The sequence below is a fragment of the Musca vetustissima genome, unplaced genomic scaffold (assembly GCF_032173495.1).
Source record: "Musca vetustissima isolate MV318-11 ecotype Yass unplaced genomic scaffold, APGP_CSIRO_Mvet_v1 utg20545, whole genome shotgun sequence".
NCBI classification, from domain to species: Eukaryota; Metazoa; Arthropoda; class Insecta; order Diptera; family Muscidae; genus Musca; species Musca vetustissima.
Window position 1 is genome coordinate 206,796 of NW_026879477.1, and position 72,089 is coordinate 278,884.

Sequence of the window (72,089 nt, forward strand, 5' to 3'; positions counted from 1 at the left end):
TTAAGAGGTCTATTTCATAAAGTGAGCAACGTATTCTATATAAAGCAGATCTTAAGAGGTCTCTCCGATACATAGAAAACTCCTTAAAGTCTTCTTCGATACATAGAAGACCCTTCTGAGGTCTTGGCAGGTCGTTCAGATGTATTTCCCATACATAGAGGACCCTTAAGAACACTTTGCTATACATTGCAGATCATTTAAAGGTCTCTTCCCTACTTCGAGGATCCTTCCGAGGTACTTTCTATAGGCCCCTTCTATGTACCGAAGAGACATATGAAGACTATTCAGGGTCTCCTCTAAATACAAAGGACCACGCAGTGATCTCCTCAATATGTATAAAACCCTTACGAGAAGTATTCCATACATTGAAGACCCTTCTAAGGTCTCTTTTATACACTAAACATCCGTAAGAGGTATCTTCCGTATACATCAGATCTTCGGAAGTCCCTTCGATGCATTGAAACTCCTTCAAAGGCGACTTCGATAAATAGAGAACCTTCAGAGGCCACTTCTCTACTTTGATGACCCTTTAGCAGATCTTCAGAAGTCTCTACGATACATAGAAACCCCTTCACAGATGTCTTCGATACATAGAAAATCTTCTACAGACGTCTTCGATACATAGAAATATCCCCTTAGATGCCTTCTGCGCCTAAAATACCGATGGGACAACTCCTGTTCAAATAAGACCCTTCAGAGGCTTTCTGTACATAGGCGAATTTCAATATATAGGTTCTTCTGAGGTCCCAGACTTCCATTTTGAATCCGCCAATATTAGCCGACAACAACTCCGACTCCAAAGATCTACTCTAAATAATCCATAACACAATTATTTAATCTCTTTATACCCCTCTCTCTCTTTACAGTCCTCCCATTCACCGCTACAATTGAATTCCATAACACCACCACCACCGCATGCCAATCGTTCACAGTATCAGCAGGTTAAGTCACGGAAAATGCATGAAATTATGAAAAAAGATTATTCGCTATCGCCGGATCGTAACAACGGTTCCATTGCCATGCTTGGACATTCTGTGCCGGCCAATGGTCAAGGCCTGTTGATGTCGCATACAGCAGTTAGCCCGGCCGGTAGCAGTGGTTATGGCAGTGCAACAAATGGTGGCGGTAGTAACTCCAGTGCTGCTGCCGTGATAAGTATGAACAGTGCTCGGAAACAATTCTATCAGTCGGTGGCTGCCAATGACATTAGCGGTAATACGATATCACGGTTATCATCATCGGCACCCACCCATTTGGGTCTCGATCACATATGGACACGACGTGAACCTAGACAGCATTTACTTTCCACGGGTTCATTGGCCGAAGCGGAATCTTTCTCATCACTGAGTACAGCTAGTGTTCTATCACCCGATGGCCTTGATTATTCCCAGGAAGATGATGATGATGACAACTCTTCGGAATTCAACAGTGACAACTACGATGATCTGTCAAGTGATAATGGTTCGGATAATGAAGATGACAACACCACAATACGGGCCAGATCCAATTCGAATAGCAGCCAACAATTGTCTACCTCAAAGGGCAAGGAGCGGTACTTTTGGCAATACAATGTCCAGGCCAAGGGTCCGAAAGGTAAACGTTTGGTATTCCAGTCGAAACTAGAGGATCCTCATGTTTTGAATGAAGTCACCGATCCGGTGTTTAGTCCGAATTGTTCGGTGCGTGGTATAAAGGTATATAAGGTGATTATCGTTGTGGCACGTCGAAGAAACAGCTAAATTTTTATTTATGTAATTTTTTTTCTCTTTCTTCCCAAACTTTAGCATAGTGGCAAGGCCCGTAAAGGTGATGGCAATGACTTAACACCAAATCCTCGTAAGCTGAATAATATTGGCAAGGAATTGGATCGTTTAAGTCGCACCATCAACGATATGACCCCTGTCTCTGAACTGCCATTTAATGTTAGACCCAAATCGCGTAAGGAGAAAAATAAGTTGGCCTCGCGCGCTTGCCGTCTTAAGAAAAAGGCTCAACATGAGGCTAACAAGATTAAGCTGTACGGTTTGGAAATTGAACACAGTGAGTATTGATAGGGTGGTTATTTAAAAAAATATTTCAAATTGTAACGTGTGTTTTTGTTTTGTTTTCTTTCTATAGAACGTCTATTGAATGCCATTAGCGATATCAAACAAAATCTAGCCTTGAAATATCGCCAGCGAAATGTGGGCGAGAGCTGTGAAGAGACAGATAAACAAATTGAAAGAATTTATAAGCATGCCATTGGTAAGTTGAAAAATAAATATTTTAATATAATCGAATGGAAAAGACTTAGGTCGATTTTAGTATATGGTTGGAGAGGAGGACCTAAGTTAGTTGCCAAACTGAATGCTGAATCACAGTAATGCTAACCAAAATGTATAGTCTGCTAAACTTCGTGATCGACCCAATTTTAACATTTAAAATAGGAGTTAATAGTAATTTAGGTTCTGATATATTAGAAGGCAAATTTTGTTTTATAAGAGGAAGAAAAGGACTAGTACAGTTTTGAACTTCTCAGACGTTCCTGGTATTTTTCTATATATAAACTTGTAGAGCACTGTCTACGAAAATTAACTTTTTCTACTACAGCGAGCGCTTGTTGGTTATACTATACTAGAATAACATTTTTAGTCATCTGTGAGTATATCTTGGTCTGCTGTTGACAGAGTTCTTTGCTTTATAAGAATACTTTTGGAACTTGAAAAAAAAAATCATTTTTCGGATGACAATTCTGTTTCTATATATCTCCACTTTTGATATTCAATGAGAATTAATCCCCTATGCTTTCAATAGGCCTCAGAGGTATTCTGCACACAGAAAGTGCATATTTAGAAGATCTCTTGTAGTAGTAGTAGAACCCTTAGAATCATCTTTTATTCCCGGAAGTGTCCGTCAGAGGCAGTATGTGTGTTCTATGCCTTAAATACACCTCCGGGCCCTTCGGTAGGCAGAAGACACCTGAAGAGGCATTCAAACATATTTCAAAAAATGCAAGCCACTGCAGATTCTTGCAAATGCATATTTTAAATGGATCCAAAATTTCACAGAAGTCAATTTTTTCTTGAGTTTTTTTAAACCGATCGAATATCCGTCATTGGCGTATTAGATGTCTTAAATATGATGCCTTTTTATATGTAGAAGACTCCTTTGAGTTATCTTTTATTCCTGGGAAAGAGGCAGTAGGTGCGTTCTATACCAAAAATAAACCTCAGTGGCCTTGTGTTCACTGAAAAATCCTCAAGGGCTTTTCGTAGTCAAAATTCACCTCAGAGGCATTCTAAAAAGTTTTTTTCTTTATAAAATAATTTGCGCCTCTGTGGTTCGTTTAAAAAATATTTTTAGAATGCAAGCCTCGGCAGATTCTTAAAAAAAAAAATATTTTAAACGGATCCAATATCCCTAATCCAAACTCCTCAAAAATCGTCTGTGTTTAGAAGAAACCTCCGACACCTTTTTGTATTTACATGGGCCTTCGGAAGACACATGGGCCTTCGGAAGACAACTCCTATGCATTCAAAAATACCTTTTAACAAATCCTGTCCTCTTTGGGTTCTTAAAACATATTTTTTTTCATTTCAAGCCTCCGCCGAAACACTTTTAGGTATAGAGATTTTTCTTCGAATATTTCCAAAATATAGGACTCCTCAAAAAACTTCTGTATTTTGAAGAAACCTCAGAGGCGTTTTTATATGTGGTAGACCTCTTAGGTGTAAATCCCACAAGGGCCTTCGGAAGACATCTCTGAGGCATTCAAAAATATCTTTTAAAAAATCCAGGCATCTTTGGTTTCTTAAAAAATATATTTTTTCCATTTCAAGCCTCTGCAGAAGCATTTTTTGGTATAGCCCCCATATAAGGGAACTCTCCCCCATATTCGATATGAAAGTTATAGCCCGATTTTCCCAACGAATTACAGCCAAAATTTGACATTCTGTGTTCTTGTTGTGTGAAAAACAACACAATTTTCAATAGAGGTACACATATCCCCCATATAAATATTCGGCACCATTTTCGACAACGTAGTGACTGTAGGGTTTTTGGAGGATGAATAAAATCTTTGGAAAAATACCAAATATATGTCTATTTTTTAACAAAGTTCCCGATATTTTCGACAAGGTTTTAGAGGCATTTTCACAGCTAACTGGCTGTAATTTGCCTCATTTTCGGTATTTTTAAGGTATAACCAACATTTTCCAAAAGAAAAGGTTGGGAAATGCCTCATGGTTTCTTGAAGGGTGAGAAACATTTTCCATATACATCCTATAGTACCAGAATCCCATAGAAATTAACTTCGAATTTAATATAAAATCGATGTTACATATGAAATTGAGAATTTCTGAACATATTTGGACTAAATCTGTTTTTTCGAATACTTAATTAGCTTCATAAGATAATTAAATTTTTACAAAATGTTGTTCCATTTGTGGTTAGGTTCAACAGAAGGAGTATACTCATAGTGTCCATCAAAACTGTTATACCTTTCTGAGTCTATCTGGTGCGTAGAACCTGTTAACGAAACTATTTACCTCAACATTTTTGAAATTTTTGATCCAAATCCATAAGACATACATAACGGGCGGTTGAAATGAAGCTGAACATCATGATCCGACAACAAAATAACTCCAAAATTTGAATATAACGTTCGACTGCTTACCTTATACGCAATCAAATCTGCATATCTACTCTATTCACCCTAGGGACGGTTGAAATGAAGCTTCCACTGATCATGATGGTATGTGATGCACAAAATTCGATCACAAACTGCACAGGATGTCTCCTTCTAATACCAGTGCATATTGTCGCTTCAGTACCTGCTTGGATTCTACCGCCGGAACTATCCATGTTATTACAGCATAGATAGTACTCCCCCGCTCAGACACGTTAAGAATTAATGAATATTCCCACAGAAGCATAATTTAGTATTTTAAGTTCACGTACCACCCAAACCACCCAAGAAAGACCGCTATCTAGTCAAACACGAGTTGTTTTAGCACAACTCTGGACCAACCGTTTCAATTTGTATTGAAGTCGAATTGATAACAACATGCCAGATGCATGTCCTCTGCATGAAGAGTAGGACCTAACGATAATTTGCATTTGTTCAACGGCCTAGTTAAATCCACTCAACTCTCTCCAGATGCTCTTTGGTCACAACCAATCCAGCCTGTCACATTTTTAAACCACGAAATAGAGAAATCAGAGACAGACTAATTGGAAAATGCTACAACAACAAAGTGAAGAAAACTTTCAAATTGACTCAAAATTGTCTAAAACGATTTTGGTCCAAAAGAACTTGAGAATCGAAAACCGTAATTTTGATGGGACACATTTTCCAACAACATTCCTTTGGACGAACTTAACGGCCTGTTTACTTTTTGTTTGCTTATTGAGAATCCTTGTATGTCTATTGCATAAACGTTGGAAACTGTTCTGACATTTAGTTCCAGGTCCTTTGACCTCTAGAAGTACACATCTTATATTTAAAACTTTCGATTTAAAATTACATTTTAATGTTATATTTTACTCTCCCAATCTTTTCATAACTAATATTTTGTAATTTATTTTCTATTATTCTTCCAGGTGGCTTAGCGATTGCTGGCGGTACCACAGACTTTGTCAATAAAGTTTTGGTAAATGTTAAAAATGGTCAGCCGAATGGTGGTTTAGAAGAACTTAAAAATACATAAGGCCAAAATTTCTCATAATTAAATACCAATGAAGATGATGATGCATCGAGCTATGAGGCAGAACAATTAATTCAATAAATACTACAAGCCAAGACACGCCACTACAACAACTACTCCACAAAGATGAAACGAAGCTAATACTAGAGAAAAATAAAAATTGTCCCCCTCCCAAAAAAGTAAAAGGAAATAATGATGACCCTATGTTGCAACAAATTTTATAAGAGGCATACAACAACTACAAAGAAACATATAAAATGATAAAGAAAAACAAAAATTGCTTACTACTACTACAACTCTACAAGTAAGAAAATAAAAAAAAAAACAATCCAAAATTTTTATATATTGTAAAATGCTACCAGTTTTACCTGTCGTTTTTTTTTAATTATTTTAACTTTGTAATTCTATAAATATATATATTTTTTTGCTCTTTGAAAAAAAAAGATTATATCAAATTTAGTTTTTTTGTTTAAGTTTTAAGCATTTGTTTTTACCAATATATACATATATATTCTAGTTTTATTTTTGCTTAAGTTTTGCATCTGGTTAAGTTTTAAAGTGAAACAAAAATGTAATATATTATAATAATTATATTTGATTATTTTTTATTATTATTATTATAATAAATGTTTAATAATTTAGTTTTAAACTCTAACCTCAAAAAACAATTTTATTTTATTTTTTTTTTTACAATTATATAGAAATTTATATTAAAAAATGATGTTATATGATTGAATGACATGGTGTTAGTGATAGAAAGATTTTTTTTGTGAGAGAGAATGTGTGGATAATTGGCAAATATTTCGGGTTGGAAAAGAAAAATCAGGTTATAGCCGTTATTGAAAATTAATAGCTCCAAAAGACATATTAATGAGTAATTGGAAAATTTCCTCCAAAGAAAAATGTGAGGTTATGTTTGACAAGCTTTTGTGTTAAAGAAAATAGATATTTTTTTTAAAAAAGAAACCACCATATTTATTACCTTTAAGCAAAATTGGAGGTTATGTTCATTTTCTTTCCTGTAATTTAAATTTTGTGACGAAAATATAAAACTTATTTATAAATAATTTCTCAATATTCCTTAAGAACAAGAAGTGAAAAACTAAATTATTGAAAATTAACAGTTCAGATGGGTCACTTGCTCAATGTGAGGTTATGTTTTTTTTCTTTTGGAATTTGTGATAAAAAAATATATACAAATTATTGAAGAAAATATAAATTCTAAATAATCATTAATAAAGTTATTGAATATTAGAATCTATGGAAATAAATATTTAACCTCAAAAATCGGAGGTTAAGTGCAGAACCCTTAATGTGAGGTTATGTTTATTAGTTTTTATTAGTTTTCAACATTAAAGAGAATCTTAAAAAGTGTGATCATTTTAAACAAATTGGCAAATATTTTTTTCTACAATTTTCTTCGGCTTTTTGTGATCACAGATCGTAGATCAATCGTTTTACAAAAATGTATACAAAATTTTGTAACCCCAAAAGTGAGGTTGTTATGTGCATGTTTATTTATAGAAGTCCTAAATATTTTCGAATAGAAAAAAATGCATTATTAGTTTTCAAAATTATTTATTAGGGCAAATATATAATATAACAAAAAATAAAAAATAAGTTTATGTCGAAATGCCACTTTAAATTATTTGAAAATTAATAATTTGGTAACTATTTTCCCCCATTTGTTTCTTTAAACATAACCTCAAAATAGACAGATTTTGATTGTTAAAAAAAATCATGATTAAATTTGGATTCTAATAAAAATTGGAAAATCCTATTTTTTAAATAATTTATGAGTTTTCGTATAGAAAAAAATGTAAAATGCAATTTTGAAGTAAGTCATATTTTGAGGTTATGTCTTAATTTGTACATAAGGCATAACCTCAAAATTTATACATTTTTTTTTATAAAAAAATCCATAAATTATTGAAAAAATAATATTTTTCAATTTTTATTAGAATCCAATTATAATAATGTTTTTTTTTAATATTACCAACAAAGTCTATCTATTTTGAGGTTATGTTTAAAAAAAAGGCGTCAAAATTGTTATCAAGTAAAAAAAAATAAAAAATAATTTTTGTCTAGAAATCCTTCTTAGATAGGTTCAGATAAAATCTCACTTAATTTATATTCTGAACATAACCTAAATATATATATATATATATATATATATTTTGTGAAATATTAATATTCATTTTTTTTTAATTCAGAAGCAGAAGCATTAGTAAGATTTTTTTAAACATAACCTCAAAATAGACAGATTTCCATCATGATTATATTTGGCAAAAATCGTAATTTTTTCAATAACTTATGAGTTTTCTTATAGAAAAAAAAATTGAAAAAATATGTACAAAATTTAAAATTCAAACTTTTGTCTAGAAATGTATCCTCGATAGGTTCAGATAAAATCTCACTTAATTTATATACCTAAAAATTATTGTTTTTTTGTTTTTTGCGAAATATTACTATTATTAGTAATTAAATTTTTTATAATTTCTAAGTCAAGATTCATTCTAAAACAAATTTAATATTGAATTATTACTGAAATACTTTTTTTAAGTCAGGAGGCAATTTATAATTAATTACCAAGTCCCCAGAAGTCGAAGTTTTTTTTTTATTTTGTAGTAATGGTGATTCGAGTTATGGGGGTTCGTCTGTATTATTTTCCAACAACTTTTTGGGATTTTGTTATTATTAAACCAACAAATTTCCCCTGAAAAAAGGACCACATTAAAGATTTTGGTATATATAACCTCACATTTTTTTTTAATAAATTGAGGTAATATTTTCAATAAAAAAATTTCAATCATTTTTTGGATTTTATTAACTATATAAAATAATTTAAAATTGTAAAGAGTTATAACCAGTAAAAAACCCCTGGAGTGGCCAACCAGATTGATAGTTTATATCCAATATAACCTCACTTTTGTAACAACACTGATTATTTTCCTTAAAATTCTTGCAATATTCTTCATAAGACCAAATCAAAATTATTTTTCACTGTCAATAGCACCATGTTACAATAACAAAATAAATATATAATAACAACTTTGTAGAGAGAGATAAAAATAATCAAACAGTGATTTTGTTTTGTTAAAGTTTTGCGCTTGTGATTTTCTTTTTTTTTTAATATTTTAATTAATTTAAAAAATCAAAACAAAAAAAACTACTTATAGTTAAAAACAAAGCATGTGAAAAAGTAACAAACTTACAAAACAAACCCCAAAAAACTCCCACTTTTTTTACAAAATAGCCACACACACACCCTAATCTTTAAGTTACAATTCAAAATAAAAAGGAACTATATTTAAGTATAAACAAAATGTGACATATATATATAAATATATTTTCCTGTTTGCTATGAAGAAAGCAAAGAAGAAATTAAAAACACGCACTAAATGTTATATACACACATTACATATATATATATATTAAAAATAAAATAATATACCGATATATATTTATAATGTTAATAAAAAAAGAAGAAGAATGATAAAATTTCAATTTCAATAGAAATTGACAAATGAATGAAATGCAAAAAAACAAACATAATTATATACATACATACTATATAAAAAAAGCTGTGTATATATACAAGGTGTATTCTCGAAGTGTGTGGATAAAATATGTAATGTAGAAAATTGTACGGAAAATCTTCTTTAGGGAAATTCGTAAGGATATAATTGTCAATAATTCATTAGGTGTTTTTTAAGAAGTTGTATAATTTTTTCAAATATACTCCGCTTGGCGAATATATTTCTTAGTGAAATATGATATTGTTCTCATTTAAAAATTATGTTTTCGGGATGTTTTTTTGTTTATCCCACTCAAAAACACTAGAATACCCCAGAAAAGGAATCAAATATTGTTCCATTTAAAATTGTGATGAAATATTCCTTAGCACAATTGACAATAGTCCATCTTCCTCGTATGTTTAGCATTGCTCAAAAGTTTTTGAGTTATTGTAATATAATGTCAAGCCTCTGAAATAAAATAATCATGGCCACTACAATGTAGAGAAATTATGAACATTTTCAAGATTAAAATTTTCCTTTTACTTTGAATCCATATTGGCTTCTAATGATATTTTAATTCTGTCCTAGCTCTTGGTGAGATATTGTTGGAAATAAATAATTCGGATTGACATTTGATAATTAGTAATGATATCCTTAGCAGCATCGGGACAGAAAATACTATGACTCTCCTATATATAGAAGTTATTCTCTATAAGTGTAAATAAATACATAATAAGTCCCTTTATTTTTTTAAAAATATAAATCCAAATCAATAAGGCGATAATTGATATAACCTTAATGTGAGGAGTGGGCATGAATACCGTCCGTATGTTTTTTCCTATAAGTGGAATATTTAACATTTTTTTTAATATCGGAGTTAAATGAAGAATAAGTCCTCCTTTTGATTTCTACAAATATTAATCCAAATAATTATGCCGATAAATGATAAAATCTCAATGTTAGAAGAAGGTTTGGATGCCGTTACGGCATTATTAATATACGAGGATATGTTGGTATATTTTATTCTGGGCTTTAGTCCCCATAACTTAATTGGAGTAATGCATTTTTATACCCTCAGGGTATATAAACAATGATACGGTGAAAATGTGCCTCATCGAAATATTGTTTTTAGACCCCATGTCTCTTTGGACCAAATCCGTTTCAGAAAAATTTGGAGTCGATTTACACATGTCCGTCCGTTCGTTGTCCGTCTGACTGGTGCGCACGATAACTCTCAAAGGGAATAATCGATTTTATCCAAACTTAGCACATTGGACCACTCCTTCGGGTACCTCACCCACAAAATGATCAACATTGTGCTAAAAATTAATTATATAATAACACGCAAACTGACTATCCGATTTTAACCCTTTCAGTGTTTTTGTCGAATATATTCGACATTTAAAATTGCTCTGCTTTATTCCGACAAAAAAAAATTGTTGACACTGAAAGGGTTAAGGAAACTTTACACAACCTATTATCTTTACCAAGTCTAGATCAAGTAAGAAGATGGGACCCATTGGTGCACTCCTTCTGGTACCTTCCCCACAGAGAGCGTCAAAAATGTCAAATTTATAAATCCAATTTCATGCCAATGGAATATCCGATTTGAAACAAACTTTGCACAAGCTATTACCGTTACCAATCCTAGATTAAGTTTGAAGATGGGACCCATTGGTGCACTCCTTCTCGTACCTCCCCCACAAAATTGTCAAAATTGTGCTAAAAATTAGTTTTGTAATAACACGCAAATGGACTATCCGATTTTAACGAAACTTTGTACAACTCATTATCTTTACCAAGCCTAGATCAAGTAGTAATATGGGACCCTTCAATATTTTTGAAATTCATCCAGGCGAATGGAATGTCCAGTATGAACCAAACTTTGCACAACCTATTATCATTACGAAGTCTAGATTAAGTCCAAAAATGGGACCGATTAGTTCACTCCTTCTAGTACCTCCCCCACGAATGGTCAACATTTTCAATATTTATAAATGCAATATCAGGCGAATGGAATGTCATGTAGAAACTACTATCTTTACCAACACTATATCAATTCCGAAGGTGGTCCAGTCCTTCCGATAACTCCCAGTAGTCCACTCCTTCCGATAGCTCCCTCACAAATGGTCAATATTTAAAAAAAAAATTATCAACATTAAATCCGAAACCTCTTTGTTAAAAAAACATATTTCTTATATAAAGGTAATAATAAAATCTGGGCGTATATATCTATATAATAATAGGCTGGTCGTATATATCTGTCGGCAACACCGACTGACCTATTTTTACTTTTTAACTAGTAAAAAAAAACTCAAATCATAATTGTAATTGGTTTTCTGTATGAATTATTTTATATACTCATATAGAGCTGGGCGATTATTGACTACTATAATTTCTCTGTGTGCAGATTCTAAACGATTTTTTTTTTTAATTTCATTTTAATTTCAAGGTAAAATTCACATTTCTCAATTCCCAAAATTTTTATAATAGGAACGATGATTATTTTAACCGCACAACTTCATTCAAGTACCCCGTATATATACACACACATACATTTCTATGCCTATACTTATTTATACTTCTACTTGTTATATATACTTTATAAATTCTATATATAAACATAAATAGCTAGCTACATAAACGAAAAATATATATTTTTTCTAGGATTAAAAAACAAAAAGAGAACTATATATAATAACACACATATACATATATAAAAAGCATATATATAGAATTATCTAAAATACATACATACATTTTTTTTAACAAAAAAGGTGATATAATTTTAATTATTATTTTTTAAATTTTTAATTAATATTACTATTCTATTTTTATAATAATAATAATTTTTTGAATTGTCTATTATAATGACGATGTGTTTTTCTCTACATTTTAGTCTTTGCTTTTCTTTTAACTTAAGTTTTTTTTGTAATGTATCTTTTATTTTGTAAAATGTCTATGGAATTTCTTTTTTCTTTCCCCCATTTACTACTCCCCTTTATTTGAAATTATAATTATAAAAATATATATATTTTTTTTCTTTTATTTCTAAATAAACTGTTATACAAAATACAAAAACAACAACAAAAACGAAACAAGAAAAACCCCAAAAAATTATTTTTAAATTTTTGTTTTATTTCACAATTTTTGGTTTACTTATTTTTTAATTGATGAGATGTGGAAGAAGTGTGCAACATTTTTAATTCTTTTCAAGAAATAAGTTTCATCGCTTTGATGAAAGTGTTAGGTTTACCTTTAATTTTTATAGTTGATATTTGTTTTTGCATGTCAAATTTTGAGTTTTTTTCTACTTAAGGGGACCCCCCATTCTCGGGGTCAATTTTTTTTTATTGAATTCGAATCTACACTAATTCAAGAATGTCCCTACAAAATTTCAAGTGAAAATCTCAAGAACTCTTGAAAATTTAGCCGATTTATTTTGTCAGCATCAAGTAACGGCTAAAGGGCTTCTCAAACTTTAAACGCGTTTTTATACCCTTCACCACACTGTGGTACAGGGTATTATGTCTTTGGGCCTATGTTTGTAACAGGCAAAAGGAAACGAGATAGACACATGGTTCCTTTTGAGAATATGCATAGAATCACTTTTTAAGTCGATTTATGCATGTCCGTCCGTCCGTCCGTCTGTCTGTCCATGTATTTTTGTGAACAAAGTACAGGTCGCATTTATGATCCGAATTGAATGAAATTTGGCATAGGTCACTTATTCGGCCCAAGGACGAACCCTATTGAAATTGGGAAAAATCGGTTCAGATTTAGATATAGCTCCCATATATATATTTAACCGATTTAATGTAAACGGTCCCTATATATCCTTCTATTTGCACGAAATTTGGTACAGCCTAATCATTTAGGTCTAGAATGATGCCTGCCAAATTTCGTGAAAATCGGTCCAGATTTAGATATAGCTCCCATATATAGTTTCGTCCGATTTCATGTAAATGGTGCCCCAAAGTCCCTATATATCTTTCGATTTGCACGAAATTTGGCATAACGTACTGAATTGAGCCTAGAATGATGCCTGCCAAGTTTCGTGATGCCTGCCAAGTTTCGTGAAAATCGGTCCAGATTTAGATATAGCTCCCATATATAGTTTCGTCCGATTTCATGTAAATGGTGCCCCAAAGTCCCTATATATCTTTCGATTTGCACGAAATTTGGCATAACGTACTGAATTGAGCCTAGAATGATGCCTGCCAAGTTTCGTGATGCCTGCCAAGTTTCGTGAAAATCGGTCCAGATTTAGATATAGCTCCCATATATAGTTTCGTCCGATTTCATGTAAATGGTGCCCCAAAGTCCCTATATATCTTTCGATTTGCACGAAATTTGGCATAACGTACTGAATTGAGCCTAGAATGATGCCTGCCAAGTTTCGTGATGCCTGCCAAGTTTCGTGAAAATCGGTCCAGATTTAGATATAGCTCCCATATATAGTTTCGTCCGATTTCATGTAAATGGTGCACCAAAGTCCCTATATATCTTTCGATTTGCACGAAATTTGGCATAACGTACTGAATTGAGCCTAGAGTGATGTCTGCCTTATAGATTGATTTTAAGTAATTTACGCACCTGTGACATTTTTGTTTGAAATCGCTTAATATTTGGATAGAGCATCCATATATATTTTCGTCCGATTTCAAGTAAATTGGGCATAAAACTCCTCATGTTGTCAGATTGACATCAAATTTTGCACAACTTACAAAATTGAGCATAGAATTACATAGTTGCGTTTTCTAGAAATACAGACATAGCCCAACGGATGACCTATTTATATTTGTTTGAAGTCGATTTACATACTTTATGGATAGATCTAGGTAGATTCACATTTAGATAAATATCACATATTTTATTTCATCCAATTTCATGTTAATAGTCCTGTTTAATATACCCATAGTGGTGAAGGGTATCATATAGTCGGCCCCGTCCGACTTTACTACTTTCCTTACTTGTTTTTTTTTTCTTGATTGAATTCGAATCTACACTAATTCAAGAATGTCCCTACAAAATTTCAAGTGAAAATCTCAAGAACTCTTGAAAATTTAGCCGATTTATTTTGTCAGCATCAAGTGACGGCTAAAGGGCTTCTCAAACTTTAAACGCGTTTTTCTCTTTTGCGAATGGCGAATGACACGATAACTCAAAAACTAATAGCTATCGTATGAAGTAGGATAAAGCCAATGGGCGTAGATCTTAACAAACATTGGTATTGATTTACCAGCCCATTGAAAATCTTGAAAAATTAAAATCGAGAATGGGTGGGCTTCCCTTAAATGAAAAATAGACTAAATATTCGAATTGATATATTTTGAAACTATATTCTCCAGAGAATATGTACATTTCATGAAAATGCAATTTTTTTCTTTAACTTGCTATTGATATTTTTATTGGAAACTACATTGACTCATTAGGTGCTGAAACTGGACTATAAACATACTTTAGAGGCGATTCAAAACCTTTTTAAAATTGTTATGTATATTTATCTTCGATACCAGGTGAAATATTTCCAGGTTCAATTAAACAACCACCAGTATTGGGGTTTTTTCAATTCTCGAAACAAATACCAATTTTGTAAGTTAAGAAATTGTCTACGACAAGAAATTTAAAAAAAAAAAAATCAGTTGGACTGTAGAGTCGAGAAAAAAATGTATAGATTTGTTCTTTAAATAAATTTTTGGGGGAAATTTTAGGACTACATAATTATATATTTTTATTTTTTTAAAGAAAATATTAGGTTTTATTATAATTTTTATTAATTTTTTTGTTTTAATATTTTAATTTAATTTAAAGTTTTAATAAAAAATATGATTTTTATTACGATTTTATAACCCTTTAGAGCTATGGTCACCCCATATTGTGTTCATAATTATAAACAATTAATATTTATTCAAAAACAAATGTTAAGATTTCTAATCATTTAAAAATATTTCAATTAAATATTATTAAAACAAAAAATAGTTTTTAATAATTTGTTGGTATATAAAAAATGTTTTTTTTTATTTATTATATTATTTTTATAGTTTATTATACCCTCAACCTTATGGCAAATGAGGGTATATACACTTTGATACGGTGAGAATCGAAATATTGGCTTTAGTCCCCATGTTTCTTTGGTACCAAATCCGTTTCAGACAATTTGGAGTCGATTCACACATGTCCGTCCGTCTGTCTGGCTGGTGCGCACGATAACTCTCGAGGGAAATAATTGATTTCATCCAATTTTCGCAAATCTTAATATTTCTTCCAAACTTAGTTTATGTTTGAAAATGGGGAATATCGGTCCACTCCTTCTGGTATCTCCGCCGCAAAATGGTAAAAATTGTGCTAAAAATTAATTTTATAATAACACGCCAACGGACTATACGATTTTAACGAAACTTTGTACAACCTATTATCTTTACCAAGCCTAGATCATGTGGGAAGATGGGGCTCATTGGTCTACTCCTTCTGGTACCTCCCCCACAGGGAGTCAAAAATTTCAATATTTATAAATCCAATATCAGGCGAATTGAATGTCCGATTTGAACAAAACTTTGCACAACCTATTATCATTACCAAGCCTAGATCAAGTTTGTAGATGGGACCCATTGGTCCACTCCTTCTGGGTTTGCAATATTTATAAATCCGATATCAGGCTAATGTAATGTCCGTTTTCCATTTTCATATCATAGATATTTTATTTAAAATCATACTTAAAAAAAATGAAAACTAAACATTCTACTCTTGGAATCCAAATACTTTTAAATTACCCGCTTCACGACGTCTATCATTACTATCCTTATCATCGCAGGCATATGCCAACAGATATTGTTTTGGATGCCAAGCCACTGTAAATGTGGCAGCATCAACTGGTACATCGGCAATTTTCTCACCCGTTTCTGTATGGGCAATATCAATAAGTAAATCCTCCGAAGCTGATGCTATCAGCTTGCCATCATGACTAAAGGATATGGTACGCACCGGCCAATCTAAACGTGACAATACACGTAAACATGCCAATTCATTGGCATCCCATAATGATACTAAAGCATCGGCCGAACCGGTTGCAAAATATTTTCCTGTCGGGTCAAATTCAATGCAAATACATGTGGCCGGATGGGCTTTTAAAATGTGTTGTAACTCTAAACTGGGATAGCTGAGAATGTGTACACAGCCCATGCCATTTGTCAGGAAAAACAAGTCGCTGCTATTGTTCCAGGCGATTTCATTGACCTCAAAATTAAATTGCTCCTCAGCACGTATCTTATTGGTGCGAGTATCAATAAATGTCACCAAGTCCTCTTTATTGCCCACAGCTATAGTCTTGCCATCTGGGGACCATGTTATGTTGATATTTTCACCTTTGGTATTGGTAACCGATGAACATTTACCCGCCCGTATATCCCAAATACGAACAGTTTTATCACCACTTGCTGTACTCAGGAGATCGGGATTCGAGGCATGCCAACACAATTGATCAACTGAACCACTATGACCACGATAGGTGTTTTCTTTGCTCACTCTATCCCTTTCCAATGTGTAGACAGCCACCGATTTGTCAAAGGATGCCGAAGCCAAACGCCGGCCATCACAACTCCAACCAACAGAGTGGACCTTTGACGTGTGTGCCTTTTGTTCTCTTATTTTGCTATGGCTTTTGAAATAGGTTTTTAATTCCTCTTCTATAGCAGCATTTGTGCGTCCCATTTTAATGTCCAAACTATGTGCTCTTTTCTAAAGAAACCCGGTGTCGCCAAGCTTTGCCCAATATATTATCTTTACCAAGCCTAGATCAAGTCCGAAGGTGGGACCCGTCTGCCCTCTCCCCTTGTACATTCGACACAAATAGTCAACATCCTCCGCAAACCAAAGGGTGTCCGACTAACACCGACTGACACTTGTATTTGTTGTAATTATGTTTTTTATTTAGAAAAAATGTGGTTATTTTATTGAAATGGGGAAAATTATTCTAGAAATTAATTATTTTTATAAAATCTATTATTAAAAATAAATATGTTTATTTGAAGTATTGGTTTTTTAATTATATAACTATTATTCTTTTAGTTTTATTAAATACCCTCGACCTAGTAGCTGCGGCGGTGCGGCACAACAACTCTCGATGGGAGTAAACGATTTCATTCAAATATTTCTTCCTTACTTAAATCAAGTTCGTAGATGGGGTATATCGATCCACTGCTTCTGGTACCTTTCACACAACATGTTCAAAATTTTGCTGAAAATTGTTTTTGTAATATCATGCGAACTGAATATCCAATTTAAACCAATCTTTTCCCAAACCTAGGTCAGCACCGAATACGAGACCCATTAGTCCATTCCTTCTGGTATCTCCCCGATCCAAATTTTGCACATTATAGTAATACTTTTAATAAGTAACATTTTAATGAAATCATGTTCGAAAATGCAACCCATCGGTCTACTCCTTCTGGTACCTTCACATAGAGGCCCAACATTTTGAAAACTTGTAAATTTCATATGAACAGAATGTCCAATTGCATCGAAACTTTTTACATCGTAATGTCTTAAGTTCGAAGACGGTAGACGGTTTGTAGAGCCCAACACACAGGTGTTATTATCCAAATGGAATGGACCGACCATTTGGTACCCGAATAATAACACCTGTGTGTAGGGCTCTACAAACCATTGGCCGAGGGTATATATCGAACACTTTTTGCCTTTTTTTATTATTAATTTTTTAATTAAATTATTATTGTTTATAATTAAATCCGCCTATATTTCTTTTTAAAATGAAAAACAAAAAACTATTTCGAAAAAAATATGAAAGTGTAATAAACGATATATTTGATGTGATAAGTAATAAGTTAAAAACTTTAAAAAAAAACAAAGATTTAATTAATATTATTAATTTTATTGGGCTGGTAAAATATACAGATATATAAATGTGATGGTGTGTGTTTGAAATACATAAATGATTATTAAATCAAATTGAATGGCAAAAATTAAAAATAATATTATTAAATAAAAAATAAAAAAACAACCATGTGCGATACGTTTCATAACGAATTAGTTTTTTAAGGTTAGGTTAGTTTGTAGGTTAGGTTTTCAAAAAAAATAAAATATATAATACAAAAAATTAAACAAAAAATTATAATTATATATGAACAAAAAATATATACTTATAAGAACATACAATGCAAGAAATTTAAAAAATAATTGGATTTTTATGTTTTAAATTATTTAAAAAAAAAATACTTTCAATATAAGCACGCAAGTTCCTGGATGAATTGTACAAAATTAATAATAATAATAAAACAAATTATAAAATTAAAAAAAAAAACATCACATTGGGGTCAAGAAAAATTACAAAAAAAAAATGAATAAATACAAAAATAAATGACAAGTTGAACCAAAAATATTTAAAAATTGAAACTATTTAATTAGGCATACAACAATATTTAAAAAAATAATAATAATTATATAAAGAAACTGAAATAAGCTTGGAACAATTACATTCGTCCTACAAAAAATCCATATACACAGATATGAGTTATGTTTATATTAAAAAAAAAAACAAAAACAAAAAAATTACCAATTTTTTATAAATGTCTTTGTTGTGGGATCATCATATTATATATGGCTTATTTATATACAGAAGGAGAAAAAAATTAATTAACAAATTTCAATTCTTAATAAAAAATGAGAAAGAGGAAAAATACATATATGCATATATGCCAATTAATAATACTATATATATAAAAATATTATAAAATATATATTAAACATATATATAAATAATATATATATATATAATATATAAAATATTGAACACTGACCAAACAAAAAAATATAAAAATAAGAATATGAATGAAAGAATACAAATATATATAAGGTTGAAATAAAAAATAATGTATGTAAAAAATATATATTTACTGACCTGAAGAAAAAATATCAGAATAGGTATAAACATATATTAAATTATTAAACTAAAAATGAACGCAAACACAATTTACATACAAAAAAACAAGTTCAAAGTTAATAATGTAACAAATGTACAATTACATTTTTTGATAAATGTTATTTCTCCATGTGCTTTATTTGTGCTTCAATTGAAAGAATGAAAAAAAAAATACAAAACATATATCGAACAAATTAATAAGAGATAAAAAAGAAGTAATTATTAATAATTACTTCAAAATATTATATACAAAAATTGGATATAATTACAGACCTGTATATTTTATATAAAAATATTTATCAGGAAAGGTCTGATTTGGTTTCACAATAGGTTTGAATCAATGCCACTCTAAAAGGTTTGAGTTTGATATCGTCAAAGTCATGGCCTATAAATAAGGTCACCAAGGGAGACCAGCTGGTTATCGATACCTCTCATGTTTGCTGTCAAAATGCATTATTGTGAATTGACTTCCATTATGAAAACGTAAACAAAGTTGAAATTTTTGACATTAGACTTGAGTAAAAACAGCTGTTTTCCGATTTCGATTGCTATCTTGGTGACCTTATTAATAGATCTTGGTCAAAGTTTATACTAGGGATAAGTAAATCGACTTTCGACTAATCGACTTTTTGTATTGAAAAGTCTTAAGGTCGAAGTCGACTTTTTATCTTATGCGGTGTACACACTAGCATTTTTGAATGGCACTCTTGCCCAAATTTTGCTTGTTTGATAGTGTGGCCTCGCATGTTTGTCATTCATCAGGCAACCACAAAAATATTTATGGTTGTTGGACAGTCAGTAATCGATAAAAAAGTTGACAGTCAAAAATGATAGTGTGTACACCGCTTTAGAGGAAATCGCAAAGTCGACTTTTCAAGATCGACTTTCGATTTTCTTTATTAATACTTGGTTTATTGTCATAAAACCATAATTTCCCAAAAGTTGCATCTTCCAGAACTTTATTTCGTATTTTGACAACAATTCGTATAAAATAATATTTTTTTCAATCGATTTAGCAAAATTCGAAATGTCGAAAATCGATTTTGAGCCGGTTTGACAAGATCGAAAAGTCGACTTTTTAATCGGAGGCAAAAATCGAAAAGTCTAACAGAGGTCTTTTGCGCTACGTATACGTAGCATAAACCAGGGTGCGAAGAATGATTAAAATACGCTATTTCTCACGAATGCTCACGGCCGAGAATTCGAATGTTTTCAATTTATCGCGAATGATAAAATTACAAAAAATTAACAAGATTGCAAATCTCTCACGAATGTTCGCACTGTACGAAAAATGCACGAACGATAAAATTTCGCTGCCAGCGTCATCGACTCGTTCTTTCGCGAGCATTTGTTGCTGAAGAACATTCTTTTGAAAAACTCAAAAAACAAAAAAAAAAAAAAAACAAATGTTCGCGAATGCTCGCGATCACCGTTAAAAACAACAACAAAAAATACCACAAAACCAGTGAGCGGACGATAACCTACACAACCTTACGATACCCTACACAACTACCACGTAACTCTAACTTTCTGCGGATTTTTATTCCAAGCCTGGGCAATATTTCTTGAGCTTTGTCCTTGACCATAAAGGGATAAGCAGAATGCTCGCGTTGAGCCATCCTTCGCGTTATATGTTATCGAAAATACAACAACCGCAAGGAAACGATAAGCGATAACACAAACGCATATCGTTTCCATGTGGTTGTTGTATTTTCGATAAAATTTAACGCGACGGATGGCTCAACGCTAGCATTCTGCTTAGCCCTTTAACTGCAACCTTATGGAAATTTTCAAAGCGATCTCTGCTATATTTCCGCCCACTAGTGTGGTATTGGGTTACTAAATAATATCTGAGTACGTAAGCATCTGCAAATATCTAAGTGTAACTCCCACATCCGAGTACATACGACACTATAATTCGTATCAATTTAAAGGTCAACCAATCCTCAAGGATATACTACCAACTTCTCGGCTCTATGTCCTTCAGGAGTAAATATATACACCATAGAATACAAATTTTGTAATTTTTAACACAAAAGTCAGGGTCCATTTGACCCGCTAAATATTGACCGATCTTTACCAAAATAAGTCTTGGGTCCAAACCCGCTAAATATTGACCGATCTTTACCAAAATAGGTATGCTAAGTCTTGGGTCCAATCCCCTTCTCCATGTGAAAATTCGAGATGTTTGGGCCTCTGGAGCGACCAGAAAACCCGAAAAAAATTAAGTATTTGGTCCATTTCATACCCTAAATATCATCCGATCTTTATCATCTTCATTAGGCCGAACCCATCCTACATGAACAATTTTGAAAAGATTGGTCCATAGCTGTATCGTGTTTACAATTTATAATCGACGGACGGACACACATGTCTAGATCGACTCAGCTAGTCGAGATATGACGATCGGTATACTTAAAGGACCAATATTTCGCGACGTTACAAACTCTTGGGGCTGCACAAAGCTATAATACCCTGACAACATAGCGAGCATTCGGGAATGTTTGTTTTCATTCGTGAGAGAATGTCAGAAAGAATTTCAACCACCAAATGAAACTAACGATCGTTGTTGTGTGCTCTAACTCGTTTGTTATGTGTGTGCGAACATTCTTTGGCGAATGGCTCGTTTGGTAAAGAATTTATCGTCATAAATTCATTCGTAAAATGATCACAAAAAATATTTTAATTCATTCGCGAGCGAATTTTTGCGCACCCTGGTTATATAATGTGTAATTTTTGGGCAATTTGGGCTTTGAGATAATAAACCAAGTATTTATGAAGAAAATCGATAGTAGATCTTGAAAAATCGATTTTGCGATTTTCTCAAATGTCAAAAGTCGACTTCGACTTTTAGACTTTTTAATACAAAAAGTCGATTTTCTTATCCCTAGTTTATACAGGCCATAGACACCGAAATGATACCTAAAAATACCTTGTAAAAGAAACTTTAGGGAAAGTTTTTTATAGAAATTTCGAAGATGCTAATAATTTTTTATTTCAGAATAATTTTTAGATAAAAAAATATCTGATGAAGAATTAGAGAAGGAAACTTTCATATGACACCAGGTTCGTTGACATGTTTCAAAAGTTATGCGCTTTGAAAGTTGAGCTTATGTGTCTGATTTGAATTATGTCCATCAGTAGATGGCGCTGATGACAGTCTTATTACAATTTGGATACCTCATTTCGTTTCGCTTTAATTTGTTTTGCGTATTGCTGGTATTCAAATAAAGAAGCTATCAGAAGCAGTGGACCATTTTCAAACTTGATTTAGGAACAATTTATAGAAATTTGGAAGATGCTATCAATTTTTTATTTGAGAATAATTATTAGATATAAAATATCTGATGAAGAATTAGAGAAGGAAACTTTCATATGACACCAGGTTCGTTGACATGTTATGCGCTCTGATAGTTGAGCTTATGTGTCTGATTTGAATCATGTCCATCTGTAGGTGGCGCTGACGACAGTCTTATACAAAATTGGATACCTCATTTCGTTCGCTTTAATTTTTTCGTACTGCTGGTATTCAAATAAAGAAGCTATTAGAAGCAGTGGACCATTTTCAAACTTGATTTAAAAACATCGTAATATTTTACCAAGCCTATATTTAATCCGAAGCAACTTCTTCTGGCACTTCTCCACAGATGATCAACTCTTTCATTAAAAAACATATACCTTATATAGCGTATAAAAACATCCTGCGTGTAATTTAGTAGACTTACCACAAACCATAAGCGGTCGGCAATACCGTCAGACACTTTTTTAATTCCATAAATAAATTATATTATTAAAAATATATATTTTTTCGTTGACATGTAATAATCTGTTCCAAAACTTATGCGCAGGCTTTTAAAAATTGCATACCTCATTTCGTTTTGCTTTAACTTTTTTCGTATTGCTGGTATTCAAATGAATGTGGTGTCATATGAAAGATATAATCGTATTGTTTCTTGTGAAATAAATAGAATTCATAATTAGTTGAATATAAATTGAATGGCCTAGTGTGGGTGGTACCAAAAGGAGGACTTCAGCACATCGTTATATTGTACCAAATCCAAAACTTTGATAAAATCATATACCTTATATAGCTAATAAGGTATATATATAGAAGGAAACTAATACAGTGGAAAATTCTCCAAGTCATCTTCAACCACTAATAGAAGTTCTACTGCAATATTATTTGATATTTATCTATAACCAGAAGTCATACCTTCTATATGACTTCTACACGGAATTCCTAAATATGATTTTCAATTCATAGAGGGACTCTAACATTCTTGTGTATTGGTTTTCAATTGCATACAAATATCTTTAGATGAGTATTTAAAGTCTAACTAACTGCTAGCTATAAAAAATATATTCTATTTTTGAATTTATAACTCAAAAGGGGAGAATTTTAAATAATAAAATATTTTTTTTTTATAAAACATTGTCATTTGTGAATAAAAAAATATTAAAAATTAAATTAAATTTTGACGATATCATCTTAAAACCCTCAAACACCAAAAAATTCAAATATAACAGAAACAACAAAATACAAATTCAATTTGAAAATCAAAACTACCTCAGAAAACATAACAACAAAATAATAAACACAAAAAGGATATATATATAACATTTGCAACAAATTCATATTTTTATCAATAAAATGAAAAAGAAAAATATATTTTTTGTTTATAATTATTTGTGATAATTTTGTTAATTTAATATAAGGAAATTAACAAAATAAAAACTGAACTACAAAAAAAAAAATAAATAAATAAAATAAGAAATAAAAATAATAAAAAATGCATGTAATTTGTGAAGAAATTTGAAATACATTTTTTATATGTCTAAATTATAACATTAAATGAAGAAAATATATAAATATAAGAAATCTTAAAAAAAAAAAACAAAACAAAATACTGTGTTGCAAAATTATAAATTTAAATATTTTTAAGAATGAAACATACAAAGGAAATCAATTTATCCCCAGAATACCTTTTACATTATATATAACCATACTTACGTTCATATACATTATACAAAAAAATACCATTGCATAATAATTATTTTTACAAATAAGTTATATAAACCAAAATTCATACATATATATTAACATATTCATACATCCAACAAAGTCCATTGTATTTAAAAAATATCCACAACAAATATTTTTCATTGAAATAAAAAAAACTGAAAAAGGTTAAAAACTGGTAAAAAAAACACAATTGGGACTTTTATTAAAATTTATTTCGCAAGGAGTGGGAGAGGGCGATTCAAAATAATAAGGTAAGTGAATAATGTGGTGAACGACAATTATGTCTATGTCAAATATTAAATATGGGAGTTTCAGACATGATCGAATAATAAGGTGATGTATCAAACCAAAAACCTTTGTTTTTGTCTCGATTGTCTGTCAAAATTTTCCTTATAATATTTCCAAAGGTTGGCAACACTGCACATCGAATTCAAGTAGAAATTACCCACTTTGACAGTTAATCGAGACATCAGCTGCGCTAAATGGACTACCTATTCATTGTGCCATGGGTTATTTAGTTATATGGTAGCTATATCCAATATTTAACTAATTAGGGATAAGTAAATCGACTTTCGACTAATCGACTTTTTGTATTGAAAAGTTTAAAGGGCTAAGCAGAATGCTCGCGTTGAGCCATCCGTCGCGTTATATGTCATCGAAAATACAACAACCACAAGGAAACGATAACACAATCGCATACCGTTTCCTTGTTTCCGAAAAGTCGACTTTTGCGCTCGACTACGTATCGCTAGAACTGATATGGATAATTTTTAGTAAAAACCAGTAAGGAAAGTAGTAAAGTCGGACTGGGCCGCCTATATAGTACCCATTACCACTTTGGGTATATTCTATTTATATACTAACAGACGTCGCCTTTTCGAAGGAAAACTAATTTCAGTACGTTGTGTCCATCGGCCTAGCTATGGGTCTTTTATACACCATTTACTTTAAATCGGACGAAAATATATAGGGGAGCTATAACTAAATTTGAACCGATTTCACTAAACCTAGCACACATCATTTTCGAAGTAATTCAGTACCCTATGCCTAATTTCGTGCAAATCGAAAGGTACATAGGGACTTTGGTGCACCATTTACATATAATCGGACGAAACTATATATGGGAGCTATATTTAAATCTGAACCGATCTTCTCTAATTTCAAAAGGGTTCGTCCTGGGGACAAATGAGTGACTAGTGCCAAATTTCATCCAAATCGGAATATAAATGCGACCTGCTAAATCCAAGTTTCAGGATTCCAACTCCATACGTTCACGATTCAAACTATACCAAATTTAGTACACATGGTACGAATTTCCAAAACGTTTTACTTACCCAAAACCTACACCACCTCAATTATTCCAAATTCGAATTTCAGGATTCCTACTTTATTGGTTCTCCCGCAATCAAAATTGTACCAAATTCAGAACACAGTAGTACGAATTTTCAAAACTTCCTACTTACCCAAACATACACCCCCACAGTGATCTTAATTCCATGTTTCAGGATTCCAAATCTTTTGGTTCACCCACAATTCAAATTGTACCAAATTTAGTACACCGTAGTATTCAGCACACAGTAGTACAAATTTTCAAAGCCTACTTAACACAAACATACACTCCCACAGTGATCTTAAATCCAAGTTTCAGAATTCCAAATCTTTTGGTTCACCCACAATTCAAATTGTACCAAATTTAGTACACCGTAGTACCAATTTCCAAAATTTTCTACATACCCCAATCCTACACCTCCACAGTCATCCTAAATCAAAATTTCACGACTTCAACTCTATCGCTTCACCCACAATTTAAATTGTACCAAATTTAGTACACATTAGTACAAATCTCTAAAACTTCCTACATATCTCAATCTTACATCTCAACAATGATCCTGACTCCAAATTTCATGATTCTAGCTCTATTGGTTTACCTAAAATTCAAATTGTACCAAATTTAGTACCATTTAGTAATAATGTCTTAAATTGAGTCCTAACCCCAATTCTACACCCCTACAATGATCCTGACTCCAAATTTCATTGTTCGCGCTCTATAGGTTCACCCAAATCGAAATTGTACCATTTATAGTACGATTTAGTACTTTTCGTACACATAAGTTAAAACGTACGTACATATCCCAATCCTACACTCCAACGGTAATGTTAATTTCAATTTTCAGGATTCCATCTCGATTTGCACCTCCAAATCAAATTTGTACCAAATATAGTACCATATAGCACTTTTCGTACACATGAGTACACGCTTTCAAAACCATCTCCTTATATCGACCCTACTTCTCAACCCTTATTCGCATTCCAAATTTCAAGTTGTTAGCTCTATCCATTCACATGCTACGAAATTGTACCAAATTAAGTACATTTTAGTACTTTTCGGATAGTTATAGTTCGAATTTCCAAAGACTCTTTGGTACATCTATCCTACACTCCATCAGCGACCACCAATTCTAATTTCAGAGTTTTAGCTCTACCGGTTCGCCAAATACTAATCGTATCACATTTAGTACTTTTCGTACCGTTCTAGTACGAATTTCCATAACCAAAGCCTTATCTGTCACCTTTGGACCAAGAGTAACCCTCACCCAAAATTTTAAGATTCTAGCTTCAGCCGTTTCGTCTGGGCTTTGATGAATCGTTAAGTCAGTCAATCAATAAGTCAGTTAATCACTTTACTCTTTTATTAGTATAGATAGATAACTTAAAGAGCCCATTTTATTTGCCAACTAACATACCAATTGAATTAAAGGTGCGTCTATAGTTATGCTACGCAGTGTATAATACCCTTACAGCATAGTTGAGTAGGGTTTAAAAGTCCACACACTGAAAAAAATATTTAAAAAAACCTAACCTACAATAAAACCAGTAAGGAAAGTAGTAAAGTCGGACGGGGCCGACTATATTATACCCTTCACCACTATGGGTATATTAAACAGAACGATTAACATGAAATTGGATGAACTAAAATATGTGATATTTATCGAAATGTGAAAATCGGACGAAACTATATATGGGAGCTATATCTAAATCTGGACCGATTTTCACGAAACTTGACAGACATCACTCTAAGCTCAATTCAGTACGTTATGCCAAATTTCGTGCAAAGCGAAAGATATTTAGGGATTTTGGTGCACCATTCACATAAAATCGGACGAAAATATATATGGGAGCTATATCTAAATCTGGACCGATTTTTTCCCAATTTCTATAGGGTTCGTCCTTGGGCCAAATAAGTGAACTGTGCCAAATTTCATCCAAATCGGATCATAAATGCGACCTGTACTTTGTTCACAAAAATACATGGACGGACGGACGGACAGACGGACATACGTAAATCGACTCAGAAAGTAATTCTATGCATATTCTCAAAAGGAACTGTGGGTCTATCTCGATTCCTTTTGCCTGTTACAAACATATGCACAAAGACATAATACCCTGTACCACAGTGTGGTGAAGGGCAGCGTGACCGCTGAAAATTTTCAAAAAGTATCACAAAAAGTATCATTTTTTAAAAAAAGTAGCACATAACTTCTGAAAAAGTGTCACAAAAAGTGGCACACTTTTTTTACTTTTTATTTAATAAAAAACTATATAAAACATAACAAATAATTCATTTATGTGTATTTTAATATACAGTAAACTGAAAAAAACTAAATAAAATCACATATTCTTACAATATATAAGCGGTATATACTATTGGTCTGTTCTCGTACTGCAAGAATCTACTAGATTTTACTATTTTCTTCGATAACATAAAGGAAAATTCGTTATCGTAGTAAAAAGTAGTAGATTCTTGCAGTACGGGAACAGACCATATATTGTTATTGAATAACATTTATTTTTTAATTACTTATTCACAATTAGTCCTGATTTAGATTAGGCGAGTTTAATTGCGGCAATTTTTATCGTTCTCTTTTGAAATTGCTTCATGCATCTATACAAGGCAATTCGGTTTCAAACCAATTTTTTTTTTTTGATATTTTGTGCATGTTTTGTTATGTTCGAAAATGTTTTGGATTGGTATTTCAAATTACTGACACTACAAATAAAATACACAAAACGAATTGCCAGAAAATTGTCGGTACGAGCAAATTTTTTCCATTTCTATTCCCCTTGCCCCTCTCTCCTGCAAACAAAAACTTGCCGCAAGTAAACTCGCCTAATCTAAATTGGGACTTAGCAATCGAAAATTCTACAAATCGAAACACACATGGTCTGTTTCCGTACTGCAACAATCTACTACGATAACGAATTTTCCTTTATGTTATCGAAGAAAATAGTAAAATCTAGTAGATTCTTGCAGTACGGGAACAGACCAACACACAAATGCGAATGCGACCTAATAATAATAATCAAAATAAAAATCGCTCCGTCTGTTACAAACGTCCCCTAGTTAAAAATCGCTCCGTCTGATACAATATTACAAAACAAATCATTATGTTTTATGCAAAATCGCTTTAATTTATGTACTTTTTTAAAAAAGTGGCACAAAGTAACAAAAAGTTTCACAAAAATTCAAAAAGTGGCACATTTTGTATCAAAATGAAAAAGTATCACAAAAGTAGCAAAGGCGAAAAAATGTGGCAAAATTGCCACTTTAGTGGCACAACGGTCACGCTGGTGAAGGGTATAAAAAACTTTCTGAAAATACAAAATTTGATACTCGCCATACGAAATGGTGGTAAATATGTGAAACGTTTACAGAAAAAAACTTACCTTACCCTTTAATTTCCACCATCCCCCCCACACAAAAATAATTCACCATACCACTTCTTTTCATTTAGGTCGCACCGATACAACATTAACCCATCACAACAACCCGACCATTAATGAGAAAATACTGGTAGCAGTGTTGCACATTATTGTACTTAGTCTTGACACAAACCTACAAATACAATGATTTCAATATATGTATCGAATTTACCATTGCTCATAATTCTCATATGCATTTTCCACCAAACGTTTGTATATATACAAATCGTAAACAGCAACATTCGTTCTTGCTTCGGCAGAACATATACTAAAATTGGAACGATACAGAGAAGATTAGCATGGCCCCTGCGCAAGGATGACACGCAAAATCGTGAAGCGTTCCACATTTTTTTTGAAAATTTCCTTCGATTTATAGCAATATTTTTAATATTAAAATGAAAAAAAAAATAACAAATATTTCTTGAATATAATACAGATGTTTTATTTATTGTTTAACATAATTTATTTCTCAAAAATTAATTTAAAATTAATTCAATTATTTTTTTTTTAACTTTATTTCATAAACATATTATTTTTAATATATATCGTAATTTTTATATAAAAAACTTTTTATATGACTTTTAAGAAATCAGGAAAAAAAACTAAATATAGACAAAAAACAAATAGAGATTACACTTTACAAAATAATTAGACATGGTAGGTGTTTATAAAAATGTTATATAAAATAGAAATAAAAGAAAAAAAAAACATTTTTTTTAATTCTACAAAAAATAGAATTTTTGTGCTTTTCTAAATAAAAAAAGATTTTCTTTCAATAAGAGTATCAAATATTGGAGATAGAGAGCTATATATGTGTGAATTTTGTTGTTGTTGTTTTTTGTTCGTTGATAAAAATCCATTAAGTAAATAGTCAGATTTTTTTAAAAAGAGATTCTAATCACTTCTGTGATGATGTCATGTTTAGTCGTGCTTTAATTCAGGTTGCAAATCAAACCAAGTATTAAGGCCATTGCCGGAGACTTCGGGATCTGTGAGAGGGATTTTAACCTGTAATAAAATGCAGTTTTAAATAAAACATATTTTTTAAAAAAATCTACGCCTTCAAAAAAATATATTTTTTAAAAATAATCCAGACCTTGAAAAAAATATTTTTTAAAAAATTCAGGCCTTGAAAAAAATATTTTTTTAAAAATCCAGGCCTTGAAAAAAATATTTTTTTAAAAATCCACGCCTTGAAATAAATATTTTTTAAAAAATCCAGGCCTTTAATTTTTTTTTTAAATCCACGCCTTTAAAAAAATATTTTTTTAAAAATCCATGCCTTTAAAAATATTTTTTTTTTAAATCCATGCCTTTAAAAATATTTTTTTTAAATCCATGCCTTTAAAAATATTTTTTTTTAAATCCATGCTTTAAAAAAATATTTTTTTTTAAATCCACGCCTTTAAAAAAATATTTTTTTAAAAATCTAGGCCTTGAAAAAAATATTTTTTTAAGAATCCACGCCTTGAAATAAATATTTTTTTTAAATCCACGCCTTTAAAAAAATATTTTTTAAAAAATCCAGGCCTTGAAAAACATATTTTATTAAAAAATCCAGGCCTTGAAAAAAATATTTTTTAAAAAATCCACAGCTTTAAAAAATCTTTTTTTCAAGGCCTGGATTTTAAAAAAAATATTTTTTTTAAAAATCCAGGCCTTGAAAAAAAATATTTTTTAACATCCAGGCCTTGAAAAAAATATTTTTTTAAAAATTCACGCCTTTTTAGGCCTGGGAAAAATATTTTTCCCCGCATTCTTAGGTCTTGAAAAAATATTTTTTAAAAAACCCACGCCTTGAAAAAAATATTTTTTACAAAATTTTTTTTAAAAAATACACGCCTTGAAAAATGTTTTTAATAAATCCACGCCTTTAAACAATTTTTTTAAAAAATCCACGCCTTTAAAAAAATATATTTTTTTAATCTACGCCTTTAAAAAATATTTTTTTAAAAATCCACGCCTTTAAAAAAATATTTTTTAAAAAATCCAGCCCTTTAAAAAAATATTTTTTTAAAATCCACGCATTTAAATTTTTTTTTAAATCCAGGCCTTGAAAAAAATATATTTTTTTTTTAAAAAATCCACGCCTTAAAAAATTTTTTTTTTAAATCCACGCCTTGAAAAAAATATTTTAAAAAAAAATCCACACCTTCAAAAATATTTTTAAAAAAAATCCACACCTTCAAAAAATATTTTTTAAAAAATCCACGCCTTCAAAAAATATTTTTTAAAAAATCCACGCCCTTTAAAAATATTTTTTTAAAAAATCCACGCCCTTTAAAAATATATTTTTTTTTAATCCACGCCTTCAAAAAATATTTTTTAAAAAATCCACGCCCTTTAAAAATATTTTTTTAAAATATCCACGCCCTTTAAAAAAATATTTTTTTTATCCACGCCTTCAAAAAATATTTTTTTAAAAAATCCACGCCCTTTAAAAATATTTTTTTTTTAAATCCACGCCCTTTAAAAATATTTTTTTTTTAAAAATCCACGCCATTTTAAAAATATATTTTAAAAAATCCACGCCATTTTAAAAATATATTTTAAAAAATCCACGCCTTTAAAATATATTTTTTAAAAAAATCCACGTTTTTAAAAAATATTTTTTTTAAAAATCCATGCCTTTAAAAAATATTTTTTTTAAAAATCCAGGCCTTTAACAATTCTTTTTTTAAATCCACGCCTTTAAAAAAATATTTTTTTAAAAAATCCACGCCTTTAAAAATATTTTTTAAAAAAACCCACGCCTTTAAAAAATATTTTTTAAAAAATCCACGCCTTGGTGGAATGTTTAAAAAATTCTGAGATAGAAAAATTACTCAAAAAAAAAATCCCCTCCCCCTCCTCCTCCCCTCACTTACCATTCCAATAATGGGACTACCAAAGAATCCCTTTTGCGTACAGACTGTAACCTCCAATTCACTCTGCAGCAGTTCCGCAGTCGACATCAAATATTCGAATGTGGCATCATAGACCGGATTACAGTTATCTTTGATGACAACGGTTTTACGTTTCGATTCTTTGCTACGACCAGGCAGTAGATATAGCTTAACATATGGATCGGGTATATTGGAGGGATCACGCATAGGGATATTCATAATTTTGTGAATGGTTACGAATAGTTTTTGACGTTGAGCCAAATAGTGGATGGTGAGGAGAATGCGACCCAAACCATGTTCTCCCGGTGAGGCTGAGAGATCGGGAACACGATGTGTCAACACCGATTCACCGCCTACCAAATTAGCTGAGAATGGATTGGGGCTACGTGGTGGGGTAACGGATTGTAAATTCGTGGGACTAGAGACTTTTAGATTGGGTTCCTCCTCGCTGAGGGGGGTATCGGCAGAAATGCGACTAGATTGGGATTGTAATTCCTAGGGAAGAAAAACAAACTTTTTTAGGTAAACGTAAGAAACACCTCTCAAGGATCTTACCTTTGGCGATGATGGTTCCTGAATACTGGCTGTTTTACTTATGGACCGGGCCAATTTATTCTCCCCCGCCACGGGGGCCTCTGATGTTTCTCCATCCTCAATGACCTCAGCCTTTTTCAAAATACGCAATGACAGTGACATAATCAACTTCGATTCGGGTCCAGATTTTTGTATTTGGAAAGGCTGCGAGACGATGTCCATATTCTCCTTACGCAGCAGGGTGGCAATGACATAACCAAATTGTCCAATTTCACTACCAGTCTTCTGATCGAAAATCTTAATTTGTAGGGTGTCATTTTCAGGATTTCCCACAAGGAATGTAAAACCTTGCTCCCACACGGGTGAATTGTCACGCATAATCATGCCAGTTTGTTGCTTCTGTTTACCAACACTGCACACCAAATAAGGATCAGGATTGGAATTTATGCGAGCCTGTTTGAGATTCTTGGCGGAATCAATGAAAACAATCAGCACAGCTGAGCTCATGGAGGCAACACGTAGTAGTTGGGTTTCGGCCAGGGCGGCTTGCAAATCCAATGGGTTGGCGGTGAGTTTATACCATTGCAGGCGTACATGGAGCATACCATGCTTGGCATTTTCCAAAGTGAGCCACTGTAAGATAAAAATGTTAGGAAAATTATAGAGGAACGAAATTTAAAAGAATTTCAGAGAAAAATACTTACAGTGTCCACAACGCCCCGCTTCACCGCATTGATAATTTCAACGCTTGCCCTGCAAGGGATTTTAAAAACATGGAATTAAAATTTTCTGTTTAATAAATAATTTTCGGAATTAGAAAAATTTGTATTATCGAAAAAAGGAAATAAAATTGAATTTGAAACTCTATTTTTTTTCTAAGTCTAATATTAGTACTAGGCTAGTAGAAAAATTAGTTAAAGTTAAAAAGGGGAGTAATCGATTTTTAAATTAGGGTTTTGTTATTTTTTTTATTAGGAGGTACATATAATAATTATCCAAACACCCGATATCTTGAGAATATTCAAATCCTTCACAGAAGTGACTTTAAAAATATATAATATATAATTTTGAAAATTTCCGAAGAATTGTCGTGACTTCGAGTAAAGAAATATTAAAAAAACTGGTGATAAAACCTCAAAAAAACATTTTGAGACTTCGAGCTCAAAAAAATTAAAAAAAAATCCTTAAGGAACTTCACTTCCAAATAACTGAGAGAAATTATTTAAAAGCTTTATATTTTTTCAATTAGTTATGTAAAACATTTTTTATTAGATGAAGGTTTAGACCGAAATATGAAATTTTATATTTTTCATGCAAAAACATTTTTTGAAATAAATGTTCAAAAAAAATAGAACAGAGGAGTTTTTTAAGAAAACTTCTCAGAAGATTCCCAGTTCCTGCCAGTAACTCAAAAATACTCTTGTCTAACCACAAGTAAGGGATTCATGTTGAATATTTAAAAGAGGAATACGTATCCATAGAAAATCATAGTATCCTTTATATATATACTTGAAAGACATCAGTAGTAATAAATCACTAAAATGTCGGATACACATTTTTATGAGATTTACAATTGTACGAAATATTGATCCTTTTTAGTGAATGTATCAGAAGGAGTAAACCGTTTGGTCCCATCTTCGGACTTTATCCAGATTTGGAATAAATATTATAAAATTTTCTAAAAATTAGAAAAAAAGGAAGAAAGAAAATATTGAGGCTTTCAAAGTTGTCAGTTGGCGGGGGAGACATCTGAAAATTAATCACGGATCTGAAACAAATCTAGCAGATCATAAAAACCATGAACATTTGTTTACATTTCGAAATTTAAAATGGAGATTCAATTCAGATTAAATTCCCGGAGAAATCTTTTTTAGAAGAAGATGTTGATATCTTTCATGGGAAACCCCTATTGGAATGCAATAGGCATTTTTGTTGGATATAAGGGCTTTGTTCCACACTGATTAAAGAATGTTTCATACAAAATTTCAAGTGAAAATTTGATGACCTATTGATTTTCGAGATATAGCCGATCTTTATAACAACACCAAATTATATTGTGTATGAAGACCATAATGTCGGTTTTCTCTAAAAAGATTCAGTTCAGATTAAATTCCCGAAAAAAATTTTTTTTGAGAAGAAGATGTTGATATATTTTAGAGTTGTTCTTTCTAGTTCAGTTAGCTGATCGCTCTTTTTAGTTCAGCTCGGTGTGTAGTGTATAGCTCTAGTTCACTCGTTCACAATTAAGCAGTTGTCTTACTTCGGTCGTTCTTTTAATAGCCAATGGCTCTCCAAATCGTTCAGTTGATAGTTTGTGTTCTTGGAAGATTGCGATGTGTGAATAAAAACAATTTTACAATTTTGATTTATTTATGGTGAGTATATTATGTTTTAAAAAATTTTAGAACAATTTATGGGGATCTGTAAGGTGTGGATTTTTAAAGAAAAGTTTCAGAATAATTGAAAAATTCTTGCGAGCATAAATGATAGCCAACATATTTTATATGTTTACTAAATGAAATCGCTGTTAATATCACATGCAAAATAAAACTCGATCGGTGCCCCTTTCATTTAGAGAAAAATCGAACTAGGTCAGTAAAACGCTCACATTTGAAAAAAGAAATAATCATTTTTTCGTTCTTTGATCTGTAATAAGAAAGATCTTGAAAGATGTCCTTATATTAGATGAAGCATTTGAACTAGTTCGTTCGTGAACTGTACAACTCTAATGTATTTCATGGGAAAACCCTATTGGGATGCAATAGTATTCTATAAGAAGGGCTTCTGATCTAAAATAAGAAGACCCAAGACCTTCTGGCCTTTTATAAAAAACTTTGTGGTCGGGTCGGGACTATTTGATGACCTATTGATTTTCGACAATAACACCGAACGATCTTCTATAACAACACCAAATTATATTGTGTAAGAAGACCATAAGTAAAAAGAAAACAAGTCTATAACAATATTAGGTCTATAAAAGTGTACTTTGGTTATTCTATAAGAAATTACTTTGATGTTATCAAAGAAGGCCTACTGTCCCCCTTTTTTTCTATAAGGATTTTCCTAAGAAAGCTTTTGGGCTTCTATAATAAGGGTTTTTTTTGGACTTTTCTCAGATAAAGTTCAATCTAAATGTTTCCATCCACACCCTTGGTATTATAAGAAGGCCTTTCTGTCTTCTTCTGGTCTTCTATAAAAATACTTTTTCACCTTCTCTAAGAACCTTCTGTCCTTCTATGATAATACATTCAATGAAACCCTTGTGGATTTCTACCGAAATACCCTCTTGTAAGAACACAATCTGTCAAATAAGAAAACAGTCCTAAATTTTACTCTCCGATCTTCTATGAGAAGTTAGTTATTCTTCTACACGAAGACATTGCGAATTTCTATATAAATATCTTCTGCCTTCTATAAGATAATCTAATGGCATTTTTAAGAAATCTTACTATTTTTTATAACGAAGCCTAAGAAAGACTTCCGGTCTTTTGCTATATCTAAATTTTTACCGATATTCACGAAACTTTGCACAATTCAGTACGCTATGCCAAAGATGGAATTTTTTGGCTTTGTAAGGAAAATAAGGTTTTCTCTGACGTTAAATTTGTCCATCTACACTCTTGGTGCCTAAGCTTTTAAGCGTCACTCCATGACCCAATGAAAAGGTCACCCGATGATTTCACCCAAGCTTTTAAAATGCTTTCAATTTTGTCTTAATCCTATGAAAAACGTAAACAAAAAAATTTTACAATATGGGTGATTTTCAACCAAAATAGCCGATAATATTCGCTTCTTACAAGATCTGTTTCATGGACTTTGCGTCTTCTTTTATTTCTTCATCCTTTCTCTGTTCTTTTTCATTGTAGCATGGTTTTTTTACAATATCAATTAGTACTCGGTAATCATTCACATTACAATTGGTTATTTCCCCAATCTATTCGACTACAGCTCGGCCAACCTGACGGTAGTGACCGACTCAATCACCTGGCTATAAACCACATATCATGATGCAGTAATAAGGTGATGTATCACAACAACAACCTTTGTTTTTGTCTCGATTATCTGTCAAATTTTTCCATATTTCATATTTCAAATGGTTGGCAACACTGCACATCGAATTCAAGTAGAAATTACCCACTTTGACAGTTAATCAAGACATCAGCTGCGCTAAATGGACTACCTATTCATTGTGCCATGCCACATATTTAATATAAACAACAGTACTACTACTGCTAGGCAGAGCAGCCTATGTGTGACCATACCAAAGTCCTCGGTTTTCCAATGTCTTATATTGCATGCTTCTATCTAGGGATAAGTAAATCGACTTTCGACTAATCGAGTCGAAGTCCACTTTTGATCTTTGAGGACTTTTCAAGATCGACTTTCGATTTTCTTTATAAATACTTGATTTATTATCCCAAATCGCCGAAATATTACACATTCCTCAAAAATTTATATAAAAAACAGTTAATTTGCATCAGTCGGTAAAAGTAGATTTTGAACAGGTTTGACATAATCGAAAGATCGACTTTTTAGACAACGACAAAAATCGAAAAGTCGAGTTTTGCGTTCGACTACGTTTTCCTACTCCTTCACCCCACCACAGGGAATTTTCGTAATTTGACAATACTCAATATTTTTTATAGCATATCGATCGTTCGGCAGCACTCTTGAATTTCGGCTATAGCTTCTTGTTTAACCCTACAGTGGTGTCCAAATTTCGTATCACTACAAAATCTCCTACATCAAATGAGTTAACCAACACCCCTTTTGCTTTAGCCCTTTTTATACCCTTCACCACACTGTGGTACAGGGTATTATGTCTTTGTGCATATGTTTGCAAAAGGAAACGAGATAGACACATGGAATATGCTTTTGAATCACTTTATGCATGTCCGATTTATGCATGTCCGTCCGTCTGTCTATCCATGTTAAATTGTAAACAAAGTACAGGTCGCATTTATGATTCGATTTGGACGAAATTTGGCACAAGTCACTTATTTGGCCCAAGGACAAACCCTATTGAAATTGGGAAAAATCGGTTCAGATTTAGATATAGCTACCATATATATTTTCGTCCGATTTAAGGTAAATGGGGCAACAAAGTCCCTTTCGATTTGCACGAAATTTGGCACAGAGTACTGAATTAGGCCCAGAATGATGTGTGCCAAGTTTCGAGAAAATCGGTTCAGATTTGGATATAGTTCCCATATATAGTTTCGTCCGATTTAAGGTAAATGGAGCACCAAAGTTCCTATATATCATTCGATTTGCATGAAATTTGACATAGAGTACTGAATTAGGTGCAGAATGATGTGTGCCAAGTTTCGAAAAAATCGGTTCAGATTTAGATATAGTAATATAATGATGCACCAAAGTCCCTATATATCATCCGATTTGCACGAAATGTGGCATAGAGTACTGAATTAGGTCTAGAATGACGTGTGCTAAGTTTCGTGAAAATCGGTTCAGATTTAGATGTAGCTCCCATATATAGTCTTGTCCGATTTTACGTAAATGGCACACCAAAGCCCCTATATATCCTCGATTTGCACGAAATTTGGCATAGAGTACTGAAAAAAATCGGGTCAGATTTAGATATAGCTAACATATATATTTTTGTCCGATTTAAGGTAAATGGGGCACCAAAGTCCCCATATATCTTTCGATTTGCACGACATTTGAATTAGGTCCAGAATGATGTGTGCTAAGTTTCGTGAAAATCGGTTCACATTTAGATATAGCTCCCATATTCGTCCGATTTGTTGTATGCACCATTTACAACAAAGTCCCTATATATCTTTAGATTTGCATGAAATTTGGAATAGCGCACTGAATTGAGAATCTGTTAGATTTAGATATAGCTCCCATATATATTTTCGTCCGATTTTATGTAAATGGAGTACCAAAGACCCTGTATATCTTTGGATTTCAAGAAACTTGATGATGAACCTGAAAATCGGTTCAGATTTTAATATAGCTCACGTATATATTGTCGTCCGATTTAATGTTAATGTTGCACCTAAATCCCTATATACCTTTCGATTTCCACCATGTTTGACATAGCGTACTACATTGAGTCTAGAATGAGGTGTGTCGGTTCAGATTTAGACATAGGTCCCAAATATATATTTTTAGTAAATGGTGCACCAAATGACAAACTAATGTTTGTCCGATTGACAGGAAATTTTGCATAACGTACCATATATATTTCGAACGGGTGTCTGATTGTCAAGGGTATCATATAGTCGGCCCAGTCCGACTTTGCTACTTTCCTTACTGGTTTAACCATGATCTTGCGACTTCGTAATGGCGTCTTCAACACTTTCTCTGATCTGCTGAAACCCCTCCGCGTATATTATTCATAAGAAAGTTAGTTTATGTAAAATTAGACAAGTCTCCCCAAAATCACTACATTTAAAATAGAACTAGAATAGGTGATCAGGTATCGATTCGAGATCTTCAAGGGGATTAAATAGAATCTAAACATTTGTATGCTCTAACTCCATAAATTTCGCGATTTTTTAATGACATCCTGGTAATACCCCTATGCAAGTACGGATTAAGTTCGAATATATATATATATATATATATGCTTCAAAATAAATAGCGAGACAAATTAATCTGGAACTTTGTGAGTACTACCAATTCACAATCACACAATCACTAAGATTAAGTTATCTTAGGGATCTCTTTGAGGAGAAATTGTTGAACAATTTCAATGTAGAACGTCGACTTATTTTTTATATCGTTATTATACATTTAATTTTGATATATGTCAGATATAGTCATGCACTTCTAGTATGAGAAGAAAAAGATAATAAAAATTCAATTTCTAATAGATTTCTACAAATTAAAAAGATAATCATAATAAAATCTAAATAATCATCTAAAGTCTAATGACAGATTCGATATTATTTGAAAGACATAAAAAGAGATTTCTGAACAAAGAAAAATATAGCCTTCACCTTCCCAAGGATTCATCGTCACCGGTGCGATCCCAATCAAATAAACGATAACTGATGACGCTGTGCTGAGTAACTTCCACCGCAGCCTTTCAAAGGAAATAATTTAAAACGATTTGCATTGGAGAGATTTTTGAGTGAACAGAAACACAATAGAGAGATAGAGAACACACATTTAATGAGATACAGTGATTTCGTAATAAATTTTGAATATTTCATTTAATTTTTGAGTTTTACACACCACAATTTAATTATGAAACAAATAATGACAGACGGAAATGTGCAAACTATTTTCCAGTGAGGACAAAGGACGACCAATTACATTCATAATAATCCGATCATGATAAATATGAAGATACACATTTGTTTAATTAATATTTTTGTATTTGAATGCATAGAGTGCATAAAGAGAGAAAATAGAGACATAACATGCCAGGCTGTGGTGCAGACAATGGACGACAATTATTATTGAGTTGATAATAGTGTAGGCCAAGTTTAAGAGCTAGATAATTTTGAATTAAACATGCGACAAGCTATAATTTTTTTAAGTGTAGAGTTTAAACGGCGAGTGGGACACACAGAGAGAGAGAGAGGGAGTTCCCCCATTATGTTTATAGAGAAAACGACACAGGGAGAAAACGAAACAGGTAGAATTTTAGAGAAATTAGTGAAAGACGTATCGTAACAGAGAAGAGGTAAAATATTTGGAGGATCGTAGTTATACAGAAAATCGGAAATTTTATGCATAGAAATGGAAGATAGTATTTTAAAAAATTTTATTTTAATATTAGGAAAATATTAACCGAATTTTTCCTATAGAAAAATATTCCCCCACTGAATTTTTCTCTGTATCAAAGTATTACCATACTGATTTTTTTCTATAGAAAAATCTCGACCAACGATTTTTTTCTATAGAAAAATCTTTCCTAACGATTTTTTTCCTACAGAAAAATATTCCGCCACCGAATTTGTCTCTATAGAGAAATATTCCCTACCGAGGTTTTTTCTATAGAAAAATATTCCCTACCGTGGTTTTTTCTGTAGAAAAATATTCCCCACTGATTTTTTTCTATAGAAAAATCTCGCCCAACGAATTTTTTTCTATAGAAAAATCTTCCCTAAGGGATTTTTTTCTACAGAAAAATATTCCGCCAACGAATTTGTTTCTATAGTTTCTATATATTCCCTACCGAGTTTTTTTCTATAGAAAAATTATTCTCTCCCTAGTTTTTTCTATAGAAAAATATTCCCCAACGAATGCTTTCTGTAGAAAAATTCTCCCCACTTAATTCTTTCTATAGAAAAATATTCCCCACTAATTTTTTTTCTATAGAAACATATTCCTTACTGATTTTTTCTATAGAAAAATATTCCACACTGAATTTTTTCTATAGAAAAATATTTTTCTCTTCAATTTTTTTCTATAGAAAAATATTCCCCACAGATTTTTTTGTAGAAAAATATTCCACCCCACCATTTTTTATATATTCCCCTAACGCAATTTTTTTCTATAGAAAAATATTCCCCAACGCAATTTTTTTCTATAGAAAAATATTCCCCAACGCAATTTTATTCTATAGAAAAATATTCTCCAACGCAATTTTTTTCTATAGAAAAAATATTTCCCACCGCAATTTTTTTCTATAGAAAAAATATTTCCCACCGCAATTTTTTTCTATAGAAAACATATTTCCCACCGCAATTATTTTCTATAGAAAAATATTCCCCAACGCAATTTTTTTCTATAGAAAAATATTTTCCACCGCAATTTTTTTCTATAAAAAAATATTTGGCCCAATTTTTTTTATAGAAAATATTCCCTACTGCAAATGTTTGTATAAAAAAATATTCCCCAACGCAATTTTATTCTATAGAAAAATATTCCGCAACGCAATTTTTTTCTATAGAAAAATATTCCGCAACGCAATTTTTTTCTATAGAAAAATATTCCGCAACGCAATTTTTTTCTATAGAAAAATATTCTCCAACCCAATTTTTTTCTATAGAAAAATATTTCCCACCGCAATTATTTTCTATAGAAAATATTTCCCACCGCAATTATTTTCTATAGAAAATATTTCCCACCGCAATTATTTTCTATAGAAAATATTTCCCACCGCAATTATTTTCTATAGAAAATATTTCCCACCGCAATTATTTTCTATAGAAAATATTTCCAACCGCAATTATTTTCTATAGAAAATATTTCTATAGAAAAAAACCGCAATTATTTTCTATGAAAAAAAATATTTCTTTAGAAAAAAACCGCAATTATTTTCTATAGGAAATATTTCCCAACGCAATTTTTTTCTATAGAAAAATATTCCCCAACGCAATTTTTTTCTATAGACAATTATTCCCCAACGCAATTTTTTTCTGGAAAAAAATCGGTGGTGAATATTTTTTCTATAGAAAAAATCGGTGGTGAATATTTTTTCTATAGAAAAAAAAATCGGTGGTGAATATTTTTTCTATAGAAAAAAAACCTTATTGGTGAAAATTTTTCTACAGAAAAAAATCGGTGGTGAATAATGGATATTTTTCCATAAAGAAAAAAATTTATTGGTAGAATATATTTTCGATAAAAAAAAATTCATTGGTGAATATTTTTCTATAGAAAATATTTTAGGCGAATATTTTTCGATAGAAAAAAATCATTGGTGAATATTTTTCGATAGAAAAAATTCATTGGTGAATATGTTTCTATAGAAAAAATTCGGTGGTGAATATTTTTCTATAGAAAAAAATCATTGTTGAAAACTTTTCTATAGAAAAAAATCGGTGATGAATATTTTTCTATAGAAAAAAATCATTGGTAAATGTTTTCTATAGAAACAAATCTTATTGGTGAATATTTTTCTATAGAACCAATTCAGTGGTGAATATTTTTCTTTATAAAAAATTCTATGAAAAAATCATTGCTGAATATTTTCCTATAGACAAAATTATTGTTGAATATTTCTCAAAAAAATAAAAAAATGTACGTTATGTTGGTTACGGCACGTCTTTACTAAATTGTAATTCATTGAATCACAAAGGGTTTACACGCCGATGTTAGTTAGCCAATAATTTTTATTAATCATGCAAACAAATTTGGGCCGTTGCAAAAAAGGGAAACCAAACGTTCCGAAATCGAACTTTTGTGAGTTAAACGCCTTGGGGTTAGTGAACAAAAATTAGTTGTTGGGGTGTTATTTACACAACCTGCCCAAAGAATCGTCGACTTGTGGACCTGGATCACTATCCCATAAATCGAAAAACACCTCCTGGCCCACGGGTGAGTTAACAAAGGCCTAAAGAAAAATTATTCGATTTTTTATAAAAAAATGTTTGAGTTTTAAAGCTATAGATTTTGGTGGAATTTTTTCTTTTTTTGATTTGAAGCATGTTTTTTTGTTTGTGGTTAGTAAGCGAAGCCTGCAAACATGCGATTATAAGAAACTGATATTTTTTCAAGGACTACTACTCACTTCAGATTTTTTGGTTGTTAATGACAAATAATAATATTAAATTGTTGATAACAAAAAATAATTTTTTTTACGATTTTCCCAGATTAAAAAAAGTTGATTGTTTGTGTCGCTTAAAGTGGAAACATAATGCAGGCTTTGAGTTAGGCTTGGAAAATAATAATTGGCCTCACACGAAGATCTAATTAGTTTCATTTTTTTGATTCACTAGTTCCAGCAAAGGAACTAGTTTTGTGATATTTAATTTTGAGGAAAAATACATTTAAATAATTAATTAAGCATTCCATCCAAAGCGAAAAATGACGCCTTCAATGTGTTTAAAGCCTAAAGCGATATTTGATATGGATTCACTAGGTTCTTCAATTGCTCTTGACCCTAAGGAAAGTAATGCAATTGAGGATACACTTATTTTCACTCTTTTGGATTCTTCGGCTTCATGCTTCGCTTCGTTCCATATCTCAAAGCCTGCATTATGTTTTCATTCATTATTCCAATAGGTTTTTGTGGTTTTATTTTTGTGATTTTTTTCTGATAATGTTTTTTTATTATTTTTTTTTTCGACTTACCTTCCCAACTCTTCATCTTTGCCCGTTTCATCAGCATCGAATAAATTGAATTCAACAAATTGACCCATTTCGGCAAATATTTTCGCCTTTGTTTTTTTTGGTTTAGATTCGTGTGTGAAGAGTGGAACACAAAATTTTGGTGTGTAATTTTTTTTTGATTTGGTCATAGAGGAAGCAGAGATGTTTTCATAGAATAGCACATTTTCATAATGAAAAATATATATTTTTTTGAAAATATATACAAAAGAAAGAAAAAAACAAACAACAAAAAACAAAATTAACAAAAACAAGAAATAAAGTAACAAAATAACAAAGAGCATGCATTTCGGACTATGGACTATATAATAATTCAGACTACATGGAAATAAAATTGTAAAGAAAATTTAAAATTTTGAAAAAAATTCTAGAACAGTGTAAGTGCTTAACAAAACGAAACAAAATTTGAATTTTAGTTTATATTTTTTTAATAAAAAACGTCTTTTGGCCAATATTTTTTTTTTTGGGAAATTTAATTCTTGTACACAATGCTCTTTTTTGTTGAGGGAGGGCGCGGTATGCAATATTGCGGAAATTTTTTAACTTACCTCACACCAGAAGTCCCATTTGGGATTGACATTATTGTCAATAATTTGTGTCTTGAATTCCTGAGAGCCCACATTGATGATGGCATAGGGATCGGATTTACCCTTGCCCAACATGCTGATATCCTTTTTCATCAGATCCTTGGCTTCGACGACATGGATGCGTAGAACACCCTGGGGAGGAGTACAAAAAATAAATATTAGAAAAAAATAATAATTAGGGGTGGTTTCGGAGGGTTTATATTTCAATAGCCGTTTCTACAATTACACTGCGAGAATATTTCTACAATAAGAGGCAAATGCTAAAGAGAAGCTAATAATTTTTTCTATGAGAAAATATTCACCAATATTTTTTTAATTTTTTTCCGTAAAAAATTATTCACCACTGATTTTTTTCTGTAAAAAATATGTTCACCACTGAATTTTTTCTATGGAAAAATGTTCACCACTGAATTTTTTCTATGGAAAAATGTTCACCACTGAACTTTTTCTATAGAAAAATGTTCAACACTGAACTTTTTCTATAGAAAAATGTTCACCACTGAACTTTTTCTATAGAAAAATGTTCACCACTGAACTTTTTCTATAGAAAAATGTTCACCACTGAACTTTTTCTATAGAAAAAATGTTCACCACTGAACTTTTTCTATAGAAAAAAGGTTCACCACTAAACTTTTTCTACAGAAAAAATGTTCAACACTGAACTTTTTCTATAGAAAAATGTTCACCACTGAACTTTTTCCATAGAAAAAATGTTCACCACTGAACTTTTTCCATAGAAAAATGTTCACCACTGAACTTTTTCTATAGAAAAATGTTCACCACTGAACTTTTTCTATAGAAAAAATGTTCACCACTGAACTTTTTCTATAGAAAAAATGTTCACCACTGAACTTTTTCTATAGAAAAATGTTCACCACTGAACTTTTTCTATAGAAAAATGTTCACCACTGAACTTTTTCTATAGAAAAATGTTCACCACTGAACTTTTTCTATAGAAAAATGTTCACCACTGAACTTTTTCTATAGAAAAATGTTCACCACTGAACTTTTTCTATAGAAAAATGTTCACCACTGAACTTTTTCTATAGAAAAATGTTCACCACTGAACTTTTTCTCTATAGAAAAATGTTCACCACTGAACTTTTTCTATAGAAAAATGTTCACCACTGAACTTTTTCTATGGAAAAATGTTCACCACTGAACTTTTTCTATAGAAAAATGTTCACCACTGAACTTTTTCTGTAAAAAAAAGTTTACTACTGAATTTTTTCTATAGAAAAATTTTCTCCACTGAACTTTTTCTATAGAAATATGTTCACCACTAAATTTTTTCTATAGAAAAATGTTCACCACTGAACGATGGCGAATATTTTCCCATAGAAAAACAATTGCTGGTAAATATTTATCAAAAAAAAATGGGTAGTGAATATTTTTCTATAGCAAAAAATTCGGTGGTGAATATTTTTCTATAGAAAAAATTCGGTGGTGAATATTTTTCTATAGAAAAAATTCGGTGGTGAATATTTTTCTATAGAAAAAATTCGGTGGTGAATATTTTTCTATAGAAAAAATTCGGTGGTGAATATTTTTCTATAGAAAAAATTCGGTGGTGAATATTTTTCTATAGAAAAAATTCGGTGGTGAATATTTTTCTATAGAAAAAATTCGGTGGTGAATATTTTTCTATAGAAAAAATTCGGTGGTGAATATTTATATATAGAAAAATAAGGTGGTCTATGGAAAAAAGTAGATGGTAAATATTTTTCTATAGAAATAATTAGCGGTGAATATTTTTCTATAGAAAAAATTCTAGGTGAATATTTTTCTATAAAAAAAAATTCGAAATAAATATTTTTCTATAAAAAAAATTCGTGCAAAAATTCTGTAGTGAATATTTTCTATAGAAAAAAATCCGTCGTGAATTTTTTTCTCTATAAAATATTTTGTGAATATTTTTCTGTAGAAAATTCCGATTTTTCTTTAGAAACATATCATTGGTAAGCTGATTCTTAGATAGATCGGATTTGAAAAGTTTATAAATATGGGTATTCTAGCAACTACTTCGGGTTGTAGTCACATTGAAAAAATCTTGACCTACTGCATTGCTTGGGATCTTGATAATCCGTTTCCCATTTTCCCAACATAGGTCGGCTACGAACTTTAGAAAAGATTACGATTAAAACATTACCCTTTTCAATCTTCGATGCTTGTTCTGTTCCCAGTACCCATAAAAACAAATAATCCCCTTCAATCATATTCAAAACTCACCTCAGGTTCAGGCATTTTCAATGAAGTCGCTGGCACTTCATCACTCAAAGTTATCGGCAACTTGTTCGGCAACACCATTATATTACCAATCTGTTCCACAATAATCCTTCTCAACAAATCACTCAAACCAGGCATATCCAAAAGATCGATGACACCAACCAAATTAAAATCAATATTTGGATTATTCAAAAAGAAAATCTGCAAACCACCAACCAAGGGCATGCTACGGATCAAGGGTTTCATAACCACACGCACCCAACCATGGATTTGGAAATCTTTAATACCACCCTTCATACCGCCCAAATAGAAATTAATATCACAGTCACTGGCATAGAAGAGATCGAGATCCATAATAATTTCATTGCGTCCAATATTTTGGGTATACACCTTGACGCCACCAATCCGAGGTGGGATGGTACCCAAAATAATGCGATCAAAACGGAAGCCGTTCATTTTGTAATTGGCCAAAGATTCGGCCACGGCGGGTTCAATCGTTTCCTTGACCAAAGTGCGGGCATAATGATTGGCATTGGGCCAAAGGTGTTTGAGAATCTGCAGGCAGAAAATAATTTAAATAAAAGTCCCCAAAATAAAGTAAACGGGTCACTTACCTTATTTACCCACTCACAGCGTTCTACATCGGGAAAATAAACCTAAAGAACAAAATATTTGTAATGGGTTTTCTCAATTTGTAACTTCCCGACCACTTACCCAAGCTGGCAACTCATCAATGCGCGCCATAATAACTTCCTTCTCTGAGGCCAAGGCCGATGCCTTCGCAATGCTTCGCTTGTGTTCGGTACTTTTGCGAAAACGATCACGAGCCACAGAGAGAACAACGGGAGCAATAAGCCATGCTACAGACCAACCCATATAGCCCACAAGATAAATGGAGCCTACAATAGCAACCTTCTTGGCTACAGCATACATTGTAGAGAAAATGCTATCTTCGGCGGATGATGGTTTGGCCACTGTAGTATCGGTATTTGTTTCGGCTCCATTTGGAGCAGTTGCTGTCGTTGTTGCTTCCATTTTTTGAAGCTGTGTCGCCTCTTCTCCTCCTTGGTCGTCGTCGTCGTCAAAATTGGGATCTGCTGGTATTTCTTTTAATTCAGCCAATGGTGCTGAATTCACCAGAGTATCGGAATCGCTTTGTTCCTCTGGTGGCACTTCTTCGTATTGGAAATCACTGGAAATGGAGAGAGAGGGAGAAAAAGAGAGAAAGATTAGAATGCGGGGGAAATAGTTTAGTTACGAAAAATATTGAATAGAACAAAAATCTTAAGACATATCTAAACAATAAACTGGTTCATAAATACAATGAATGGTTCATAAATGTAATGAAAAAACTATGAATGATTCATGAAAACAATGTAAGTTTCATAAAACCAATGAAAGACAAGTGACTGATTTATGAATGCTTTAAAAGAAAAAATAAAGCAAAACAAACAAAAAGGGCCAAGACAATAATATGTTTCTTAGAATGAATGATTTGTTCATAAAGTCAGTGACTGGGTTCTAGAATTAATGAATAGTTCATAGAACCAGTTAATAGTTCCTATGTATATACAATAGTTTAGATTATAGAACCAATGAACGAAACACAAGTTTTAAGGACATGAAGATATTTTTATTGGACTAACGAATTGTCGAAAAATCTAATGAATGATTCATAGAACCAATGAACGGTTCATAGTACCGGTTCTTAAAATCAATGAATGGTTCATAGAACTAAAGAATGTTTTACATAACTAATTAATGTTTCATACATAACTATGAATGATTCATAGAACCAATGAATGGTTCGTAGAATCAACGAATGATTCATATAACCAATGAATAGTTCATAAAACCAATGAATGTTTCCTAGAACCAAAATTGTTACCTAGAATTGATGACTAGTTCAGATTTTCAGCATTGAAAAAATCTTGACCTACTGCATTGCTTGGGATCTTGACGATCCTTGATTTATAGGAATTATAAATGAAAAAAAAAATAGTTCATAGAATCCATGAAAGTTGAATAAAACCAGTGAATGGGTTTTAGAATTAATGAATCGTTCATAGAACTAATTAATATTTGAGAGATCTAATGTATGATCCATAAGATCAACAAATGGTTCATAAAAGCAAAGAAGGGTTCATAGAAGCACTGAAAAATTATTTATAGAATCAAGGTATGATTCACAGAACTAACTAATGGTACATAGAAACCAATGAATGGTTCATAGAACCAATGAATGGTTCATAAAAACAATGACGATGTTCATAGCTCAATGAATGGTTCACAAAATCAAAAATGCTGCGTAAAATCAATGACAAGTCCAGTAAAGCACCGAATACTAAAAGAAACTAATAGATGTACCATTAAAATAACTGAAAGCTTCCCTTTTTCATGCTTTCAATGTATTACTTTCTTGGAGGTATTGAATTGTTCATAAAATCTATGCATATTTCCTAACAACTAAAAAATACTTCATAAACCAGAATATTAAAATCTATTGTTCCCATCTTTAATAAATCCGTCATAGAATTAATGAATAGCTCTTGTTGGCAATACATTGTTCATAGAAACAATGAATGGTTCAAAATAATAACAATGAGAGGCTACTAAGGGTTCTCGGAGCCATTGACTAGCATATAGAAGTATCGAATAATTCATGGAAGCACCATTACAATTCAATACCATTAAGGTACAATTAATAGGTATTGTTCCCAAAATCTATACATTGTTCCTTGAATCAAAAGAGGTTTCATAAGTTCATTGTTCATAGATATAAGAAAACTGCTCCTAAAAATATGAAATTACTTCATAGAACAATTAAAAAAAATCTTGAATCAAAAGAGGTTTCATAAATAACAGTTCATTGTTCATAGATATAAGGAAAATGCTCCTAAAAATATGAAATTGATTCATAGAACAATAAAGAAATTATTCATAGCTTTATTGAGTCTGTCATAGAAATAAAAAATGCTTCATAAACAAATATTATTAAAATTTATGAAAATCCATTGAATGGTTCATAAAGTGCCTATTTTACTGAAGCTACAGAATTCATAATAAAATGAATGTATAGTTCCTAGAATAAAACCAAAATGTTCATAAAAGTGGTAAATTGTTCATAGAAATAGGGAAACTGTTCCTAAAACCATTAAATAGTTCATAGTACATTAAAATCAATTGTTACTAGGATTAATGAATAGGTTCTAGTTCCTTAAATCAATGCATACTTCCTTGAATCAAAAGACGTTTCATATATAACAATTCATTGTTCATTGATATATAAGGAAACTGCTCCTAAAAATATGAAATTAATTCATAGAACAATAAAGAAATTATTAATTGCTTTTTTGAATCTGTCATAGAAATAAAAAAATGCTTCATAAACAAATATTATTAAAAGTTCTGAAAATCCATTGAATGGTTCATAAATTGTCTACTTTACTGAAGCTATAGAATTCATCATAAAATTAATGTATAGTTCCTAGAATAAAACAAAAATGTTCATAAAGGTTTTAAATTGTTCATAGAAATAGTGAAACTAGTCCTAAAACCATTAAATAGTTCATAGTACATTAAATGTAATTGTTACTAGGATTAATAAATAGGTTCTAGTTCCTTAAATCAATGCATACTTCCTTGAATCAAAAGAGGTTTCATAAATAACAGTTCATTGTTCATAGATATAAGGAAAATGCTCCTAAAAATATGAAATTGATTCATAGAACAACACAGAAATTATTAATAGCTTTATTGATTCTGTCATAGAAATAAAAAAATGCTTCATAAACAAATATTATTAAAAGTTCTGAAAATCCATTGAATTCTTCATAAGTTGTCTACTTTACTAAATCACCATAAAATTAATGCATAAAAGTTTTAAATGGTTCATAGAAATAGGGAAACTGTTCCTAAAACTATTAAGTAGTACATAGTACATTAAAATCAATTGTTACTAGGATTAATGAATAGGTTCTAGAATGCAAGAAGCTCTTTCTCTCCCATATACAATTCATATTTCATGAAAACAATGATGGCTAGAACCAGAATGAATCTAAGCCCAGCAATAATTTGTGGAGCCTTTGGTTAATTTATAGAATTATCGATTACTTCATGAAAATTATTGAATGTTCCGAAAATCCTGTGTACGGTTCATTAATAAATTGATTGGTTGATGTAAGCTCTTTCTTTGTTCCTAAAATCAATGTATAGTTCCTAGAATCCAAAACGTTTCATAAAAACCAATGAGCGGTTCATAGAGATAAGGAAACTGTTCACAAAACTGTTAAATAGTTCATAGAACATTACTTGTTCTGAAAAACAGCGAATTGTTCATGGATAAATAGCAAACTTTCGAAAATCCATTGGCCTTATAAAACGGCCAATGGATTTTCCAATTGAAATTTTCCTAAATCTTATGAATAATTCATAGAACAACATTTTTTCATAAAATCGGAAAATGTTTCATAAAGATAAAGAACATTTTTCTTGTAGCCCCCATATAACGGTACCTCCTAATTTTCAGTATTTTTGGGTTTTTTTTATCATATTTTTCCATCGAATTGGCTATAATTTAGTATTTTGAGTTCTTAGTAGGTACCAAATCTCTCCACAAAAAATTATAAATATAGGTAAATTTTTTCGGATATCCAATTTTCGGTATTTTGAGGTTCTCGAGCGCGCTTTTCAACCGTATTCTCTGCAATTTGGTACATTAGGTTCTTATTGGGTACCAAATATCTCTACTAAAAATTATAAATACCGGCTCACGTTTTCTGGTAGCCCCCATTCATAAAAACAGAAAATGGTTCATTGAGAGAAGTAAAAAAGTTCATAAATTTTTTTAAAGAGTTCCGGAATAATAAAAATTTCCTAGATTTAATAAATGTTACATAATCTTGAAATTTGTCTTATTTAAAAAAATGAATTGTTCCTAAAATGGGTTTTAGAAGTAATGAAGAGTTCTTATATATTTTCAAAGAGTTCATAAAATTAAGAAAAAGTTCACAGAAACGTGAAAAAAACAAATAGAAAGCAAACCTAACAGAAGATACTCTTTAAAGAAGAACCGAAGTTGGGAGTCTTAATATACCAGGTTAAGAAAGGTTCCTTACAGATTAGATATTTATAGGAGATAGTAAGGAATTTTTATAAGGTATAACAGAGGGAAGAGAGGGTCACAGAATTTGGCTAGACGAAATATAGATGGAAAGCTTTAAAGGCGAGGTGAATCACTGATTCTCTATATATCGACCGATAGGCCAAGGAGTCTTTATGGACGAATTGATGCAAATTCTATAAAGATAATTCCAAGGTTTAGGCAGACTTTTTAGACGAGTTGAAGGTGTGGTGAATGGATGGGCTGAAGGGTGTCTCTCTATGCGAAGTGAAGATAGTCTATATGCAATATGAGCTTTTCTATAGAAAAAACTTGGAGCAGAGGTTCCGACGAATTATTTTCTATAGAAAAATAATTTCTGTAGCCTTTAATTTTTATATAAAAAATCCTTGATTGGGGGCTAATCTTCTTTATAAACATTTCGATTATCCAGAACGCCCTGTATTGAATACTACACATCTACATATTAAGCTATGTTCCTTCGTTCTGTTATCGCCAAGTACTTTTTTTATTTTTTTTTTTTCAAAACAACAAAACTCTTAGTTGGGTTTCAAAATGCCGAAGTGAGTGATTCATTTTAACATCAGCTAGCTAATTGTTTACTACAACAACAAAACAAAAATTATGAAAATATATTTGAAAACGTGGTTTTCATATTAAAATTTGAAAATGTATTTTTAATTCTAAGCATTCAATGTGAGGAGAGTTAGTCAGTCATCCATGCAGCCACTTATTCAAATAATAATTAGAAATTCCAAACTGTTGGTGGTTTTCAAGTAGTTACAAAAATAAATCTAATAGTAAAAAAATGAAGGAAAGTAAAATAAAATTTTAGATTCGGCAAGGTCACATTGTGGCTTAACTAAATTCTAATCTGAATGAAGGCCAAGTGACAGAAATACGGAATACATGGATGTGGCATCAGAGAAAGGAAATAATTTAATTCTAATAAAATTTAGGTGATATACCGACTAATCCCGAATTCGGCTGGAAAATGAGGAAGTATTCTGTTAGAAGGGGGACTTCCCTAAAGGTCCTGTATTAAGGTATTCTCCTGAATGCCTTGTGATACCTTCTCAAGATCATCTATAAATACGCTCTTTTATTTTGACTATAAAGGCTGCCTTTTCGACTTGATATTAAAGATTCGTCTACAAAGACTCCCTACAGCTTGTTGTTAAATGTTCCCTTCGGCTTATCTATGAAGAATCTCTTCAGTTAGTATATGATTACTTTCGCCTGCTCGTCTACCAGATTACCCTCAGTTCTTCTATAAAGACTCGAGGGAGTCTATAAACCATCCAACTATATAAAAACTCCCCTCAGCTCGTCTGAAAGACACCCTTCATCTGGTCTACAAAGATCTCCTTCAGTCTATAAATAACCCATCAGCTGGCTATAGAGTCCATATACAGACTCCCATTAGTTTGTCTATAAAGATGGCTCGTCTATAAATACTCCCTTCAGCTCGTCTATAAAGACCATCTTCAACTCGTCTATAAAGACTCCCTTCAGCTCGTCTATAAAGTCTGGCTCCAGCTCGTCTATAAAGACTCCCTTCAGCTCGTCTATAAAGACTCCCTTCAGCTCGTCTATAAAGACTCCCTTCAGCTCGTCTATAAAGACTCCCTTCAGCTCGTCTATAAAGACTCCCTTCAGCTCGTCTATAAAGACTCCCTTCAGCTCGTCTATAAAGACTCCCTTCAGCTCGTCTATAAAGACTCCCTTCAGCTCGTCTATAAAGACTCCCTTCAGCTCGTCTATAAAGACTCCCTTCAGCTCGTCTATAAAGACTCCCTTCAGCTCGTCTATAAAGACTCCCTTCAGCTCGTCTATAAAGACTCCCTTCAGCTCGTCAATAAAGATCACCTTCAGCACGCCTATGAAAGACTCCCTTCAGCTCGTCTATAAAGACTCCCTGCTTCAGCTCGTCTATAAAGACTCCCTGCTTCAGCTCGTTTATAAAGACTCCCTGCTTCAGCTCGTCTATAAAGACTCCCTGCTTCAGCTCGTCTATAAAGACTCCCTGCTTCAGCTCGTCTATAAAGACTCCCTGCTTCAGCTCGTCTATAAAGACTCCCTGCTTCAGCTCGTCTATAAAGACTCCCTGCTTCAGCTCGTCTATAAAGACTCCCTGCTTCAGCTCGTCTATAAAGACTCCCTGCTTCAGCTCGTCTATAAAGACTCCCTGCTTCAGCTCGTCTATAAAGACTCCCTGCTTCAGCTCGTCTATAAAGACTCCCTGCTTCAGCTCGTCTATAAAGACTCCCTGCTTCAGCTCGTCTATAAAGACTCCCTGCTTCAGCTCGTCTATGAAAGACTCCCTGCTTCAGCTCGTCTATGAAAGACTCCCTGCTTCAGCTCGTCTATGAAAGACTCTATGAAAGACTCCCTGCTTCAGCTCGTCTATGAAAGACTCCCTGCTTCAGCTCGTCTATGAAAAACTCCCTGCTTCACCTCGTCTATGAAAGACTCCCTGCTTCAGCTCGTCTATGAAAGACTCCCTGCTTCAGCTCGTCTATGAAAGACTCCCTGTTTAAGCTCGTCTATGAAAGACTCCCTGTTTAAGCTCGTCTATGAAAGACTCCCTGCTTCAGCTCGTCTATGAAAGACTTCCTGCTTCAGCTCGTCTATGAAAGACTTCCTGCTTCACCTCGTCTATAAAGACTCCCTGCTTCAGCTCGTCTATAAATACTCTCTTCAGCTCGTCTATAAAGACACCCTTCAGCTCGCATGTAAAACTCCCTTCAGCTCGTTTATAAAGACTCCTATCAGGTTTCCTGCTTCAGCTCGCCTATAAAGGCTTCCTGCTTTAGCTCGCCTATAAAGGCTTCCTGCTTCAGCTCGCCTATAAAGGCTCCCAGCTTCAGCTCGCTTATAAAGGCTCCCAGCTTCAGCTCGCTTATAAAGGCTCCCGGCTTCAGCTCGCCTATAAAGGCTCCCGGCTTCAGCTCGCCTATAAAGGCTCCCTGCTTCAGCTCGCCTATAAAGGCTCCCAGCTTCAGCTCGCCTATAAAAGCTCTCGGCTTCAGCTCGCCTATAGAGGATCCCTGCTTCAGCTCGCCTATAGAGGATCCCTGCTTCAGCTCGCCTATAAAGGCTCCCGGCTTCAGCTCGCCTATAAAGGCTCCCGGCTTCAGCTCGCCTATAAAGGCTCCCGGCTTCAGCTCGCCTATAAAGGCTCCCGGCTTCAGCTCGCCTATAAAAGCTCTCGGCTTCAGCTCGCCTATAAAAGCTCTCGGCTTCAGCTCGCCTATAAAGGCTGCCTGCTTTAGCTCGCCTATAAAGGCTCCCGGCTTCATCTCGCCTATAGAGGATCCCTTCAGCTTGTCTATAAAGACTCCCTTCAGCTCGTCTATGATGACTCGAAAAATAATTCAATATTTTTTTTATTCAATTTTCAAAATCCACAACAAAACCATTAGCATTAATTTGGATGTTCTGTATTTTTTCAATTTATTTTTGTTTATTCGAATTGAAATGAAATTGTTTTGCAAGCAAGAATACAATTCCCCATACCACAACGAGAAATGTTATAGAAACCATTAGAACGCCACAATTAATGACATCATCAGACGTACGCGGTGGAGGCAAACAATCCAAATGAGCCGGAAAATATAAATAAATATTTCGTTTAAAAACAATGAAAACAAGAGGGAAGAAAGAAAAAAAAATCGAACAAAACAAAATAGGTGCGAACAAAATAAAAAACGATTCAAAAACTAGTCGATTTTGAAGTACATAATTAATATTCCGAGGATGTTGCTTGGAGAATATCATGTAAATAAATAGAGAAAAATATTGCTTAGAAAATACTAAAATAAAAAAATTATATTACAAATAATAATTGAAAATGGAGATGCGGGGCATCGATCCCCGTACCTCTCACATGCTAAGCGAGCGCTCTACCATCTGAGCTACATCCCCTGGTGAAGAAACTAGTCTCGTTATTGATCTCATTATTAGTAATAGTTAAGTCGTTGTCTGAGTGTGTGTGTGTATGTGTGTGAAAAGACCGGCCAAGTGTTAATGTGTCGTTGTTGTTGTTTTGATGTTTTTGTCAACAAAAACGAACCACTTGACATGATCTATGGACAATCGTAAGCAATCGTGATCTGTGTCAATTGAGTCTAAATAAGATCTAAGAGAGTAAATAAGACTTCTTCTCTCTTTCTAAAAGGTTACTCTCTCAAGATTTCGAAAATTTTGTGTATGTGTAGAAATCTTCATAGTTTTAGTTTTCTAATAAAGTTCAATAACTTCAAATTAAAGAATTAATTATTTGGAGGGTTTGAATGAATTTTCAAGAGGTTATGAGATGACAGAATTATTATAGGTAAAGATTTTTTTTGTCTAACATCTGTATTAGATCGAAAAAATGTAATAAATGATGACGAACATAGTTTTTTTTTAAACAGAGAATCACTTAAATCGTATTGTAAACAGACCTTCTATAAATGAAAATATTTCTAAATAAAAATCCTCAGCATTCTATTGAAAATATCTCTGCTAAGGATCCGAGTAGAAGTCTGCTAAAAAGCCCCTCAGTATGAAAGAAGTCCCAATGAAATCTTTATATAGACGATCTAGGGACCTGCCAAATCATTCACTATAACCGGTCTGAACTTTTTTTCGGAACGTTATAATGGATATCTCATTAAAACGGTATTGTTATAAACGATTTCGACCGTACGTATTAGTAAACTTTACGTTGGGCGCCACTTCTTTTTTAATAATTTATTCTATTTTTTTAATTTTTTCTTAGAGCTTGAATAAATTCTTAGAATTCCAAACATGAACTAGTTATTAATTTACGGGTTTTCATATTAACACTTTAAATTTATTTTTACTTTTTAGCAGCATTGATTGTGAACGAAATCAGACTCAAATCATTAGAAATATCAAAATTTTAGTGGTTTTGAAATGGTCACAAAAATAAATCTGACACCAAATGGTCAGCACATAGCAACTAAAATTGAAGCTTCGGCAAGGTCAGATTTGTGGTTAATATTAAGTAATGATTTCCAATGAACCGAAAACCTAGAGAATTTGTTAACATCGACTGCGGGTTTTAAGGGATGACTAATTTTGAACGAACGCGGTAACTGAGATTTAAATAGAATTGGAAGCAATTATGTAGAATATTTTTCAAAAAAAAAAAAAAAATATTAAAATACAGTGACAGTTTTCCTAGGTGGGTCATCTCTTTGGTTGTGGTATAAAGGCTACTGCAAGTCTCGCCAATAAAGCTTCGATCTGTTCTTTACAAAGTCTTCATTCTGATTTCAGCCTCACTGATCATTTAAAACGAATACAGGAAGGTTTGACAAACAACATCACGGAAAAAGACCGAAAGTTTTTCTGTTTTACTAAGGCCCTATGCCGTGTTAAAATTCAGTGAAGACGATGACAAATCCATGAGCATATTCTTAATATGTGGCTATAGAGCACTAATGCACAAAATAGTACGATAGCGGTGATTGCCAACGCGTTTTCTCTTTGTCTCTATTTGCGTCAGTCATTATTGTTGAAGATCTCTCAGTTACGCTCTCACGCACTTACTCGTAATTTAGTTCTGTTCAACTATACTCTAGGGACTATTTGCTTGTTCTCAAAAAAAGTGCAGACGCAGATTTACTCCATGACGCAGAATAGTACTGCAACAAGTAAAAAAGTCTATAGTTGGGTTTTTTCCGTAACGAACTAGTTCAAATGAACTATTCCCTAAATGGAACGATCAGAACTATGTACAGTTCATGTAGTTCCTTTTACTCCAGTCGTTCCATTTCGCTGTCGTTTATTAGTTCATTTTGATCTAATCGTTCTTTTCTTTGACTGATGTGTACTAATTCTTTTTGCGGAGCGAACCCAATAAGATCGAGCCGCATCAGGAAAGAAATTTCCAAAATTCTATAATAGTTCTTTTAGTCCGTTCGATCAAACTTTTTATACGCTCATCCACGGTTCTTATGAACGTATTTGTCATTGGAATATTCGGAATTATTAAACTAAATGAATAAACTAATTCCTTTTGCGGATCGAACCGCATCAGGAAAGAAATTTCCAAAATTCTATAATCGTCGTTTAGTCCGATCGAATCAAACTTTTTATACTCTCATCCACGGTTCTTATATAAGTATTTTATATTGGAAAATTCGGCAAAGACCTTCAACATAAAAAATCGAGCAGGGCTTTTGAATGTGGACTAGGTGAAAAAATAGATCAATATGAAATATGTCCAGGGAAGATAGTTTTCGTCCTCAATGACAGGTATTCTTAGAAGACATCTCTATAGGCACATTTACACAAGTTTTAGTGGGATGGAAGCAGCAGCTGCAGAGCTTTTGGTGAAGACAGCAAAACCAGAAAAGTCTATTTTGAGCGGCCAAAAATTTAGCGGTTCCGTTATATAGGGGCTATATAAAGACTTTTTGCTTTCGCTCAACTATATATAGACTCACGCACTGACCCTTCAGAAAACCCCATTCTTCTTGTCAGCTCAGGTGATGGTCTTTAAACTCACTTATAAAGAATTTCTGCCCTCCATTTCCTGCTTCCTCGTCTATAGACTCCCTTCAGTTCGTCTATAGAGACTCCCTGCTTGAGTTCATTTACGAGCACTCCATGCATCAGCTCTTCTATGGAGACTCCTTCTTGTTTTAACTCGTCTATGGAGACACCCTGCCATCAGATCGTCTTTAAAGACCACCTGACTTCAAGACCTCTACAACGACTCACAGACTTCAGCTCATTTATGAAAGATCAGCTTCAGCTCGTCTATATCAGACTTTATAGACGAGGTGAAGAGAGTTGTTATAGGCGAGCTGAAGCTGATCTTTCATAAATGAGGTGAAGTCTGGGAATCGTTGTAGAATTTAGCTCGCTTATAGAGGCTACCTTCAGCTCGCCTAAAAAGGCTCCCTGCTTTAGCTCGCCTATAAAGACTCCCTGTTTCAGCTTGCATATGAAGGCTTCCTGCATCAGCTGGTCTACCTGCTTCAGCTAGCCTATAAAGGCTACCTGCTTCAGCTAGCCTAAAAAGGCTACCTGCTCCAGCTAGCCTATAACGGCTACCTGCTTCAGCTGGCCTATAAAGGCTCCCTGCTTCAGCTCGCCTATAAATGCTCCCTGATTCAGCTCGCCTATAAAGGCTTCCTGCATCAGCTGGCCTATAAAGGCTCCCAGCTTCAGATCGTTTATAAAGGCTCCCTGCTTCAGCTCGCCTATAAAGGCTCCCTGCTTCAGCTCGCCTATAAAGGCTCCCTGCTTCAGCTCGCCTATAAAGGCTCCCTGCTTCAGCTCGCCTATAAAGGCTCCCTGCTTCAGCTCGCCTAAAAGGCTCCCTGCTTCAGCTCGCCTAAAAGGCTCCCTGCTTCAGCTCGCCTAAAAGGCTCCCTGCTTCAGCTCGCCTAAAAGGCTCCCTGCTTCAGCTCGCCTAAAAAGGCTCCCTGCTTCAGCTCGCCTATAACGGCTCCCTGCTTCAGTCCGCCTAAAAAGGCTCCCTGCTTCAGCTCGCCTATAACGGCTCCCTGCTTCAGTTCGCCTATAAAGGCTCCCTGCTTCAGCTCGCCTGTAAAGGCTCCCTGCTTCAGCTCACCTATAAAGGCTCCCTGCTTCAGCTCACCTATAAAGGCTCCCTGCTTTAGCTTGCCTTAAAGACTCCCTGCTTCAGCTTGCCTATGAAGGTTCCCTGCTTCAGCTTGCCTATAAAGGCTTCCTGCATCAGCTCGCCTACAAAGGCTACCTGCTTCGGCTAGCCTATAACGGCTACTGCTTCAGCTCGCCTATAAAGGCTCTCTGCATCAGCTTCAGCTCGCATATAAAGGCCCCTGCTTCAGCTCATAAAGGCTTCCAGCTCGCCTATAAAGGCTCCCCGCTTTTAAGCTCGCCTATAAAGGTTCCCTGCTTCAGCTCGCCTATAAAGGCTCCCTGCTTCAGCTCGCCGATAAAAAGGCTACCTACTACTCATGCCTACAGACTCCCTTCATCCAGTCTACCAAGATTTTGAAGGCTATTATTGCTCGCATAAAAAGTCTAATTTCTGTTGGACTAAAAGACTGCTGAAACATTTACACAATATGGGATTCGAGGAAAGCAGCAGGTGTAAAGCGTTTGGGGAAGACAGCAAATATCCTATGTTCCATTGCCTAGTTTTTTGCAAGCCTTGAAACACTATTCTTGGAAACGATAAAATTCACGAACTAACCGACCTAAGGGGTGCGAATGCAAATGATTAAAGAACTTCGATAAGAACACAGAATTCCTGTAAGTATAGGGAGATTAATCTCAAGAAGCATTCTATATGTCCAAATATTGGACATGGAGTAAACCACCACTCTATCCGCTGCCTTCACCTTTATAAAGAACTCATTAGCTCATCTCTTCTATAAAGAATCCCGGTTCTTTTATAAAAACTTCGGATCTTAGTTCGCCTATAGAAACTTCTTGCCTCAGCCCGTCTATATAGGGGCATTGGTCCTTCAGCTCATCTCAAAATACTCCCTTCAGCTCGTTTATAATAACTATTTGATAATATATAACGATTTCTTGCCCTATTCCGTTTACTTATGGAGTATCCCCGTCGTCCAGTTATCAAATTACTTAAGTGGTAAAAAAAAACCTTTTAAACGCTCCTTTGACACAAATATTTGAAATTATTGTTCAAAAAAGTATGACCACAAACATGAAAGTAAAACATTGCTGCTGGTTTCCTTTTATTTTTATTTCGTTCTTTCATGCTTTTCTGTTTACTGTTACATTTTTTATTTGTCTACTTAGTGGAACTGCTCCCAATAGTATTTTACTGGTAGTATGTTGGGCGCCATTGTGCTATTGTCGTTGTTTTGCGGGTAAATTGTGTTAAATAAAAAAATAAATATGTTTTTATGTCACTGAACCATATGGACAACTTTAACACCCACCCAATTGCCCTAGATTAGTTAAAAAGCTAAAACGCCATTGGCATGTTACTAGAATAATTAGAAAAATGCGACAATGTGGAAATTTTACATATTTGTCTTTGGAAGTGGACGTTGTCTATTCTATAGGTCATGAACCTGAGGTCAAGGAAAATTTAGTTAATGTTACCAAGTAAAAATGTGCAATAAGTGCAGGATTTTGAAATTTGTGGATTGACATGATATGAAATATTTCATTTATTTTCCAATAATCCTTATCTAAGCTTTTGTTGAAAGTTGACTGCTCATCATTTATTTAATAAATTACTAAATAAAAATATTGTAGTGATAAAATTTTATTTGTTCAGATAAAAATGTGTGATTTTAGTCACTTTATTAGAGTGAAAGATCTATGTCAACATCATGAATCATTTGATTCAGAGGGCCAAAAAAAAAAAAAAAAAACAAGTGAAAAAGCGGTAAGTTCGGTCGGGCCGAACTTTAGATACCCTCCACCATATTGACAGGTCCTAGAATACACCAAAAAGTGGACCTATACCGACATTTCTAAAAACGGATTATGTAAACCATAATATATGGGATTATGTAAACCATAATATGGGGTTATATGGGGACTACCCCAAAAAGGGGGCGAATATTAATAATTTTTGGTAGGGAGATTTGTTACCATATACGACTACAAAATACCAAATTGCAGCAAATTCGGTTGAAAAACACGCTCAAGAACCCCAAAATACCGAAAATTGGGGGGTACCCTTATATCGGGGATATCCGAAAAAATTGACCTATATTTATAATTTTTTGTGGACAGATTTGGTAACTATTAAGAACCCAATGTATTAAATTTCAGCGTATTCGATTGAAAAACGCGCTCAAGAACCCCAAAATACCGAAAATTGGGGGGTACCTTTATATGGGGGATATCCGAAAAAATTGACCTATATTTATAATTTTATGTGGAGAGATTTGGTACCTATTAAGAACTCGAAATACTAAATTACAGCCAATTCGGTGGAAAAATACGATCAAAACCCCCAAAATACTGAAAATTGGAGGTACCGTTATATGGGGGCTACCAGAAAAAGTGGATCTATATTAATAATTTTTTGTAGGGACATTTAGTACCCAATAACAACCCAATGTACCAAATTTCAGCGTATTCGGTTGAAAACGCGCTCAAGAACCCCAAAATACCGAAAATTGGGGGGTACCCTTATATGGGAGCTATGCCTAAACGTGGACCGATATATCCCATCTTCGAACTTGACCTACCTGCAGACAAAAGACAACCCTATGCAAAATGTCAGCACCCTATCTCAATTCCTTCAGAAGATAGCGTGATTAAAACAGACGGACGGACATGGCTAGATCGTCTTAGAATTTTACCCTGATCAAGAATATATATATATACTTTATAGGGTCGGAAATGAATATTTCGAGGAGTTACAAACAGAATGACAAAATTAATATACCCTCCATACTATGGTGGAGGGTATACTAACAAATTGCGTTCTCGTTTTTCTTTTTGTATCCACCGAAAGGTGATAAAAACTAATATCTAAATAAACATAATGACATTAGGGTACATTTCGACAAATGATAAAATTGTGTATTTTGTATTTAACATGTTTAATTTTCTGGGTCAACATTTGGTATATTCTAGATAAAATTCACAAAGAATCTGAAAATAAAATATTTACATTCGAGAAAATATATGAAGTCGCAAATAAATAATGGAAGTTAATAATCGCTTTTTATATTATATTTTTTCTTTCAGATGAATAACCTGCCACTGCATGCTACCGATGTTGGTCCTATTATACACATCAAAGGATGGAAAAAAAGAATCAATTGTCAAAAAATCTGCATATACACACAGCTTCTATAAAAATATTCTTTGGATTGACAAACAAGTTAATATAGTATTAAAATATGGTTTCCTGATCCATGCGGAATTACAAGTTTTGCATTTTTCTATCTTTTCCATGAATTATAAAGCTTATTGTAGACCTCACATATAGAACGCTAAGGGTTATTTAGTTCATAATTATATTTTGCTAAAGGAAGAATATTTTTTTAGTTTTTTTCACCCACTAAAAAATCGAGGAGAAAGTTTCATGGGAATGAAGATCGCCTTGTTTTAAGTTTCTATAAAGGTTCCCTTATGCTCGTATTTATGGACTTTTTAAATGACGTTAATAAAGACGTCCTCATTTCGTCAATAAAAGCTGCCTTCAACATGCATATAAAAGCCCATGCGGCTCGCTTATATAATTACCTTTCAACTGGTCTAAAAGTTATCACTAAACCTACCAGATTGTCATCAATGTAATGTAATCAACAGTCACACTGTTCACCACATGGACGGCTGAAATGAAGCTCCCACTGAACATAATGGTCGATGGAGAATTGACTCCGACCACCAACTACCCCAAGATATTGGGAGTAACGTTCGACAGCCTTTTCAAGTCGTCCGCGCATGCCACTGCTATATGCGATAAGCTGAGAAGTAGGAACAAGGTCCTCAAGTCGCTAGCCGGCAGCACTTGGGGCGCTGACAAAGAAACTTTGTTGACCTCTTATAAAGCAATAGGCCGGCCAGTGGTAAGCTATGCGGCGCCAGTGTGGTTCGCGAATGTTAGTGATACGCAGTGGAAGAATATCCAGACCTGCCAGAACGCTGCCCTGAGAATTGCAACAGGGTGTCTCCTCATGACCCCAGTGGACCATATTCATGAGGAGACGAAGATCTTATCCGTCCATCGTCACAATTATATGTTGGCGATGCAGTACTTGCTTCGGTTTTATCGTCAGGAACATCCCTGCCATAGCCTTTTGGGCAGGACTTCTCCACCCAGGCACGTCAGGAAAGATCTTCATGATCTAGAGAGAGAGGTCCAAAGGTAGAAGCGTGAACCCCTAGATCAAGAAGCCTATCAAGCAGGTCTGAATGGTATTCACACGGATGCAGTCGCTCAGGCAGTAGAGCAATATCGAGTGAGTACCATAATTGGAGACCACCCCCATCCATCGCAGCAGAGGAGAAGCAGCTACCAAGGCAATTGAATTGAAGGCTCGATACGTAACACATGTCCGGCATATGGACTAGGACCACACGACACGTTGCACCTCTTCAATTGCCCAGCTAAGCCTACTCATCTATCGCCGAATTCACTTTAGACGCAACCCGCTGAAGTTGCAGCATTCTTGAATTTGGAGGTAGAAGAAGCAGAACCAGACGATTAGTGACAAACGACATGTATTCTGTTGCTACAACAACAACCAGAATGTCCGGCATGTGGACTAGGACCACACGATACGTTGCACCTCTTCAATTGCCCAGCTAATCCTACTAATCTATCGCCGAATTCACTTTGGACGCAACCCGCTGAAGTTGCAGCATTCTTGAATTTGGAGATAGAAGAAGCAGAACCAGACGATGAGTGACAAACCACATGTATTCTGTTGCTACAACAATAACCAGATTGTCAATAAATTCTCCCTTAGATCGCTGAGAAATTCTCCATCCTTACTTAAAAAAGATTTCCAAGCCCGTCGGTCTAGTGCGCATCCCATCTGAATTACCATTCTGCAAGATGTTGTCTTCTACTTGATCTTTACATGGGATTCGTGGTTTTCCCCTTATGCGTGAGCCATCATTTGGCTGGTTTTTATATGCCTTTTGAGCTGGTGCATCTTCATTCATTCTCACTACTTGGCCAACGTTATCGCTGCAGTTCGATAGGTCTACCCATGTCGATGTCCCAGAATAGATGCTGTAGCTCATGGTTTATTCGACGGCGGTATTCAAAGTCGAAGCAGATCAGCCCATAGATCTTCCGGAGAATTTTTCTCTCAAACACTACAAGAGCAGCCTCATCTGCTTGCGCAAGTACCCATGCTTCAGATCCTGTTGTATGGATAATATCAGCGCCTTGCTTCTGAGTTGCTTACTCATATCATAGTAGCATCTGTTGGCCAGCACTATTATCCTCCGGATTTCAAAGCTGATGTTATTAGTTTTGTTTATAGCAGTACCGAGGTGTAGAAAGTCTCCATCTCGCTTTACTAAAAATATTACCATCAGCTCGTGTGAAAATCCTCCATTCAGTTCAACTATAAAAGCTACATCTGTATAGATTCCTGATCGCTTCAACTCTTCTATAAATCCAACCAACTAAAAGTTGGAAGTCGGTTTTGAATAGGTTTGACAAAATCGAAAAGTCTAAAAATCTACTTTTTGATAAGAGGTAAAAATTGAAAAGTCAACTATGTATCCCTAAAACAAACTAGTTCATTGGAACCATTCCGATCAAGGAAGAATAGGAAATAGGCACAGTTCAAATAAACAATCTAAGAGTCGGAACTGTATGGAGCAGAGGAATTATTTGTAAGAAAGGAACTCGTTTTTTTTTTGAAAAGGAACGAGAAAGATCGATCCGATCCGTGAACTAAATTGTCCAACTCTAGTATCTCTCCAAAGTAAAAAGATCTATGAATTTTTTACTATTTTCACAAAACGGGAGAGCTAAATATGCAGTCCAATGTAAACCTTAGAGCGAAAATAAGACATTTTATTCTAATTTAATACTACATTTACATTGTACCGAATTTAGCTAAACAAGTGGGTTTAAATTGTCAATTTCAGTGCATATATGACAAATAAGTTCACACATAGAAGGTTAACCCGGTAAAAAGTTCTAATATAAATGCCGTTTAACTTTTATGTGTTAAACTTTATTTCCTGCTTGAAAATTTCGTGTACAAGTTCGTAGCGGTTAAAAGAGGTGAACTTAAATCAAATAGAAATTATTTGTACATGCTTTAGGGACACTTTGTTATTAGTGAGCCGTTTCGGATCTGACGATCTATATGTTCTCATAAATGATGTTTTAACGTTTCGGAAAGCATTAAGTTCTTGGCATTTTCAATGACATGTTTAGGATCGTTATCTTGATGGAAGGTCAGTTGAGTTGCTGAAAAGGTTCGATCCTTTTCGGTTCACCCCGCATTATTTTCATTCCATACTTCTTCCTTTTTGTTTATTCGGTCAATGAAGAGGAAGATCTAGATTAACGATTGGATTATGAAGGATCTGGGAGAGCGATAAGAACAATGATCGACTACAGTAAAAGGAACTAGTTGAACGAACGAACATAACCTAGTACCGTTCGTTCATTTTGCGGAATAGTTACTTTGAACAAGTTCGTTTCGGAAGTATCTAACTCTAAACGCTAGGGTTAGGTAGTTCGGGAACGTTCTTCTGATACAAGTATTAAGGCGTGTTTAGATTATGCCTTCTAAATCGACTCGATTTATTGAACGAGGTACCAAATACTAGCTGCTTAGACAGGTATTACATTTTTTATCAGCTGCCATATTTTTGTCAGGCAAATATTTTGAATGTAACATATTTTGTAGCATACTTTAAGGAGAAGTACTTATATTTTTGGTGCAAAAACAGGGTTGTATTTGAAATTATCTCGATTTAGCATAGGATTTGGAGCAAATTCAGATATTGATTGGATTTAATTTTGTATGGTAAGTCGAGGTAAACTGAGCTCGATTTAGATATTAAATCGAGATAATTCACCCTATCACGATAAAAATATTTCGTTTAGGTTAATAGCAAAACGATATAATGCCTTTCCATAGGATTGACATTATCTCGTCCTACTATTAACCTAACCTAAGCGAAATATTTATATTTGGTCACTATTTCGATTTTACAATTTAAAATTTTATGCCAACACGGATGAGGCAAACGTGTATTATATCGAGAAGAGCTCAGTAGAATTCAATGAGAACGACAATTATTACTAGAGTTGTTCTATCTAGTTCAGTTAGCTGTTCGCTCTTTTTAGTTCAGCTCTTTTGACTGAACTAGTTCGATCTTCTAGTTCAGTAGTTCAATCGTTCGCAATGACAAGCTCTTTTATTCAGCTGTTACTATTGTTTACTAAATGAAAGCGTTGTAAAAACCACATGCAAAATAAAATTGGTTCGATGTCGCTTCCATTTAGACCAAATTGATCTAGGCAATTAAGACGCTCACATTTGAACTAAAAGCAACGATTATTCCAGTGCGTTCTTTTAATGAACTAAAAAGAACGACTTTGTAAGACCTAGTTCAATCGGTCTTTTAAGTGAATCGTTCATTTGAACTAGTTCGTTCGTGAACTGTTCGTGAACTAATTATTACCAGACGCTAATATTGAAAGGCCTAAAAAGCAATTCAATATGATGAGTGATTGATCGGCTGGGTAGATTTTGTACCTCAGGGATCTATGTCTAAAATCAAGTATGCCTTGAGAGTAAATCAACTAATGCAGTTTACCAAAAAAAATTCGGATTATAGAACTACTAATTCTAAAATACAACTATTTCTTGCGACTTTTAAATACAGAAGATTTAAGCGTACCTGCTTATTTCTAAAGGAATTTTGAATACTTAAGACATCAGACGATCTTCACAAATCTGAATAGTTTACCCAATTTATAATGAACATTCGTATACGAATCGCAAACAGGCAGCAACTATACCAGATTTAATAATCAAGATTATGAAACATTTATAGTTATAAATCTTCTGGTGTTTACAAATAATAATTGGGTTAAATCTCAGGTCTTTATAAGGCCTGATTGGTGTATTTAGAGACCACAAATCTCATGAGATAATATTTTCTCCAAAACACAACCCTATATTCATTGATATTAAATCTAAAAGGTGACTGCTCACCACTCCAATAATTTGATATTACGACCTTTTAAAAATTGCATATACATACAGCTTCTAAACACATGTATATTAGAAAGACTCATATACAAATTTATATTCAGTAATAGAAAATTAAAAAAAATGAAAATCCAACCACAAAACCCACCTTGTATGCAAATTCGGAAAGCAAACTCATCTAAATTCCATTTAGGGAAAAATAAAAACAAACACTTCTATTTTTTTTTCGGTGAACGATAATTGCCCTGAAATGGTGTTTTGTACAACACCTAATACTGTGATGCGATTTTGGCCTCGTAAGCAGAAAAAAAAGAAAAATATAACATCAAGCACTTAACATAGCTTATCTCTATTCATGGCAATATATGCAAGGGATTTTTATTTTTTGGTCTGTGCACCAGAGTTTATCATCCTCAATGTACGCCCACATACACATGTATATATATATATATATAGAAGTGTAAACGTTGAAATATACACTTGTTGCACACCCGTTGTTCGCATATGTGGGTTATGCGAAAAAAGTAGGTTAATGCCAAATGGTTTACAAGGTCAATTTTGTATCAAATGTGGATCGGAGTAGAAGAAGATGTATAAAAGGAAGCGAGCTGGAAATTATCGCTTAAGAGAGGAATTCAATCTGAAAATATGCCAAAAGTAGAATCCGGTAAAAAGTTGCATTTCTTCATTGGAACTCACAGAGAACGAATACCTTAGGTTACGAATAACAATGGTTATCAAAAGACTCTTGAGGAAATAAAAAAATCGATATAATGTAATATCGATTTGTGATATAAAAACAGACTATAGAAAAAAAGATAACAGATCTTCATATTTTGTGAGATTTATAGCTTCATTAGAGAAACATGATATAAAATTACAGACGAATTCTATAAAATGTATTAGAAAATATTGAAAACATCAATGGATCAATTACTAAAAATTGCATTTTACATACAGCGTCTATAACAACTTTGGCGATAAATATTCCGAATATGTTCCGGTTAATAACTTCGATATATATATATATATATATATATATATATTTAAAATTTGCATATACATACAGCGTCTAAAATATTTATTTTCCCTCATCAAAAATAATAACGATGTTTAAATTATTTATTTAATGCTGATTAATATCGTTTTATTGTCGTCCCATTGTGCGAAATATATTGTCAACATAAATTACAGAAATGGATTATACAAAGACGCCAAAATTATTACAATACTGTCTGTGACGTTTCTATACAATTATGTCAATTGTCGCGTTGAGATGGGAAATAGCCTATCTCTATAAAGATGGATATTTTCTTTTCTGTTTTCGGAAAATTTATTATAGAAAAATTTAAAATTTCTCGAAGACATATGTTTTCCATCCAAAAATTCTACACTCCGTTTTTGCATATAGAAGAAATTCTGCAGCCAATTTTTAGTATGAACAAAAAAATTAACAGTCCTTCTGGTCTTTTATAGAAAAAGTTTTTGGGAAGTATTTTTTGTGAACAAAAAATCTGTGTCCATTAAAACTGAATTTCGTAGTCTCTATTTTTTGCGTAGAAAAAAAACTTTGCAGTCGTCGAGGATGACTTATTATCCCGCGTATAAACAATTCCACAGTCCTCGAGGACCGTATTTTTCCAATATAGAGAAAAATTCTGCTGTCCTCGAAATGATTTTTTCATAAAGAAAAAAATCTGCAGAATTCAGGATCTATTTTTTTGTATAAAAAGAAGTCCACACTCTAATTGGATTTTCTAAAGAATATTTATCAGGGCCTTACAGAATCGTGAATTGTTTACAGATTATTTTTTAGGCCTATCATAGGCGTGGATATTTTATACATTATTTTTTCAAAGCCCTAATAAAGGCGTAAATATTTTAAACAATATTTTTTTAACCTTTCAGTGTCAAAAAATTTTTTGTCGGAATAAAAATCTAAAATTTTGTATTTAAAATCCTATAACGGGACATAGTTTAGAAAAAATTGCAATTGCCATTTTAACCCTCGATCAGTTTCGTCTGCCTTTAAGCAAAAACAAAAACATCAATAGTAACGGTACATAGGATAATCGAAAAATCGCAAAGAAAGGGAGTACTTTTAAATGTCGAATATATTCGACAAAAACACTGAAAGGGTTAAGACCTATCAGTGGTGTGGATTTTTCAAGGCCTAATAAAGGGATGGATTTTTTGAAGAATATTTTCAAGACCTAAAGAATATTTTTCAAGGCCTATAAAAGGCCTGGATTTGTAAAGAATATTTTTTCGAGACATATCAGAGGTCAGAGTCGAATATATTCGACAAAAACACTGAAAGGGTTAAGACCTATCAGTGGTGTGGATTTTTAAAGAATATTTTTTCAAGACCTAATAAAGAATAGAATTTTTCTTCAGGGCGTGGATTTTTTATAGATTTTTTTTCTCAAGCCGTGGATTTTTTATAATTTGTTTGTAGAATTTTTCTTCAAAGCGTGGATTTTTAATGAATATTTTTTCAAGACCTAAGAAAGGCTTGGGGTTTTTAAAGGCGTGTTTTTTAAGTATATTTTTTAAGGCCTAATAAAGGCTTAGATTTTTTAAAGGCGCGGATTTTTAAAGAATATTTTTTCAAGGCCTAATAAAGGCTTGGATTTTTTATAGATTTTTTCTTCACGGCGTGGATTTTTTGTAGAATTTTTCTTCAAGGCGTGGATTTTTTATAGAATTTTTTAAGCCGTGGATTTTTTATAGAATTATTCTTCACGGCGTGGATTTTTTGTAGAATTATTCTTCACGGCGTGGATTTTTTTTCAAGGCCTAACAAAGCCATGGATTTTTTAAAAGCGTGGATTTTTTAAAGAATATTTTTTCAAGGCCTAGCAAAGGCATGGTTTTTTTAAAGGCGTGGATTTTTTAAAGAATATTTTTTAAAAGCCTAATAAAGGCGTGGTTTTTTTAAAGGCGTGGATTTTTTAAAGAATATTTTTTAAAAGCCTAATAAAGGCGTGGTTTTTTTAAAGGCGTGGATTTTTTAAAGAATATTTTTTCAAAGCCTAATAAAGGCCTGGATTTTTCAAATAATATTTTTTCAAGGCCTAATAAAGGCCTGGATTTTTAAGGAATATGTTTGGAGACCAATCAAAGGCGTACATTTTATAAAGAATATTTTTCAGGATCTAAGCATGTCTGATTTGATAAAGATCGGACAATATTTAGCGGGTCAAATGGACACTGACTTGTGTGAAAAATCACAAAATTTGTATTGTGCGGCGTTTATATTTACCCCTGAAGGACAGGACCCGAAAACTTTTTGGTATATTCAAGGGCAGTGGTTGACCTTCACGTTTATACCAATTATATGGTCGATGTACTCAGATGTGGGAGTTACACATAAATATTTACAGGTGCTTATGTATTCAGATATTATTTAGTAATCTCTTAACCACACTAGAGGGCGGAAATATAGCGCTGATCGCTTTAAAATGTTCCATGAGGTTCCAGTTATGGTCAAGGCCCATGCCTATTTTTTCGGTGATGATCAGATAATAATTTTGGGATAAAGTGGGCCGAAAACTTATTTTTTATGTTTTTTTCGAGTCGATATATAGGCCACAATTATAAGACAACACCACAACACAACACACGGTGAAGGGAGAAGTAATTATTTTTCAAGGGTCTCAAAGAGGCGTGGATTTTTTAAAGAATATTTTTTCAAGGGTCTCAAAGAGGCGTGGATTTTTTAAAGAATATTTTTTCAAGGGTCTCAAAGAGGCGTGGATTTATTAAAGAATATTTTTTCAAGGGTCTCAAAGAGGCGTGGCTTTATTAAAGAATATTTTTTCAAGGGTCTCAAAGAGGCGTGGATTTTTTGATACTTGTTTTCTTCCTCTATCATGCCAAGAGGCGTGGATTTATTAAAGAATATTTTTTCAAGGGTCTTCAGTCTTCATAAGGCGTGGATTTATTAAAGAATATTTTTTCAAGGATTTTTTAAAGAATATTTTTTTCTCAAAGAGGCGTGGATTTATTTTTTCAAGGGTCTCAAAGAGGCGTGGATTTATTTTTTCAAAGAGGCGTGGATTTTTTAAAGAATATTTTTTCAAAGGACGATAAGAGGCGTGGATTTTTTTCACAAAGAGGCGTGGATTTTTTAAAGAATATTTTTTTCAAGGGTTCAAAAGGCGTGGATTTTTTAAAGAATATTTTTTCAAGGGTCTCAAAGAGGCGTGGATTTATTAAAGAATATTTTTTCAAGGGTCTCGTGGATTTTTTAAAGAATATTTTTTCAAAAGAGGCGTGGATTTATTAAAGAATATTTTTTCAAGGGTCTCAAAGAGGCGTGGATTTATTAAAGAATATTTTTTCAGAGGCCTACAAAGAGGCGTGGATTTATTAAAGAATATTTTTTCAGATGCCTACAAAGAGGCGTGGATTTATTAAAGAATATTTTTTCAGAGGGCTCTAAGGCGTAGATTTATTAAAAAAAATTTGTTCGAGCAGCCTTAGGCGTGGATTTATTAAAGAATATTTTTTTAAGAGGTCTACAAAGAGGCGTGGATTTATTAAAGAATATTTTTTCAAGGGTCTCAAAGAGGCGTGGATTTATTAAAGAATATTTTTTCAAGGGTCTCAAAGAGGCGTGGATTTTTTAAAGAATATTTTTTCAAGGGTCTCAAAGAGGCGTGGATTTATTAAAGAATATTTTTTCAAGGGTCTCAAAGAGGCGTGGATTTATTAAAGAATATTTTTTCAAGGGTCTCAAAGAGGCGTGGATTTATTAAAGAATATTTTTTCAACGGTATCAAAGAGGCGTGGATTTTTTAAAGAATATTTTTTCAAGGGTCTCAAAGAGGCGTGGATTTATTAAAGAATATTTTTTCAAGGGTCTCAAAGAGGCGTGGATTTATTAAAGAATATTTTTTCAAGGGTCTCAAAGAGGCGTGGATTTATTAAAGAATATTTTTTCAAGGGTCTCAAAGAGGCGTGGATTTATTAAAGAATATTTTTTCAAGGGTCTCAAAGAGGCGTGGATTTATTAAAGAATATTTTTTCAAGGGTCTCAAAGAGGCGTGGATTTATTAAAGAATATTTTTTCAAGGGTCTCAAAGAGGCGTGGATTTATTAAAGAATATTTTTTCAAGGG

At 32.9% G+C, this 72,089-nt stretch overlaps 3 protein-coding genes and 2 non-coding genes across 5 annotated transcripts in view; 2 read left to right on the forward strand and 3 right to left on the reverse strand.

Annotated features, from left to right (window-relative positions):
* Positions 1 to 5,693, forward strand: part of LOC133324392 (protein CREBRF homolog) — an 8,007-nt gene extending 2,314 nt beyond the window's left edge. The window contains exons 2-5 of the mRNA XM_061533234.1: positions 867 to 1,703; positions 1,785 to 2,040; positions 2,119 to 2,244; positions 5,581 to 5,693. Of these exons, the coding sequence (XP_061389218.1) occupies positions 867 to 1,703; positions 1,785 to 2,040; positions 2,119 to 2,244; positions 5,581 to 5,687 (1,326 nt within the window). The 3' untranslated portion in view covers positions 5,688 to 5,693. The remainder of the gene's footprint in view (positions 1 to 866; positions 1,704 to 1,784; positions 2,041 to 2,118; positions 2,245 to 5,580) is intronic.
* A 10,250-nt stretch (positions 5,694 to 15,943) lies between these two features.
* Positions 15,944 to 16,912, reverse strand: LOC133324394 (THO complex subunit 3-like). Its single transcript, XM_061533237.1, has one exon. It carries the CDS (start codon positions 16,910 to 16,912, stop codon positions 15,944 to 15,946), a length of 969 nt encoding a protein of 322 aa, XP_061389221.1.
* Positions 16,913 to 29,167: 12,255 nt separating this feature from the next.
* LOC133324398 (U6 spliceosomal RNA) lies at positions 29,168 to 29,274 on the forward strand. The gene has a single exon (XR_009754121.1). It is a non-coding gene; the product is annotated as a U6 spliceosomal RNA (small nuclear RNA).
* Positions 29,275 to 29,844: 570 nt separating this feature from the next.
* Positions 29,845 to 47,381, reverse strand: LOC133324393 (extended synaptotagmin-2; the record flags this gene model as incomplete). The annotated part of the gene is made up of 9 exons (XM_061533236.1): positions 29,845 to 29,931; positions 31,791 to 32,303; positions 32,364 to 32,975; positions 33,047 to 33,095; positions 43,341 to 43,426; positions 43,925 to 44,095; positions 46,193 to 46,744; positions 46,804 to 46,845; positions 46,904 to 47,381. Coding segments are annotated over 9 exons (2,590 nt in total), but the record flags the coding sequence as incomplete, so codon positions are not given.
* A 7,784-nt stretch (positions 47,382 to 55,165) lies between these two features.
* Positions 55,166 to 55,238, reverse strand: Trnaa-agc (transfer RNA alanine (anticodon AGC)). Its single transcript has one exon. It is a non-coding gene; the product is annotated as a tRNA-Ala (tRNA).
* Between the last annotated feature and the right edge of the window lie 16,851 nt (positions 55,239 to 72,089).

Bases quoted from the DNA above. Each gene is read 5' to 3' on its own strand.
- LOC133324394 (XM_061533237.1), bottom strand. From the start codon at position 16,912: ATGGGACGCACAAATGCTGCTATAGAAGAGGAATTAAAAACCTATTTC.